At 43.0% G+C, this 72,089-nt stretch overlaps 2 protein-coding genes and 3 pseudogenes across 2 annotated transcripts; 1 reads left to right on the top strand and 4 right to left on the bottom strand.

Moving 5' to 3' along the window:
* Positions 1 to 3,427: 3,427 nt before the first annotated feature.
* LOC139382255 (odorant receptor, family 60, subfamily A, member 1) lies at positions 3,428 to 8,763 on the bottom strand. The gene is made up of 2 exons (XM_071126118.1): positions 7,806 to 8,763; positions 3,428 to 3,579 (listed from the first exon to the last, which is right to left on the bottom strand). The coding sequence occupies exons 1-2, from the start codon at positions 8,761 to 8,763 to the stop codon at positions 3,428 to 3,430; spliced, it is 1,110 nt and encodes a 369-aa protein (XP_070982219.1).
* A 6,593-nt stretch (positions 8,764 to 15,356) lies between these two features.
* Positions 15,357 to 17,170, bottom strand: LOC139382254 (olfactory receptor 11A1-like; annotated as a pseudogene).
* Positions 17,171 to 22,804: 5,634 nt separating this feature from the next.
* Positions 22,805 to 23,691, bottom strand: LOC139382781 (olfactory receptor 11A1-like; annotated as a pseudogene).
* A 338-nt stretch (positions 23,692 to 24,029) lies between these two features.
* Positions 24,030 to 45,064, top strand: LOC139382253 (olfactory receptor 4S1-like). Its single transcript, XM_071126117.1, has 4 exons — positions 24,030 to 24,051; positions 24,860 to 25,138; positions 34,824 to 34,891; positions 44,189 to 45,064. The coding sequence occupies exons 1-4, from the start codon at positions 24,030 to 24,032 to the stop codon at positions 45,062 to 45,064; spliced, it is 1,245 nt and encodes a 414-aa protein (XP_070982218.1).
* Positions 45,065 to 70,054: 24,990 nt separating this feature from the next.
* Positions 70,055 to 70,987, bottom strand: LOC139383024 (olfactory receptor 2A25-like; annotated as a pseudogene).
* Positions 70,988 to 72,089: the final 1,102 nt, after the last annotated feature.

The raw sequence follows: 72,089 nt of genomic DNA, 5'->3' as shown, positions 1-72,089 counted from the left end.
CGGGTAAGCACAGGAAGTTGGCGCAGGTCTCTTACCTGGCTTCGCCATACTCCCTGTGTGCCTCCCCCCAATACATTTTTTGGGGCTGACTCTTGGGCTTCCTACCTCGCCACCGTGCTCACTTCGCCAACCTCATTCTCCTGTAACCCTCCTCGCACTGCTCCATCGAATCCCAGGCGGGCTCCGGCACTCTCCCTGGGTCGACCACCCACCTGTCTATCTCTTCCCAAGTTGTATAGTCCAGATTCTGCTCCCCTGTACAGAAATCCTGACCTCGCTGCCTCTTCTGCTCCTCGTAATGCCGCCTCTCTGCTTTCGCTGCCTCCAGCTCTGCTTTGGGTCGGCGATATTCCCCTGGCTCTGCCCAGGGTCCTTTTCCGTCCAACTCGTCCTCCCATGTCCATGAGTCTTGTAATGCTGGCTGCTTCTCCTGCTGCACTTTGGGGTGGCGATATTCCCCTGCCTTTGCCCGGGGTCCTCTCCCGTCTAGGATTTCCTTCCAAGTCCAAGAGTCTTGTGTTTTCGGCCGCTGTTGCTGCTGCCCGTTACCACGCTGCTTGGTTCTTGGTTGGTGGGTGATTCTGTAAGGATTTTCCTCCTCTTCGTCTGAAGAGGAGGTGTCGCAAGGATCGGACCGAGATGCAGCGTGGTAAGTGTCCATAATGTATTTAATGAAGACAAAAATGAACACTTCAATTTACAAAAACAACAAATGTGAAAACCGAAAACAGTACTGTGTGGTGAAAAGCACAGCCACGGAAACAATCGCCCACAAACAAACAGTGAAACCCAGGCTACCTAAGTATGATTCTCAATCAGAGACAACTAACGACACCTGCCTCTGATTGAGAACCATACTAGGCCGAACACAAAACATAGAATGCCCACCCAACTCACATCCTGACCAATCCAAACAAACAAATAACACAAATACTAGGGTCAGAACGTGGCACATGTAAACATCTTATCCTGTTTACTGTTGTTTTTGCAGTCTGCCCAGGCTCAGTTAAGCATATCATGGGTGTTGTGTGATGTTTTCATCAGATTGTCAAATAAATCACTTCAAAAAGTAGGCTACCCGAGCAGTTCAATCCACCATAATAGTTGAGCCTACTATAATGTATTTACTATTTACTACTGGCTACTATAAGCAGTTTCTGCTTATAATTTCCGACATTTGGTAGGCCATTTTTTCTGTCAACTACAGTTAAATACATGCAGCTTCTCTTCTTTAATAACTTTTAGCCCCAGAAGACTAAATAAAGTAGTGCTCACATTGATAAAATGAATGCATTAGTAATCTACATTGAAGATATATAACGATTCTGGATATTGGCAAGAACTGGAACACGCTGTTGTACACGTCGATCCAGAGTATCCCAAACAGGTTCAATGTGTGACATGTTGGGTGAGTATGCAGGCCATGGACGAACTAGGACATTTTCAGCTTCCAGGAATTCTGTACAGATCCTTACAACATGGGGCTGTGCATTATCATGCTGAAACATGAGGTGATGGCATGGATGAAAAAAATAACAAAAGTGGGCTTCCTGCTTGAACACAGCCATGTAGTCATCTTGTTACCTTGACCAATTAATGTGCCACTGCAGTCAAAAATTAGATTTTCCTGTGTTGTATATACACTGCTCAAAAAAATAAAGGGAACACTTAAACAACACAATGTAACTCCAAGTCAATCACACTTCTGTGAAATCAAACTGTCAACAACAAGCAACACTGATTGACAATGCATTTCACATGCTGTTGTGCAAATGGAATAGACAACAGGTGGAAATTATAGGCAATTAGCAAGACACCCCCAATAAAGGAGTGGTTCTGCAGGTGGTGACCACAGACCACTTCTCAGTTCCTATGCTTCCTGGCTGATGTTTTGGTCACTTTTGAATGCTGGCGGTGCTTTCACGCTAGTGGTAGCATGAGACGTCTACAACCCACACAAGTGGCTCAGGTAGTGCAGCTCATCCAGGATGGCACATCAATACGAGCTGTGGCAAGAAGGTTTGCTGTGTCTGTCAGCGTAGTGTCCAGAGCATGGAGGCGCTACCAGGAGACAGGCCAGTACATCAGGAGACGTGGAGGAGGACGTAGGAGGGCAACAACCCAGCAGCAGGACCGCTACCTCTGCCTTTGTGCAAGGAGGAGCAGGAGGAGCACTGCCAGAGCCCTGCAAAATGACCTCCAGCAGGCCACAAATGTGCATGTGTCTGCTCAAACGGTCAGAAACAGACTTCATGAGGGTGGTATGAAGGCCCGACGTCCACAGGTGGGGGTTGTGCTTACAGCCCAACACCGTGCCAGAGAACACCAAGATTGGCAAATTCGCCACTGGCGCCCTGTGCTCTTCACAGATTAAACAGGTTCACACTGAGCACGTGACAGACTTGACAGAGTCTGGAGATGCCATGGAGAACGTTCTGCTGCCTGCAACATCCTCCAGCATGACCGGTTTGGCGGTGGGTCAGTCATGGTGTGGGGTGGCATTTATTTGGGGGGCTGCACAGCCCTCCATGTGCTCGCCAGAGGTAGCCTGACTGCCATTAGGTACCGAGTTGAGATCCTCAGACCCCTTGTGAGACCATATGCTGGTGCGGTTGGCCCTGGGTTCCTCCTAATGCAAGACAATACTAGACCTCATGTGGCTGGAGTGTGTCAGCAGTTCCTGCAAGAGGAAGGCATTGATGCTATGGACTGGCCCGCCCGTTCCCCAGACCGGAATCCAATTGAGCACATCTGGGACATCATGTCTCGCTCCATCCACCAACGCCACATTGCACCACAGACTGTCCAGGAGTTGACGGATGCTTTAGTCCAGGTCTGGGAGGAGATCCCTCAGGAGACCATCCGCCACCTCATCAGGAGCATGCCCAGGCTTTGTAGGGAGGTCATACAGGCACGTCTATCCTGAGCCGCCAGAGCCGCCCGTCTGCACTGAGCCTCCAGAGCCGCCAGTCTGTCCTGAGCCGCCGGAGCTGCCAGTCTGTCCTGAGCCGCCAGAGCCGCCAGTCTGTCCTGAGCCGCCAGAGCCGTCAGCCAGCCAGGCCGTCAGCCAGCCAGGAGCCGCCAGAGTCGTCAGCCAGCCAGCAGCCGCCAGAGCCGTCAGCCAGCCAGGAGCCACCAGAGCCGTCAGCCAGCCAGGAGCATCCAGAGCTGTCAGCCAGCCAGGAGCTTCCAGAGCTGTCAGTCAGCCAGGAGCTGCCAGAGCCGTCAGTCAGCCAGGAGCTGCCAGAGCCGTCAGCCAGCCAGGAACTTCCAGAGCCGTCAGCCAGCCAGGAGCTGCCAGAGCCGTCAGCCAGCCAGGAGCTGCCAGAGCCATCCTTCACTCCGGAGCTGCCGGACTCTCCCGCCTGTCCGGCGTCTCCCGCCTGTCCGGCGCTGCCGGAATCTCCCGTCCATTCGGGACCCATGGCTAGGGTCCCCAGTTGGAGGTCGGCGGCGAGGGTCGCCGCTCGTAAGAGGCCACGGGGGTGGTTGAGGAGGCGGACAAAAACTGTGGTGAAGTGGGGTCCACGTCCCACGCCAGAGCCGCCACTGCGGACAGACGCCCACCCAGACCCTCCCCTATAGGTTCAGTCCGCACCTTTGGGGGGGGGGGGGGGGGGGGGGGGGGGGTACTGTCACGTTCTGACCATAGTTCTGTTATTTTATTATTTGTTTTAGTGTGGGGGGTGGGCAGTCTGTTTGTTTTTCTATGTTGGTTTTTGTGGTCGGCCTTGTATGGTTCTCAATCAGAGGCAGGTGTCGTTAGTTGTCTCTGATTGAGAATCATACTTAGGTAGCCTGGGTTTCACTTTTGGTTTGTGGGTGTTTATTGTTTATTGTTTTGTATTTTAGTGTTCAGTTCGTTTTGAATAAATCATCATGAACACTTACGACGCTGCGCTTTGGTCCGATCCTTCTTCCACCTCTGAATGCTGTTACAACTACAGACACCCTGGTTCGAATCCGGGCTGTATCACAACCGGCTGTGATTGGGAGTCCCATAGGGATGTGCACAATTGGCACAGCATCGTCCGGGTTTGGCTGGTGTAGGCCGTCATTGTAAATAAGAATTTGTTCTGAAGTGAAAATACAGTGCCTTGCGAAAGTATTCGGCCCCCTTGAACTTTGCGACCTTTTGCCACATTTCAGGCTTCAAACATAAAGATATAAAACTGTATTTTTTTGTGAAGAATCAACAACAAGTGGGACACAATCATGAAGTGGAACAACATTTATTGGATATTTCAAACTTTTTTAACAAATCAAAAACTGAAAAATTGGGCGTGCAAAATTATTCAGCCCCTTTACTTTCAGTGCAGCAAACTCTCTCCAGTTCAGTGAGGATCTCTGAATGATCCAATGTTGACCTAAATGACTAATGATGATAAATACAATCCACCTGTGTGTAATCAAGTCTCCGTATAAATGCACCTGCACTGTGATAGTCTCAGAGGTCCGTTAAAAGCGCAGAGAGCATCATGAAGAACAAGGAACACACCAGGCAGGTCCGAGATACTGTTGTGAAGAAGTTTAAAGCCGGATTTGGATACAAAAAGATTTCCCAAGCTTTAAACATCCCAAGGAGCACTGTGCAAGCGATAATATTGAAATGGAAGGAGTATCAGACCACTGCAAATCTACCAAGACCTGGCCGTCCCTCTAAACTTTCAGCTCATACAAGGAGAAGACTGATCAGAGATGCAGCCAAGAGGCCCATGATCACTCTGGATGAACTGCAGAGATCTACAGCTGAGGTGGGAGACTCTGTCCATAGGACAACAATCAGTCGTATATTGCACAAATCTGGCCTTTATGGAAGAGTGGCAAGAAGAAAGCCATTTCTTAAAGATATCCATAAAAAGTGTCGTTTAAAGTTTGCCACAAGCCACCTGGGAGACACACCAAACATGTGGAAGAAGGTGCTCTGGTCAGATGAAACCAAAATTGAACTTTTTGGCAACAATGCAAAACGTTATGTTTGGCGTAAAAGCAACACAGCTGAACACACCATCCCCACTGTCAAACATGGTGGTGGCAGCATCATGGTTTGGGCCTGCTTTTCTTCAGCAGGGACAGGGAAGATGGTTAAAATTGATGGGAAGATGGATGGAGCCAAATACAGGACCATTCTGGAAGAAAACCTGATGGAGTCTGCAAAAGACCTGAGACTGGGACGGAGATTTGTCTTCCAACAAGACAATGATCCAAAACATAAAGCAAAATCTACAATGGAATGGTTCAAAAATAAACATATCCAGGTGTTAGAATGGCCAAGTCAAAGTCCAGACCTGAATCCAATCGAGAATCTGTGGAAAGAACTGAAAACTGCTGTTCACAAATGTTCTCCATCCAACCTCACTGAGCTCGAGCTGTTTTGCAAGGAGGAATGGGAAAAAAATTCAGTCTCTCGATGTGCAAAACTGATAGAGACATACCCCAAGCGACTTACAGCTGTAATTGCAGCAAAAGGTGGCGCTACAAAGTATTAACTTAAGGGGGCTGAATAATTTTGCACGCCCAACTTTTCAGTTTTTGATTTGTTAAAAAAGTTTGAAATATCCAATAAATGTCGTTCCACTTCATGATTGTGTCCCACTTGTTGTTGATTCTTCACAAAAAAATACAGTTTTATATCTTTATGTTTGAAGCCTGAAATGTGGCAAAAGGTCGCAAAGTTCAAGGGGGCTGAATACTTTCGCAAGGCACTGTAGATGTTTTAGGCCTACTGTATATATCCTGTTCTTATATTTCACTTAAGAAGACAACGCCAGTTATGTGGATAATTGTTAACTGAGGCCTACTACTGATTCAAGTTCATTTCCACCTATTGTTGAAGCATTAACTTTAACATTGATCTTGTGTCTAATCCTCTGACTGATAAAAAGTCATGTTTGTCTTTGGGGAGATTTACTCAAACATCAAGCCACCATAAAACACTGCCTTCCTCGCTCATAGGCCTGAATGTTCATTTTTCCCATTGACATAACTGCACGATTGAGGCAAAAAATTGCAAAGTTCCAAATGTATTTTTCAAGTTAGAATTCTATGCATAATCCCTTGATCAAAGCATCTGTCCATACACAATACTAATTACTTCATATGTGACACAGTAAGGCCCAATCAATATAATGATCATAAACAAGCCTATTTAAGTTAGAATTGAATGATGAACTTTTCCCAAAACAGGGGAATTAGCTTTCCTATGTCCTCCTCACTGTTTGCACTAGAGACATGTGTACCACCTATGCTTCACTATTTTATAATATGCCCACCAATTTTCAATCCTATTATATATGGAGAGAGGCTGGTCAAACTAAGACAGGCTTGTAAAAACATACTAGATCTGTACCCTAAAATATGAATCTTCATGATTGCTTCATTGTGCCATTGAATTTAGTGGCTATTTGCTTATAGTTGTAATCACTGACTGTACACATGGCAATGGACTTTCACAGTTGCTCAAAGACAATTAAATGTTTGCATCAGTTTGCATTGTATTTAACCTTTACATGTCTCTTGCCATATCATCTTCATATTCAGACCCAGTAACAGCACAAAGGCAGTAATTCAATCAATTTCAGATGAAGTAGAATCACACTGTGGTTCACTTAGAATGTTATGCTGTACCAGAGGTGTTCTCCATGTTAACACTGACACACCCCACAAACTTTTCCTCTCAGGGACATTATCATGGAATATTGGTGTGAAACAACACCTGTGCTTAAATGACAGTGTGCACACATCTTGAAGAATTAAGCAGAAACAGACTGGCCAGGCAGTTAGGGCAAATGCCAGATGGGCTGGACAATCTTTAGCTCAGTGGCCGGTCTAAAAAGTTTGAAAGCATCGAGATAGAGAACTCTTGTGGCCAAAAGCCACGAGAGTAGTAACTGGGTTGGACTTCCTATGGGTTAAGGAAGGATAACATCATTCCATGAAGGTCATCATGAGGGATCAGCCAATGAATCATACTTGTGGGCAAACTGCAGGTGGCAGTAAATCACCAACTTTATACCTGTTCAAACAACACTCTCAGAGTGGCATTATGCAACCTTTCAGATTGTTTGCCAACTCATAGAAGTAGTAGAAGAAGAAAATTGACAACTTCAAAATGTAGATGGCCTCAATGGCGCTGCCCATACTCTCACAGACGCCATATTGGGACAGATATGCTGACGCGATGTCTATGTTTGTAACACAAACTGAGGTGTCTTTAGATTAAGTGTATTTGAGTGGGGAACTGGGCTGAACTTCCTCATTTTAAATGAAACTATTTAAAAAAATGCATTTTAATAAATAAATAATAATGCAAAAATAGTTGTATTTATTTTAGGATGACTAAATTAATAAACTATTTGATCAAGAACATACATCTCTTTTTTTACAGGAAATGATTTGTTTATTTTACTTTCTAATTCACATTTCTTCAAAATATCAAAAGGATCTACTAGATCCGTCATGTCTGGAAGAATACTTTACTGCCCATTTACATCCTTTTCTCTGTCCCCAACCCCCCTGAAACACACATACATGCCCACTGAAATGCTAAATTGGAAGGACATCGGGTCAGCGACACAGCACCATCCCTTATTTGACTTTCCTACAGTAAAATAGGCTTAACAAAATGCATAATAATTCACAAAAAAATGCAAAACAAAGGAGAAACAAGCGAACAGGTTGATGATAAAAACATTTAGTTCTGGCGGCTCACATTCTGTCATAAGTTCTTGTGATACCTGGGATTCAAACCGGCAACCCTTGCCCTGCTGCTGTACCATCTAAAGTCATAATTGGTACCAGTTTACGTTCAGATTTTAGATGAGGAAAATCAAGAGAGTTAGGAAAGATTCTTGTTCTTATAATTTTTGTAATACATGTTCTGATCTCCTTGGTCCTAATACCATATATGATAGGGTGTACCAGTGGCGGGAAAAGAATGGACTGTACTGATATTAATACATTAACCTCCTTGCTAACTGTGCTGTACCTGTTGTAAATAACAGAAAAAAGGATGGCTGTAGAGAAGTTGATGAAAGTGATCAAGTGGGGAGTACACGTATTAAAAGCCTTAGTTCGTGACTCCTTTGAGACTTTTAAGCAAACAAGTAATATTTTGATGTATGAGAGCACAACTAACACAAAAGGTGAAACCACTAGACTTGCTATGATACATATACCGTACAGGTTACTCAGTGCACTTTCAACACAGGAGAGTTTAACAACTGCTAAGTTATCACAAAAAAGCTTGTTGATATTGTAGCTGCACACAGGCAGCCTAGAAGTGATAAATATTTGAAAAGCAAGCATAGTTATGGGAATAAAATATACCAATGCTACCAACATCTTCACTTTAGAAGGGGTCATAATGCTATGATATTGCAATGGCTTACAAATTGAGACATACCTGTCATATGCCATCACTGCTAGAATAACGTAAGCACACGTTGCATATACACTGCTGAAAAACACCTGCAATAAACAACCTTTGTGAGAGATGTCCTTTATGTCATTAACAAGATTGTCCATGATCTTCGGACAGACGGATAAACACCCAATCAGTCCATTCACCGCCAAGTTGAACAGAAATATGTACATGGGCTTGTGTAAGTGTGATTCTAAGTAGATGACAAGCATGAGACTGATGTTGGCAAATATTGTAATGAAGAAAAGCAAAAATGTTAAGAAAAAAGCTGCATAGTTGAGTGGGCCTGGAGGTCCATATGCAGTGAAAAATACAGTGCTATGCAAGACAGTTTGGTTCATATTCCTGAGTAAAAGACAATTATAATCAGAAGTTATCAGACATCATTTTACATATAATATAATGCAGTAATAAAATAAACGTTTAGAAAATGTGCAAATGTCAAAATAGTTACCATCAGGTTAATACACTAGAGTTGGTGTGAATGAATTTGATGAAGATGAGAACATTCTACAATGAACAGTCTTCCAAATAAGATGTTGGCTGGCATGATACATTTGAGCCTTTTTTATACCTTCACCATATCATAATTGACATGAGTATTTTTAGTATTTTCCAAATTAAAGCAATGTCTTAGAGAGATGTCACCCAATGGCATTAATTAAGGATGTATTTGTATCACTTCGTTTGAGATCAGGGAGGTGTTTGTGTTTGTTTGACTGTATTCCAATTATTTTGGTTCACTTAAATGGGCAATCTTACATTTTCAAACTTTTAAAAGAATCATATACACCCATTGATTCTTGAAAATATAACTTATGAATGCCTCATGGGCTTAGTCAACTGTCTTACCCCATAAGAACCCAAAATATAAGCTTGTTTCACTCCATTGTTTATAAACAATATAACTGAAAACAAACACTGTATAGTCTCAAAACATGGTTAAAAATATGATTTTGATATCATGGATGGTCAGTCCTTGCTTCTATGAATTAGGACGATATACACCACCGCCAACAACAGGTTGACTTTATTAGGGGTCATGATGGTGTGGTACTGCAAGGGCTTACAAATAGAGTCAAACTGGTCACAGGCCATCACTGTTAGAATCAGATATGAATAGACTCTACTGAAAGAGATTGGATTAAACAGCCAAGCGAGATATCTTGGATTCCCACGAGGAGGTATCTCATGATCTTTGGACAGACTGAATAACTTTCAATTACAGCCAAGTGGAACAAAAACATGTAGACTTGTTTCAATGGAGATGACCATGAGAAACAGGAGTCACGTTCTGACCTTAGTTCTTTTGTTATGTCTTTGTTTTAGGTTGGTCAGGGCGTGAGTTGGGGTGGGTTGTCTATGTTCGTTTTTCTATGTTGTGTTTTGCGTTTGGCCTGATACGGTTCTCAATCAGAGGCATGTGTCGTTAGTTGTCTCTGATTGAGAATCATACTTAGGTAGCCTTTTCCCACCTGTGTTGTGGGTGATTGTTTTCTGTCTTTGTGTATGTCACCAGACAGGACTGTTTCGTTTCGTGTCATACTCTTTGTTATTTTTGTTTTAGTGTTCTGTGTTTAATAAATTCATCATGAACATGTACCACGCTGCGCATTGGTCCTCCGATCCTTCATACTCCTCAGACGAGGACGACGAACGTTACAACAGGTTAAGAGACAAAGTTTAGACATACAGTGGGGCAAAAAAGTATTTAGTCAGCCACCAATTGTGCAAGTTCTCCCACTTAAAAAGTTGAGAGAGGCCTGTAATTTTCATCATAGGTGCACTTAAACTATGATAGACAAAATTAGAAAAAAAATACATTGTAGGATTTTTAATGAATTTATTTGCAAATTATGGTGGAAAATAGGTATTTGGTCACCTACAAACAAGCAAGATTTCTGGCTCTCACAGACCTGTAACTTCTTCTTTAACTTCTTCGATATAGGGGGCGCTCTTTTAATATTTGGATGAAAAACGTTCCCGTTTTAAACAAGATATTTTGTCACGAAAAGATGCTCGACTATGCATATAATTGACAGCTTTGGAAAGAAAACACTCTGACGTTTCCAAAACTGCAAAGATATTGTCTGTGAGTGCCACAGAACTGATGTTACAGGCGAAACCCAGATAAAAATCCAATCAGGAAGTGCCGCATTTTTTGAAACCGCCTCATTCCAATGACTCCTTATATGGCTGTGGAGGAGCTAGGAGTCAGCTTACGTTTTCCACGTTTTCCCCAAGGTGTCTGCAGCATTGTGACGTATTTGTAGGCATATCATTGGAAGATTGACCATAAGAGACTACATCTACCAGGTGGTCGCTTGGTGTCCTCCGTCGCAATTATTGCGTAATCTCCAGCTGCAGTATTTTTCCGTTTGCCTTTGATGAGAAACCGACTGCCAGGAATGATTTTTCATTGAATAGAATTGTGAAAAACACCTTGAGAATTGATTCTAAACAACGTTTGCCATGTTTCTGTCGATATTATGGAGGTAATTTGGAAAAAAGTTTGGCGTTGTGTTGACTGCATTTTCGTTTTTTTTTCTTAGGCAAACGGAGCTATTTCTCTTACACAAATAATCTTTTTGGAAAATATGAACATTTGCTATCTAACTGAGAGTCTCGTCATTGAAAACATCCGAAGTTCTTCAAAGGTAAATTATTTTATTTGAATGCTTTTCTTGTTTTTGTGAAAATGTTGCCTGCTGAATGCTAGGCTTAATGCTATGCTAGGCTATCAATACTCTTACACAAATGCTTGTGTAGCTTTGGTTAAAACATATTTTGAAAATCTGAGATGACAGTGTTGTTAACAAAAGGCTAAGCAAGCTGTTTCAATATATTTATTTAATTTCATTTGCGATTTTCATGAATAGGAAACGTTGCGTTATGGTAATGAGCTTGAGGCTATGATTACACTCCCGGATACGGGATTGCTCGACGCTAGAGGTTAAGAGGCTCCTCTGTCCTCCACTCGTTACCTGCATTAATGACACCTCTTTGAACTTGTTATCAGTATAAAAGACACCTGTCCACAACCTCAAACAGTCACACTCCAAACTCCACTATGGCCAAGCCCAAAGAGCTGTCAAAGGACACCAGAAACAAAATTGTAGACCTGCACCAGGCTGGGAAGACTGAATCTGCAATAGGTAAGCAGCTTGGTTTGAAGAAATCAACTGTGGGAGCAATTATTAGGAAATGGAAGACATATAAGACCACTGATAATCTCCCTCGATCTGGGACTCCACGCAAGATCTCACCCCGTGGGGTCAAAATGATCACAAGAACGGTGAGCAAAAATCCCAGAACTACACGGGGGGATCTAGTGAATGACCTGCAGAGAGCTGGGACCAAAGTAACAAAGCCTACCATCAGTAGCACACTACGCCGCCAGGGACTCAAATCCTGCAGTGCCAGACGTGTCCCCCTGCTTAAGCCAGTACATGTCCAGGCTCGTCTGAAGTTTGCTAGAGAGCATTTGGATGATCCAGAAGAAGATTGGGAGAATGTCATATGGTCAGATGAAACCAAAATATAACTTTTTGGTAAAAACTCAACTCGTCGTGTTTGGAGGACAAAGAATGCTGAGTTGCATCCAAAGAACACCATACCTACTGTGAAGCATGGGGGTGGAAACATCATGCTTTGGGGCTGTTTTTCTGCAAAGGGACCAGGACGACTGATCCGTGTAAAGGAAAGAATGAATGGGGCCATGTATCCTCCTTCCATCAGCAAGGGTATTGAAGATGATGGGCAACGAAGGAGTGGCTTCGTAAGAAGCATTTCAAGGTCTTGGAGTGGCCTAGCCAGTCTCCAGAGCTCAACCCCATAGAAAATCTTTGGAGGGTGTTGAAAGTCCGTGTTGCCCAACAACAGCCCCAAAACATCACTGCTCTAGAGGAGATCTGCATGGAGGAATGGGCCAAAATACCAGCAACAGTGTGTGAAAACCTTGTGAAGACTTACAGAAAACATTTGACCTCTGTCATTGCCAACAAAGGGTATATAACAAAGTATTGAGATACACTTTTGTTATTGACCAAATACTTATTTTACACCATAATTTGCAAATAAATTCATTAAAAATTCTACAATGTGATTTTCAGAATTTTTTTTCTCATTTTATCTGTCATAGTTGAAGTGTACCTATGATGAAAATTATAGGCCTCTCTCATCTTTTTAAGTGGGAGAACTTGCACAATTGGTGGCTGACTAAATACTTTTTTGCCCCACTGTACATCACAAACAGAAATATACAGTGGAAGTCGGAAGTTTACATAGCCCTTAGTCAAATACATTTAAACTCAGTTTTTTACAATTCCTGACATTTAATCCTAATAAAAAAAACCCTGTGAGTTATGATCACCACTTTATTTTAAGAATGTGAAATGTTAGAATAAGAGTAGAGAGAATTATTTATTTCAGCTTTTATTTCTTTCATCACATTCCTAGTGGGTCAGAAGTTTGCATACACTCAATTAGTATTTGGTAGCATTGCCTTTAAATTGTTTAACTTGGGTCAATCGTTTCGAGTAGCCTTCCACAAGCTTCCCACAATAAGTTTGGGGAATTTTGACCCATTCCTCCTGACAGAGCTGGTGTAACTGAGATGGGTATGTAGGCCTCCTTGCTCGCACACGCTTTTTCAGTTCTGCCCTCAAATTTTCTATAGGCTTGAGGTCAGGGCTTTGTGATGGCCACTCTAATACCTTGACTTTGTTGTCCTTAAGCCATTTTGCCACAACTTTGGAAGTATGCTTGGGGACATTGTCCATTTGGAAGACCCATTTGGGACCAGGCTTTAACTTCCTGACTGATGTCTTGAGATGTTGCTTCAATATATCCACATAATTTTCCTACCTCATGATGCCATTTATTTTGTGAAGTGCACCAGTCCCTACTGCAGCAAAGCACCCCCATAATATGATGCTGCCACCCCTGTGCTTCATGGTTGGGATGGTGTTCTTCGGCTTGCAAGCCTCCCCTTTGTCCTCCAAACATAACGATAGTCATTATGGCCAAACAGTTCTATTTCTGTTTCATCAGACCAGAGGACATTTCTCCAAAAAGTACGGCGTTTGTCCCCATGTGCATTTGCAAACTATAGTCTGGCTTTTTTATGGCGGTTTTGGAGCAGTGGCTTCTTCCTTGCTGAGCGGCCTTTCATGTTATGTCGATATAGGACTCGTTTACTTTGGATATAGATACTTTTGTACCTGTTTCCTCCACCATCTTCACAAGGTCCTTTGCTGTTGTTCTGGGATTGATTTTCACTTCTCGCACCAAAGTACGTTCCTCTCTAGGAGACAGAAAGCGTCTCCTTCCTGAGCGGTATGACGGCTGTGTGGTTCCATGGTGTTTATACTTGCGTACTATTGTTTGTACAGATGAACGTTGTACCTTCAGGCATTTGGAAATTGCTCCCAAGGATGAACCAGACTTGTGGAGGTTTACAATTTTCTTTCTGAGGTCTTGTTTGATTTCTTTAGATTTTCCCATGATGTCAAGCAAAGAGGCGCTGAGGTTGAAGGTAGGCCTTGAAATACATCCACAGCTACACATCCAATTGACTCTAATTATGTCAATTAGCCTATCGGAAGCTTCTAAAACCATGACATAATTATCAGGAATTTTCCAAGTTGTTTAAAGGCACAGTCAACTTAGTGTATGTAAACTTTTGACCCACTGGAATTATGATACAGTGAAATAATCTGTCTGTAAACAATTGTTGGAAAAATGACTTGTGTCATGCCCAAAGTAGATTTGTTTTTGGCAAGTCCTAACCAACTTGCCCAAACTATAGTTTGTTAACAAGAAAGTTGTTTATTGGTTGAAAAACTAGTTTTAATGACTCCATCCTAAGTGTATGTAAACTTCCTACTTCAACTGTATGCCGCTCAAGCCCTTTCTCCCCAATTAAGGTGCCACCAACCTCCTATGGAGTGAACATATATTTAAGAATTAAGCAGAAACAGACTGGCCAGGTAATTACGGCAAATGCCAGATGTGTCATTCCTTTAGCTCAGCGCCCAGTCTAAAAAGTTTGCAAGCGTAGAGATAGATATTGGACTCAAGTGGCCAAACGTCACTAGAGTAGTAACTGGGTGGGACTTCATATGGGTTAAGGAAGGATCTCATAATTCCATACAGGTCACCAGGAGGGATTAGCCAATGCATTACATTTATGAGCAAACATTCCATAACTGCAGGGGGCAATAAATAGCCAAACTTGGCTTCATACCTGTTAAAAAAACTCGTAGAAGAAGGAAATGGACTACTTCAAAATGGAGTTTGGCGCTTCCAGTGATCTTAGACGCCATACAGCCCATATTGGGCTGATCTTCCTCATTGTACATGAATCTCTTTCAAAAATGCATTTGAAGCATTTTAATTTACAATAAATAATGCAATGTTTTATTCAGTGTAGCATGACTAAATTAATAAACAACTGTTTGATCAAGAAAATGGATTCATCCCTTTTATTTTACAGGAAATGAGTTGTGTATTTCATTTGCTAATTAAAATTTCATCTAAATATCAAAAGAATCTGCTAGAACTGTCACTTCTAGAAGAATACTTTATTGCCCATTTGTTGAAACAGAATTTATTACATCCTTTTACTTTGTCCCCAACCCCACTGAAACACACATACATGTCCATTGACATGCTAGAAGAACACACAGCAGCATCACTGATTTGACTTTACTACAGTAAAATACATTTAACGAAATGCAGAAGAATTCACAGAAATAGAATGCAATACAAAGGAGAAGTGATTAGGTTGATGATCAAAACAAATGTATAAGCATTCAGTTCTGGCAGATGTTCCTGTCAGACCTGGGATTCAAACCATCAACCCTGCCCTGCTGCTGTAATATCTAAAGTCATAAATGGTACCAGTTTAGGTTCAGATTTTCGATGAGGAAAATCAAGAGTTCGAAAATATTCTTCTTATAATTTTTGTAACACATGTCCTGATCTTCTTGGTCCTAATACCATATATGATAGGGTGTACCAGTGGTGGGAAAATAATAAACTGTACTGATATTAATAGATTAACCTCTGTGCCTGTTGTAAACAACAGAAAAAAGGATGGTTTGCAGAGAAGTTGTTGAATATGATCAAGTGGGGAGTACACACATTAAAAGCCTTCTTTCATTACTCCTTTGAGGCTTTACTATTTTGACATATGAGAGCACAACTAACACCAAAGGTAAAACTACTAGACTTGATATGATACATATACCATACAGGTTGATCAGTGCACTTTCAACACAGGAGAGTTTAACAACTGCTTAGTCATCACAAAAAAAACATAGATTGTTTCCTGCACAAGGGAGCCTTGAAGTGATAAACATTTGAAAAGAGTTATGGGAATAATAATAATAAAATATACCAATGTTCTGATATTGAAATAGCTTACAAATGGTGACATACCTGTCATAAACCATCACTGCTAGAATAACATTAAGACATGTTACATATACATTGCAGAAATGTAACGGTGGGCCAAGAGAACAGAGGTGGCAGAGCTGGTTGGGGTGTAGGGTCGTCCCAAAGATCCCTGTTAGCATCTGTTTAAGCACAACCTGAAGGTAGGGAGGGCAGCGCCCCTTGATGCTCTGTAGTTATGCAGTTAACTAGTTAATATGACACAAATCATTCTCAGTTACAATACATTATAAACTTGATGCTTTACAATACTCATTGGTCTACAGAGAAATTATGGCAAAATTATACATATTTGCACAGTCAATGATAGCAACTATAAGTAACAAAACATAATTCAATATTACAAAAATAATCTGTTTATGTTTTAGGGTAAAGTCCTAGTACCTTTTTACAAGCCTGCCTGATTTTAACCATCCTAACGCCATACATTAAAGGATTGAAAAGTGGTGGACATATCAGAAAATAAACTAATAAAATAGTGCGAAGTATAGGTGGAAGATGTGCAGTATCATATCTGCCTTGTAGAATCACAAATAAACAGCCAAATAAGAAGTTCAGCAAAGAGGCTATATGTGGTGTACAGGTGTTAAATGCTTTCTGCTTCGTCTCTTTAGAAGACTTTAAACATACCTGTAGAATTCTTACATATGAGTATATGGTAGGAAATAAAGTACAAGAAAAAGAAAGCGCAGTGACAACAAGACCCCATATGTCATTCAGCGTAGTATTTGAACAGGCAAGCTTGACGACTGAGTAGTTGTCACAATACACTCTGTCTAGAATGTTACCACAAAATTGCAGTCGCAAACTCAGGGAGATAATGATGGCGTTGATGAAAAAAGAATACACCCAGGGCAGTAGAATTAAGCCAGAAATTATTTTAGGTGTCATAATATTGTTATACTGTAGAGGATAACAAATAGAGATGTACCTGTCATAGGACATAACTGCTAAATTACAAAATTCTGTTATAGCATATGTGTACAACACATAAACCTGGAGATAACAATAAAGAAGGGAAATATCATGTGTGTCAGACAGCAAGTAAAACATGAGAGCAGGAAACAAACCAGTGCTCCCATACAACTGATTAACAAACAAAGCACATAGAAACAGATACATGGGTTCATGAAGGCTTCTTTCAATGCAGATAACTCCAATAAGTAAAGCATTGGCAAGAATGATGACAAAATATAAAACAGTTACTACAGCAAAGTAGCAATACTTCATTTGTCCGATATCACCGTATGCAGCAAGCCTGAAGACCTCATAGTGAGTAGAGTTTTCCATGGTCCTGGGAGTTGGTAAAGATGTGCTGTCAATGTTTGAAGAAGAGGAGCAAATCCTCCTACTGAAGCTTAAATATATATTAAAATCATGAAATCATAAACATCAAACAACCTAAATGGATTATTCCTTGACTTGTTCATTCAGAGATACTTTTGCTCACATCTATACTCACCAATACAGACAGCTTTTGATTCTTCTGATAAAATAATTCATTGCCTAAAACAAACAATATTATACTTTGTATCTGGCACTCATGTTACTTATCAAAATGAAATGGAAAATAATGAATTGATTACCTGTAAAGTATGCTAAATCCAACATTTTGACAGACCATCTCTAATCCATGATGAACTGCTTAAACTCCTCAAACGATTCTTATACTTATACCTATAAAAAAAACACCTGCCATGGTGTGATATGCAAGTGTACACCAATACCTGGGGATAATGAGATATTCTCAGAGTCACGGAAACCGTCCAGAGAAAAACAGACACCATTTTGTAACACAGGCCCTCTAGGGAGGAGGTGCAAAGCCTTTCTTAAAATCTATACAAACTACAGTAACTCATAGAGAAAAGTAGATTACACAAGGCATGTACAACTGATGTGAAATGGCTAGCTTGTTGGCAGTGCTATCTTTTGTTCAATCGGTGATGTCACTCTTTCTGAGACCTAGAAGTAGTTGTTTCCCTTGCTCTGCAAGGGCCATGGCTTTTGTGGATTGACAGGTAACGATGCTTCGTGGGTGACGGTTCTTGATGTGGTCAGAGGGTCCCTGGTTTTAGCCCAGGTTGGGGCAAGGCAGGGGATGGAAGCAATACTGTTACAGTACACACGATAAGAGGGACATGTGTACTGGTAGGCTTTGTTAGTGGCCTATGATGCTGTTAAAACAATGTATGATCGTGGACTACAGGAAAGGGAGGGCCGAGCATTCACCCATAGATGTGGCTAAAGTGGAGCAGGTTGAGAGCTTCAAGTTCCTTGGTGTCCACATCAGAAACAAACAAACATGGTCCAAACACACCAAGACACTCGTGAAGAGGGCACGACAATGCCTATTCCCCCTCAGGAGACTGAAAAGATTTGGCATGGGTCCTCAGATCCTCAAAAAGTTCTACAGCTGCACCCATCGAGAGCATCCTGACCGGTTGCATCACCACCTGGTATGGCAACTGATCGGCCTCTGACCGCAAGGCGCAACAGAGGGTACTGCGTACAGCCCATTACATCACTGGGGCCAAGCTTCCTGTTATCCAGGACCTCTAAACCACGCTGTGTTAGAGGAAGGTCCTAAAAATTGCCAAAGACTCCAGCCACCTTAGTCATAGACTGTTCTCTCTGGTACCGCACGACAAACGATACCGGAGCGCCAAGTCTAGGTCCAAAATAATTTTTTACTGCTTCTACCCCCAAGCCATAAGACTCCTGGACATCTACTCATATCGCTACCCAGACTATTTTTATTGAACCCCCCCCCCCCCTTTTATGCTGCTGCTACTCGCTGTTAATTATCCATGCGTAGTCACTTTACCCCTACCTACATGTAGAAACTAACCAGTTCTCCGGCACGTTGACTTGGTACCGGTGGCCTCATTATTGTTATTTTATTGTTGCTCTTTTCTTTTTTACTTTAGTTAATTTTGTATATATTTTTCTTAAAACTGCATCGTTGGTTGAGGGCTTGTAAGTAAGAATTTCACGGTAAGGTCTTCATCTGTTTAATTCGGCGCATGTGACAAATACAATTTGATTTTATTTGATGTGTTGGGACCCTCTAGCCTGGCACTCGACAAAATGTAGAAGAATTATGTGACATCACCAACCTGCTGTGTAGGCAATGCTATCAGCTCTCACATTAACCTTCCAGGAGTTTGTGTTCTATGTACTGTGCATAAAAATAAATCATTCAGTCGAACCAATCCAAAGCTTCTGACAAAGGGAAGGTTACCCAGACGCAGATTAAGTCTACTCCTGGACTAATACACACTGTCAATGGAGATTCTGCATTGAGCATTTCTTATTCTATTTATTCTATGACCAGTCTTGATCTGGGTCCTGTAATTCAGGGAGGTAGCTGGGTACTGTTGAGGGGCTACCTTGCTAGCTATAGTCAGAATGAGGGTGCAACACAACAGTCTGAGGAGAGGTCATCATGACAGCATGACAAGGGGTGGACTAATAGCACAAACATACTGGTACCCAGAATACACAGTTAGGGCACTGTCGTTTTTCTTGACCATTTGATCTAACTAGGGAAAACATAGAATAACTCAGCAGCCTGAGTCCTAGCTATAGTCTAAAACCTAGGCCCAAAGCTTTTCCTGCTCAGGTAAAAGTGAGGATCCTTATTATCACTCTTGTCTTCTTTAGACCTACAGTACACTTTCAGTGCCTATCCACCCAGAGGGGATGACAGAATGTATGAGTCTCAAATGGCACCCTATTGCCTTTATAGTGCACTACTTTTGACGAGAGGCTTCTGGCTAATATAGGGAATAGGTTACCATTTGGGATGCAATCAAGACCAGCCGTGCCTCTCCCGGAGCCCCTCGGGTCTCTACAGGTTAATAGCTGCATTAATTGGTTCCTAGGGAACAAGGCAATATAGTGGACTAATGACCTGGAACCTAATGACTCAATAAACATGTTTATTATGCTTTCCTCATGGAAAAGTATTAATGGAGTACATGAACAACTCAGCAAAAAAAGAAATGTCCCTTTTTCAGGACCCTGTCTTTCAAAGATAATTCGTAAAAATCCACAGATCTTCATTGTAAAGAGTTTAAACACTGTTTCCCATACTTGTTCAATGAACCATAAACAATTAATGAACATGCACCTGTGGAATGGTCGTTAAGACACTAACAGCTTACAAACGGTAGGCAATTAAGGTCACAGTTATGAAAACTTAGGACACTAAAAGAGGCTTTTCTACTGACTCTGAAAAACACCAAAAGAAAGATGCACAGGGTCCCTACTTATCTGCGTGAACATGCCTTAGGCATGCTGCAAGGAGGCATAAGGACTGCAGATGTGGCGAGGGCAATAAATTGCAATGTCCGTACTGTGAGACGCCTAAGACAGCTGATCGTCCTTGCAGTGGTAAACCATGTGTAACAATGCCTGCACAGGATCAGTACATTCGAACATCACACCTGTGGGACAGGTACAGGATGGCAACAACAACTGCCCGAGCTACATCAGGAACACACAATCCCTCCATCAGTGCTCAGACTGTAAGGCAGGTCCTCACCAGACATCACCGGCAACAGCGTCGCCTATGGGCACAAACTCACCGTCGTTGGACAAGACAGGACTGGCAAAAAGTGCTCTTCACTGATGAGTCGCGGTTTTGTCTCACCAGGGGTGACGGTCAGATTCAAGTTTATCGTTGAAGGAATGAGCGTTACAACGATTTCTGTACTCTGGAGCGGGATTGATTTGGGGGTGGAGGGTCCATCATGGTCTGGGCCGGTGTGTCACAGCATCATCAGACTGAGCTTGTTGTCATTGCAGGCAATCTCAACAATGTGCGTTACAGGGAAGACATCCTCCTCCCTCATGTGGTACCCTTCCTGTAGGCTCATCCTGACATGACCCTCCAGCATGACAATGCCACCAGCCATACTGCTCGTTCTGTGAGTGATTTCCTGCAAGACAGGAATGTCAGTGTTCTGCCATGGCCAGCGAAGAGCCCGGATCTCAATCCCATTGAGCACGTCTGGGACCTGTTGGATCGGAGGGTGAGGGCTAGGGCCATTCCCGATAGAAATGTCTGGGAACTTGCAGGTGCCTTGGTGGAAGTGTGGGGTAACATCTCACAGCAAAAACTGGCAAATCCATGAGGAGGAGATGCACTTAATGCAGCTGGTGGTTACACCAGATACTGACTGTTACTTTTATTTTGCCCCCCCCTTTGTTCAGGTACACATTATTCCATTTCTGTTAGTCACATGTCTGTGGAACTGGTTCAGTTGTTGTCTCCATTGTTGAATCTTGTTATGTTCATACAAATATTTACACATGTTAAGTTTGCTGAAAATAAACGCAGTTGACAGTGGGAAGACGTTTCTTTGTTTGCTGAGTTTACATCATCATGACCTTTACTGGATTATTTTATTCTGGGTCAAACATATCCCACAGTGATCCCAGAAAAATAAAGGTATCTAGTCCTCTGATTTCTCAATTGAAAACAAAATATATACAGTGTATTTCTTATTATCAAGGAATTACCTGGACATTTTTAGGAAATAATAAACTATCCAAATTTAGCAACAGGTTTTCAGAGGAGAACCAAAGCTAGAGGCCATCTGTCAGATAGCTGACACAGGGGAATTATGTTACATTGAACAGTTGGCCCTGAGAAAACAATACATGCATTTAGTTGGATTTCATGGTATAGTATGTCCTAGATTTCTCCCTCAAATTGTCACACAATCACCAAGCTTGTATATAACTTACATTGCCCATTATCCATTACTGATGGATGTGATAATAGTAGTGTCAGATAGCCTAGCGGTTAGCATTTTGGACCAGTAATTGAAAGGTCGCTGGTCCGAATAAGGTGAAGGCATATAACCCTAATTTGCTCCAGGGGTGCCGTACTGCTTTGGCTGACCCAGTAAAACAACACATTTCACTGCACCTATCCGGTGTATGGGCTTACCTTTTACACGTTTAAATCCATTTATTCACTGTTGTCAATTGATCCTGAAAGTCTTGCATATCTTATGTAAGAAATTCAAAGTCATGAACTTCTGCTTTAAAAAAAAAAGTTTTATTTAAATAATAATTGTATTGCATTATACAGGAATTATCTCAAAGTGTATAAAATCAAATATAAACTTGATAAAGACTTTAAAAAAGTCCATGTATTTTTTAAAGACAAACTAGAAGAATATTTTATTTTATGCACTGAGATTGTTGTGTAATGAGTCATATACTGTGTGTGTGTGTGTGTGTGTGTGTGTGTGTGTGTGTGTGTGTGTGTGTGTGTGTGTGTGTGTGTGTGTGTGTGTGTGTGTGTGTGTGTGTGTGTGTGTATATATATATATATGTATATAGAATCATGACATCAAAATGTAGGATGAAAGGAAGGCCAGCCGACAGAGATGAGTCTTAAAGCCTGCTTTCAAGGCCCCAGCATCCCTGAGATTGTCCGGAAGAGTTCTAAAGGCGGTGGCTTGGTAGTTAAAGGCATGTCCCCTATTGTGCGGAGCCAGTTGCTAGGGGCGAGGAGCAGTTTGGCGTGGCTTGAACGTAGAGTGAGTGGAGGTTCATAGAGGGAGATTAAGTTTGACAGGTCAGTGGGTCCAATGCCATTTATGGCTTTGTAGACGAGGAGGATAAGTCCATTTTTTGAACGATAGGTATCCAGTGGAGACCAGCAAGTGAATTACACCAAGTAAATGGCAATATTTCACAAATCAGAAACTGTTTTACATGTCTGATTTTCACCATCCTCACCCCATTCATTATTGCAACTAGCCTATAAATAACAAAAAACACACAAGTGACATCACAAAAATCTAACAATCAGGACAGAAAAGGTCACACTACTGTTTAGCTTATGTTTTAGGGTACAGACCTACAGGTAGTATGTATTTACAAGCCTGTCTGATTTTAGTCATCCTAACTCCATACACAACAGGATTAAAAAGTGGCTGGCACATCAGAAAGTACACTGATAAAATAGTGTGAAGTACAGTTGGAACATTTCTCATAGGCCTATCAAATCTACTCTGGAGCAGATTTAAGAAACAGCCGAAAGAGAAGTTGAGCAGCGAGGCCAGGTGAGGAGTACAGGTGCTGAAAGCTTTCTGTCTGGTCTCAATGGAAGATTTCAAACAAATTGTCAGAATCTTAATATAAGAAAACAAAATAGTAATTAAAGGGACAACAACAGACAAAACAAGACTGTATAGTCCATAGATGTTATTAACTGTTGTGTCTGATGTTGAACAAGCAAGTTTCACTACCAGGTAGTTGTCACAGTACACTTTGTCTATAACGTTCCCACACAATTTCAAACGAATAGTTAAAGACAGTGTTATGATGCTTTTTGCAAAAGGGTACAACCATATTACACAAATTAAAAAACACACCCTGTTGGGTGTCATGATGACATTATACTGTAGTGGATAACATATAGCAAGGTACCTGTCATAGGACATGACTGATAAATTGCAGAATTCCATAGATCCATATGTGTACATGCAAAAGATCTGTAGGTAACAGTACACAGTGGAAACTGAATGGGCATCTGAAACCAAATGAATCATAAGAGCAGGAAACAAAGCAGTGCTACCATACAACTCATTCACAAACAAACTGCACAGAAACAGATACATGGGTTCATGAAGGCTTCTCTCCATACATATAACCATAATAAGCACAATGTTCGCAAAGACTATGGAGATGTATAACACAGTTAATATAATCAAATAGAAGTACTTTAAGTGTCCACTGTCACTATATCCAGCTAGCATAAATGACGTGAATTGTGTTGAGTTTTCCATTTTTCTAATAGTACATTGAAATATTTGTAGATATATTTGGCTCACAAGACTAGGGTAGCAGTGTCTATCAGGTGAAACTATCAAGCTCTTATTGACATCTCATAACTGCCACATTCTTAGAATTGCTAAAGATTTGCTAAGATTCTGCATCATTGCCACAGTAACCTGTTACGTGGCTGTCATGGACATTGAGTAGAACATACAGCAAACTTAATTCATCCCGAGTGTAGTTCACTAATATTATATATTATACAAATACAATTGACAAACTGTCTTAGCTTACCGATCTTTGCTCTACTGTTACAAACACTCCAATCATAGTGTGTAAATCAAACAGGATGCTAGTCGTGCAGAGCTGTGGTGTGGTAACACTCCTCATCATAAGTCACATACATCTCCCCACCAGAGACCAGGGTTCAATCCCTGTGTCCAACTTTCTCACTGCTTCTCCCACTTGACTGTCTCCCCCTCTGATTGTATTACTGTATAAATAAACACCAATAAAAATATGTACATGTACACATACACACACACATATATATATATATATTAATAACAGGACGTAAGTCTAGATCACCTGGTATCTTTTTCCAGATTGCATTGGTGTAGACAGACCTTTTGTATGGTCTGTGCCGGTGGGCTATTCCACACTAAACTACTGTCATATCACCGACCTTTTATACCCTTTAAAGGAAGAAAAAACTATATACAGCAGTGTGTTTACTTGAACTCCAATGACACCAATAATTAAATTGTCATGGTGTGACTCCCAGCCTCCAGTGGGTGGTTAGGCTAGTGCAGTGTCGGCTTGGCCAATAAACGGCATAAGCCGTCACTTAGTTTCTGTGTGTGTGTGTATTTGTGTGTGTGTGTTGTGTGTGTTAAGGAGTTGGAGGAGCCCAGGACTGCCTTTCTGCAATTAGTACTTTCCTGAGCACAGATTATTCTACAGTCTCAATCTCTCTCTCTCTATCTCTCTCTCTGTGTTTGTGTGAACACATGAACCATGTAGGCCATGAACAAAAATATGATTAAACAAATATATCATGGCTTCTTGCATCATTAAACAATTAATTGATATTTAGAATGCACTGCACATGCACAATTACAAAGCAGATGCATAAGACGTAGATATCGCTCCAACAATGTCTTAATTTACTTTCACCAGACAAGTTGCTCTCCAAGGCTCGGAAGACATTCATAGACAGTGTGACGAAGCCAGCGATCAAGCAGCTCCTGGATGACCTTTTGGAGGACAAGGTGCTGAACGATGAAGAGACAGAATCGGTGACGGAGGAGAACAGCACTAGGGCAGAGCAGGCACGATGCCTTATCGATATGGTGCGGAAGAAAGGGAGCAAAGCCAGTGAGAAGATGATTGCCAGAGTTCAGGAGAGAGATCCTGGACTTTATAACAAAGTGGCTCCCGGGCAGCCTGCCCAGATGAGTGAGTGAAACTGATACACCATTCAGTTACGTCTGTCACAGTGCCAAACTTCTCTTCGATTTGATAAGCGTTAGTAAAGACTTGTATCATGCTGTATTGTCCCTGCAGCACCATCATCAACCCAGTTATCACAGCAAGAGGAGCAGCCAGTGTCCTCTGTCCTCACCCCAGCGACTTTAAAATCATTCTTCAAATCTGTCAGCTTAAGCTAAAGATATGAGGTTTTTTGCATGGGTTGCGTCTCAGCGTCTGTTTTAGAAATGTTTTTGTATGAAACCATACATGATAAAGTGTTTGGTATATTCTCCTGGTAAAACCATTACCAGTATGTTCACATTTTGCACTTATAATGAACCTTCTAACATATTATTTTAGCATCAGCGAATTACGTGTCAAGAGTAGGTTTTGCTACTCCTGTTGTAACATTTGGAAAATAAGCAAGATAAGTCTGGGTGACACAAATCAGAGAACCTCACTGACCATTTTAGTCTCCCTAGCAGAGCTGGTTTAACTTGTTTTCAAGTTATCTAAACAGGTGAGTGACTATAACACAGGAGGCAGCTCTGCAGAGTGGTCACCAGCTGGCACAGCCACAAAGTCATAAAATCAGATTTTAAACCTAACCTTAACCACACTGAAAACCCGAATATCTAACCCCAACCTTAAATGAAGACCCAAAAGCAAATGTTTGTTTGAAGAATCTCAAATATAAAATATATTTTGATTTGTTTAACACTTTTATGGTTACTACATGATTCCATATGTGTTATTTCCTAGTTTTATTTACAATGTAGAAAATAGTAAAAAATAATGAAAACCCTTGGAATGAGTAGGTGTATCCAAACTTTTGACTGGTACTGTGTTTCAGAAGTCTTCAGTATTTTCACTCAATGTCTACACTCTGTTGACAGCAACAGTTCTGTAGCATTGTGGCGGGATAGATTGACTTTTTTTCCTGCACAGTTATTGAGTGTTAGCACATGAACGTTTATATTTTTAAGAGATATGCATTAGGTTGAAAAAGATATCACTAAAGTACATCTAATCACCTGAACATCTAATCAAATGGCTACCCAGACTATTTGCATTGCCCCCCTCCCTTATTTTAACCACTGCTACTCTCTGTTGTTATCATCAATGCATAGTCACTTTAATAACTCTACTTACATGTACATATTACCTCAATTACCTCGACTAACCGGTGTCCCCACACATTGATTCTGTATCGGTACCCCCCTGTAAAGATGAAGTCGGAAGTTTACATACACTTAGGCTGGAGTCACTAAAACTTGTTTTTCAACCACTGCACAAATGTCTTGTTAACAAACTATAGTTTTGGCAAGTCGGTTAGGACTTCTACTTTGTGAATGACACAAGTAATTTTTCCAACAATTGTTTACAGACAGATTATATCACTTATATCACTCACTACTGTATCACAATTCCAGGGGGTCATAAGTTTACATACACGAAGATGACTGTGCCTTTAAACAGCTTGGAAAATTCCAGAAAATTATGTCATGGCTTTATAATCTTCTCATAGGCTAATTGACATCATTTGAGTCAATTGGAGGTGTACCTGTGGATGTTTTTCAAGGCCTACCTTCAAGCTCAGTGCCTCTTTGCTTGACATCATGGGAAAATCAAAAGAAATCAACCCTCAGAAAAAAATTGTAGACCTCCACAAGTCTGGTTCATCCTTGGGAGCAATTTCCAAATGCCTGAAGGTACCACATTCATCTGTACAAACAATAGTACGCAAGTATAAACACCATGGGACCACGCAGCCGTCATATCGTTCAGGAAGGAGACGCGTTCGGTCTCCTAGAAATGAACGTACTTTGGTGCGAAGGGTGCAAATCAATCCCAGAACAACAGCAAATAACCTTGTGAAGATGCTGGAGGAAACAGGTACAAAAGTATCTACATCCAAAGTTAAACAAGTCCTATATCAACATAACCTGAAAAGTCGCTCAGCAAGGAAGAAGCCACTGCTCCAAAACCGCCATAAAAAAGACAGACTGTCACGTTCTGACCTTAGTTCCTTTGCTTTGTCTCTGTTTTAGTATGGTCAGGGTGTGAGTTGGGATGGGCAGTCTGTTTGTTTTTCTATGTTGGTTCCTGTGTTCGGCCTAGCATACTATCAGAGGCAGGTGTTGTTAGTTGTCTCTGATTGAGAATCATACTTAGGTAGCCTTTTTCCACCTCTGTTTCCTGGGTGTTTATTTTCTGTCTTTGTGTATGTCACCAGACAGGACTGTTTCGGTTTTCGTTTATTCACGTTTATTGTTTTGTTCCAGTGTTCTGTTCAGTTTGATTCATTAAATATTACATCATGAACACTTACCATGCTGCAAACTGGTCCTCCGATCCTCCTCGCTACTCCTCCTCAGAAGAGGAGGACGAGATCCGTTGCACAGACAATAGTTTTGCAACTGCACATGGGGACAAAGATCGTACTTTTTGGAGAAATGTCCTCTGGTCTGATGAAACAAAAATATAACTGTTTGGCCATAATGACCATCGTTATGTTTGGAGGAAAAAGGGGGAGGCTTGCAAGCTGAAGAACACCATCCCAACCATGAAGAACAGGGGGTGTTTTGCTGCAGGAGGGACTGGTGCGCTTCACAAAATAGATGGCTTCATGAGGGAGAAAATTTGGTAGATATATTGAAGCAACTGTCACGACTTCCGCCGAAGTCAGTTCCTCTCCTTGTTCGGGCGGCGTTTAGCGGTCAATGTCACCGGACTTCTAGCCATCGCCGATCCACCTTTCATTTTCCATTTGTTTTGTCTTGTTTTCCCACACACCTGGTTTTCCCACACACCTGATTCCCCATTACTTGTCGTGTATTTAACCCTCTGTTCACCCCATGTCTATGTTTGAAATTGTTTATCGTCAGGGTTGGCACACTTCCGGCTGGTTTTGTTTTATACCCGTGTTTTGTGGCAGCCGGTACTTTGTACTTGGGTTTTTTTGTACTTTGTGCTGCCTCACTTGTTCGTTGGGCATTTGTTTTGTGATGCAGTTGCGTTCTGTAAAGTAAAGTGCTTTGTCCACTCATCCTTGCTCTCCTGCCCCTGACTTCCATGCACCAGCTACACCCACCATTGACAGCAACATCTTAAGACATCAGTCAGGAAGTTAAAGCTTGGTCGCAAATGGGTCTTCCAAATGGACAATGACCCCAAGCATTCTTCCAAAGTTGTGGCAAAATGCCTTAAGGACAACAAAGTCAAGGTATTGGAGTGGCCATCACAAAGCCCTGACCTCAACCCTATAGGACATTTGTGGGCAGAACTGAAAAAGCATGTGTGAGCTAGGAGGCCTACAAACCCAACTCCGTTACACCAGCTCAGTAGGAATGGGCCAAAATTCACCCAACTTATTGTGGGAAGCTTTGTGGAAGGCTACTCGAAACAAGATTTGACTCAAGTTAAACAATTTAAAGGCAATGCTACCAAATACTAATTGAGTGTATGTAAACTTGTAACCCACTGAGAATGTGATGAAAGAAATTAAAGCTGAAATAAACCATTCTCTCTACTATAATTCTGGCATTTCACATTCTTAAAATAAAGTGGTGATCCTAACTGACCTAAGAGAGGGAATTTTTACTTAAATGTCAGGAATTGAAAAACTGAGTTTAAATGTATTTGGCTAAAGTGTACCCTGACCCTTCCCTTTAGATTAGGTTTTGCGGTCGGAGTCTGCACCTTTGTGGGGGGGGGGGGGGGTCATGCCCTGACCTGAGTATTCTTTGTTTTCTTTATTGTTTTGGTTAGGTCAGGGTGTGACATGGGTGATGTATGTGTTTTTTCTACTGTCTAGGGGTTTTGTAGGTTTTTGGGGTTGTTTACTATCTAGGTGTTTATATATGTCTATGGTTGCCTAGATTGGTTCTCAATTAGAGGCAGGTGTGTATCGTTGTCTCTGATTGGGAACCATATTTAGGCAGCCATCTTCTTTGGGTATTTCGTGGGTTATTGTCTATGTCTAGTTGCCTGTGTATGCACATTTATAGTATAGCGTCACGTTCGTTGTGTTGTTTTTGTAGTTTGTTTAGTGTCTGTCTTTATTAAAATATATAACATGTATTCTAATCACGCTGCGCTTTGGTCTCCTCTTTACGACGTACGTGACAGAATAACCCACTATAAAAGGACCAAGCAGCGTGATAAGGAGGAACAGTGCTTTATGGAATCGAGGACTCGAGACAAAATACTGGACGGTAAAACATCCTGGACCTGGGAGGAGGTAATGGCAGGGGACAAGACCCTGCCATGGAAGCAGGTGGAGAGAGCACAGGAGGAACGGCGACGGTATATGGGTACAAGGCTAGCACGGAAGCCCGAGAGGCAGCCCCAAGATTTTTGGGGGGCGGAGCACACAAGGATTTTGGCTAAGTCAGGTAGGAGACCTGAGCCAACTCCTCGGAGCACACGGTGTCCCCAGTACGGGTGCTTAGCCCGGTGCGCTACATCCCAGCTCCCCGCATCTGCCAGGCTTGGGTGAGGATCCAGCCAGGGCAGATTGTGCCAGCCCTGCTCTCCAGACAGCCAGTGTGTCTCCTCGGGCCAGGATATATTGCGCCGGCATTGCGCACTGTGTCTCCCGTATGTCTGCACAGCCCAGTGCGTCCTGCGCCTGCACCCCGCACGTGCCGGGCTAGAGTCACCATCCAGCCAGGACGGGTTGTGCAGGCCATTAGCTCGAGACCTCCAGTGCGACTTCACGGTCCGGTCTATCCAGTACCACCAGTGCCAACACCACGCACCAGACCTCCAGTACGCCTCCACAGCCCAGTACATCGTGTTCCTCCTCCCTGCACTCGCCCTGAGGTGCGTGTCCTCGGCCCAGTACCACCAGTGCCGGCACCACGCACCAGGCCACCAGTGCGCCTCCAGGGTCCAGTACCTCCTGTTCCTGCTCCTCGCACTCGCCCTGAGGTGCGTGTCCCCAGCCCGGTACCACCAGTGCCTGCATCACGCACCAGGCCTATAGTGCGCCTCGGCAGTCCAGTACGCCCTGTTCCTCCTCCCCGCACTCGCCCTGAGGTGCGTGTCCTCGGCCCAGTACCATAAGTGCCGGCACCACGCACCCGGCCTACAGTGCGCCTCGTCAGTCCAGAGCGTCCGGCAACAGTACCCAGTCCAGAGCGTCCGGCTACAGTACCCAGTCCAGAGTGTCCGGCAACAGTCTACATACCGGAACCTCCTACGACGGGCCGTAGACCGGAACCTCCTACGACGGGCCGTAGACCGGAACCTCCTACGACGGGCCGTAGACCGGAACCTCCTACGATGGGCCGCAGACCGGAGGGATACTCGCAGGGGGCGGGCCGATAATCTGGACAGGAAGTCACGGGACCACCCAGTTGACTCTGACAATTCAGTAAATTTCTGGCTATTGAGATAAATCAGAAATTTCCTCGTGTCCACAGTGTCTTCCTACTGTACAGAAAACAGGTCAACAGTCCTTATGTAACGGTTTTCTTCTGGTGAAAGAGAGGCGGGCCAAAATGCAGCGTGGTTAGTTTTGTACGTCTTTAATAAAGATGAAATTACAACAATCCACAAAACAAGAAACATGAAAAAACCGAAACAGTCCTATCTGGTGCCACAAACACAAAGACAGGAACAATCACCCACAAGAGACCTAAAGAATATGGCTGCCTAAATATGGTTCCCAATCAGAGACAACGATAAACACTTGCCTCTGATTGAGAACCACTCTAGGCAACCATAGACTTACCTAGAGTACTACTCTAACCACAATCCCATAACTACAAACAACCCCAGACAAAACAAACCACATAAATCCCCATGTCACACCCTGGCCTCACCAAAAAACTAACGAAAACACAGAATACTAAGGCCAGGGCGTGACACCTTAGGATGAAATATGTAGCCTCTACAGTAGGATCTAAAAATGGCTTCCATAAAATGAATACATAACATGTTACAGCAAATACACATTATACACCTATTTAATGAAATAGAAAAATCTGAAGAAATATCACATTATTCTTCAAGTTATGAGTCCTTCAGTTTGATACGTTGTTAAGGAAAGTGTTTAAATGTCAGTGGCGCAATTGGCACCACTTCTCCCTCTTTCCACAAAGAATATCATAGCCTGCCTCTCCTCCCTTTTCTAAGAATCCACATCTGTGGCACCCCCAGAAATGTGTGTGAATCATGTGGATGGTCTGGTGAACTGAAAAAAGTGGCTGTTATTTGTCTCCTGACCTCCTTCAGGGGACACCCAGTGTAGTAAAAAGGGGAGGAACAGCTGAGTGATAGAGGTGTCTGGAAAGCCACTTAGTGACAGGAATGGCTGACCCCCCTTCACACCATTTATGGGTGAACTATGTATCTTTGCCTGGAGGGTGTGTGACAGTCCCCCTTGTGGTTTCAGCTTGGATGGGTTTCCCAAGCTGTGAACCTAACTGTAGGAGTAGCCACGAGGTGTCCAATGGCGGGTGTGTTTCCCAACCACGTTGTTCTTTCAGCCATCTTGGTTGACGTAGGCAGTAAATTGGTGACAAGGTTAATGGCACGTGACATTCAGGCAATACACCATTACATTTCCTTTCTTATGAGTGGACGCCATAGCACTTTGTGGTTGTATGGAAGACTGTACATGGCAGTTTGGTCCCAAATAAATCTAAAGAGGACAAAAATAGGTAACTAAACACATTAATTCTGGTTACCACACCTTAACAATCTAAGCAGATATTTTTATGAAGTCCATACAATGGATTAAATGACTATTAGGAGACTTGTGTAATTTGTATTACCTAGGGTGATTCTATTTCAGTGGTTTGTTGCTTTACCCTTTACATTGGCAAGAAAAAGTACCTGGATTTCTGCATAAATTGGCCATACAATTTGATCTGATCACAACAATAGACAAACAGTGTGCTGAAACTAATAACACACCAATTATTGTATTTTTCTTGTTAACATTGAATACATAATTTAAACATTCACATTGTAGGTTGTAAAAAGTATGTGAACCCCTAGGCTAATGACTTCTCCAAAAGTTAATTGCAATCATTAGTAAGCTAACCTAGAGTCCAATCAATGAAACGAGATTGGAGATGTTGGTTAGAGCTGCCCTGCAACATAAAACACACTCACAAGATGTGAGTTTGCTACTCACAAGAAGCATTGCCTGATGTGAACCATGCCTTGAACAAAAGAGAACTCAGAAGGCCTAAGAATAAGAATTGTTGACTCACAAAAAGCTGGAAAGTGTTACAAAAGTGTCTCTAGAAGCCTTGATGTTCATCAGTCCACGATAAGACAAATTGTCTATAAATGGAGAAAGTTCAGCACTGTTGCTACAGTACTCTCCCTACGAGTGGCTGTCCTGCAAAGATGACTGCAAGAGCACAGCGCAGAATACTCAATGAGGTTAAGAAGAATCCTAGGGTGTGAGCTAAAGACTTACAGAAAACTCTGTAACATGCTAACATCTCTGTTGACGAGTCTACAATAGGTAAAACACTAAACATGAATGGTGTTCATGGAAGGACACCACGGAAGAAGCCATGGCTGTCTAAAAAAAACATTGCTGCACGTCTGAAGATCGCAAAAGAGCAGCTGGATGTTTCACAGCGATACTGGCAAAATATTCTGTGGACAGATGAAACTAAAGTTGAGTTGTTTGGAAGGAACACACAACACTATCTGTGGAGAAAAAAGGCACAACAACATCAAAACCTCATCCCAACTTTAAAGTATTGTGGAAGGAGCATCATGGTTTGGGGCCTCAGGACCTGGACAGCTTGCTACGATCGATGGAAAAATGAATTCCCAAGTTTATCAAGACATTTTGCAGTAGAATGTAAGGCTATCTGTCCCCCAATTGAAGATCAACAGAAGTTGGGTGATGCAACAGGACAACGACCCAAAACACAGAAGTAAATCAACAACAGAATGGCTTCAACATAAGAAAATATGCCTTCTGGAGTGGCCCAGTCAGAGTCCTGACCTCAACCCAATTGAGATGCTGTGGCATGACCTCACGATAACAGTTCACACGAGACATCCCAAGAATAATGCTGAACTGAAACAGTTTTGTAAAGAGGAATGGTCCAAAATTACTCATGACCTTTGTGCAGGTCTGATCTGCAACTACAGAAAACGTTTGGTTGAGGTTACTGCTGCCAAAGGAGGGTCAACCAGTTTTTAAAGCCAAGGGTTCACATAACTTTTTACACCCTGTACTGTGAATGTTTACACAGTGTGTTCAATAAAGACATGAAAACATATTGTTTGTGTTATTAGTTTAAGCAGACTGTGTTTGTCTATTGTTGTGAATGTTATCTGATGAAGAACAGATAACATTTTAGGATCAATCTATGCAGAAATCCAGGTAATTCCAAAGGGTTCACATACTGTTTCTTGCCACTGTATATCCAAATGTAATTCTAGAATACTGCTGTAGATTACTGAGAATGTTCAAGATAAAGCTAATTTTCTCACACAATACAAACAAACAGCTAAAAAACAAAGACCAAATGACAATTACAAGTCAACTTAGTTTTAAAGAGCACAACATCTTCTTTAATATGACACCACATTCATGTCGATTGGAATAACACTAAGTTTGTCTTGCATTGTGTAGAACCTCATTATCAAAAAACGAATAATGCAAAAAAACCTTGAGTATTTGAATTGTAGTACATTTGACTAAATTACTCACTCAAAATGTATCCAGTTTAATACATTATACATATTTAAAAAATCATCCAAAATTCCCCCGAACCTCCCTACTGGCTGTAGAATGAGCCCACAATGTCTTTTGAATCCTAGAAACGCCCCTGATTAATGTCACTTGTAATGTGTAATTGCTCCGGGGTTGCCATGGCATACCCTGTCCTTGACACTCTCACTATATTATTAGTATTAATTAAACCATATGTGTATTATTATATTTTTTTTTTTACAAATACCCACCTGGAATCTGTGACAAACAATCGACAATTGTGAGTAATAAATATAATTTGAATGCATCAGGGACCTCTCCTCTCATCAATGGAAATGCGTATGCAACCAAACCTGCATGTTTGTCTACAGAAGTGGCTTTTAGAATCTAGGATCCTTAGCAACTAAACTGTCTGTATTTTCTATTCTCTTAGCAGATCAAGACCGGAGAGTGAAAATCATTTTACATAAACTTGACCATATCAGGATTTTCACTCTCAGGTCACAGGTCAACATAATATGAGGAACAATGTGTTTGGAGTACCTTTCTGGTGCAGTAAACTTCTTGTTAGGCCCAGTTTGATATGGTTGCATCATTCATATCAGACCAGTCTGAAGGGAAAACATTAAGCCTAATAACATTTTGTACCTCCCTGGGACTAACCCTTCAATTGGTCTAACGAGAGACAGCTATCATGGGCTACCTCTGTTTTTGTTTCAGCTTCCCTGGTCTCACAGGTTGCTAAATAGTTGTCAAGGGAATTGAAAGATACAGTGGACTAATGACCTGTTTTGTGAAGACTGATGGCCAAATACAGTAAATACAATCATTTGTCACGTGCTTCGAATACAACAGCTGTAGACCTTACAGTGAAATGCTTACTTACAGGCTCTAACCAACAGTGCAATTTTTAAGTAAAAAATAGATATTAGGTGAACAATAGATAAGTATAGAAATAAAAAACAACAGTAAAAAGAGTGAAAAATAACAGTAGCGAGGCTATATACAGGCACTGGTTAGTCGGGCTAAATGAGATAGTGTGTACATGTAGGTATGGTTAAAGTGACTATGCATATATGATAAACAGAGTGTAGCAGCAGCGTAAAGGGGGGGGGGGGGGGGGGGGGGGGCACAATGCAAATAGTCCGGGTAGCCATTTGATTACCTGTTCAGGAGTCTTTTGCCTTTTGGTAAAAGCTGTTGAGGTCTTTTGGTCCTAGACTTGGCACTCCGGTACCACTTGCCATCCGGAAGTAGAGAGAACAGTCTATGACTGGGGTGTCTGGACAATTTCACAATGTTTAGGGCCTTCCTCTGACACCGCCTGGTGTAGAGGTCCTGTATGGCAGGCAGCTTGGCCCCAGTGATGTACTGGGCCATACGCACTACCCTCTGTAGTGCCTTGCGGTCAGAGGCCGAGCAGTTGCCGTACAAGGCAGTGATGCAACCAGTCAGGATGCTCTCGATGTTGCAGGTGTAGAGCTTTTTGAGGATCTGAGGACCCCTGCCAATTCCTTTTAGTTTCCCGAGGGGGAATAGGCTTTGTCGTGCCCTCTTCACTACTGTCTTGATGCATTTGGACCATTCTAGTTTGTTGGTGATGTGGACACCAAGGAACTTGAAGCTCTCAACCAACTCCACTACAGCCCCGTCGATGAGAATGGGGGCGTGCTCGGTCCTCCTTTTCCTGTAGTCCAAAATCATCTCTTTTGTCTTGGCAACGTTGAGGGAGAGGTTGTTATTCTGGCACCACTCGGCCAGGTCTCTGGCCTCCTCACTATAGGCTGTCTCATCGTTGTCGGTGATCAGGCCTACCACTGTTGTGTCATCTGCAAAGTTAATGATCGTGTTGGAGTCGTGCCTGACCACGCAGTCGTGGGTGAACAGGGAGTACAGGAGGGGACTGACTCAATGTTTTCAAAAAGTAAAATTAATAGTCAAATAATTTACACGTCAAAGCAACGTTTCTCAGCTCAATGAAATCGTCTTTGGATCATTGGCTCAAATGCATAAACATCTTGACATCTTTACGAAATGAAAATACACATATTAAAGCCACACAATACAGGCTTTCAATGCAGAACAAAGATGTCTTCAAATGCCAACATCAAACGGAAAGTACAGCATGCTACTGTAGCCTGCGCATAACAGTTTAGCAATGGAAATCTCAACTAAGGGCCACCAAAGACCATATCTATAACGACAAATTATAGCCAGCATCCACACTAGAGGAACGTTTCTAGTTTCACAGTAGCCTAGGTCTACACCTGTCAATCAACTGATTAACGCATTCTACTGCACGCTGTATATGCCTATTAATAAGGTGGTGACACAGACAATAGTACTGTCAGGGTATGTTCATTGACATAGTGCTGCAAATATAACTAAACATAATGTTAAACTGTACATGTAAAGAGGTGATTTTCATTGTTACAATTGTTGTGAAGTCATTTGGATTTGATCATTGTATCTTCATCCAATCAATGTGATCACATTCTTAATTGATTATGACCAAATACTCACATGATTAAAGAGACAGGGTTGGCGCATCTTGTAGGATTGGGGATGGTGAAATAAGCTGTTCAACAGGCTGTTCAATCAGCTGTCAATTAACTGATAGGCCATCATCTAAAATCAGACAATCAACTCAGCCAGTGAAACACAAACATTATCGGTTTTCACACCATCCATTGACAACATAGGGCTGGCTACCTGCAATCAAAAATATTTCCCTGGAGACTAGGCCAATACCCAAACTATTTTGATAAACTACGATATTGCATTTTGTCTCTGTTCATTCAGTTAAGACTTAAGACTTCACTTAATTGAACACATTTTTTACAGTTGATTAGCAACCTTAGGTTCGCTAGAAACCTGCACTGTTTTTATGTAATTAGAAAGACAGAGAAATGTGTTTAAATTACCTCATCCTAACATCAAGAAATGCCTACTCACAATTGGTCAAAATCACACAATGCACACCGATGATGCCATTGGAATCGCTTCCCTTCCCCTATCTTTTTTTTACTATAAAAACAAAGAAACGTTTCACATATGTGGATGTTAGGATGGTGCTGGAGATGGGCAAGTTTCCCTTTAAGATGTCCTCTTTATAGATAATATATAGATACAAAATTAATGAGCTGCCTTCTTGCGTGTTTCTTGTTTTACAATCTTTCTTTCTACAACATTGCATTCCATTCCGTAGGCTACCTCACCATTCAACCTGGACAACCTGGACTAAAGTAAGTCTGTTTCCCTCCATTTAGTATGTTCGCTAAGAATTACAATTTGCATGATATGTTACAAATTTTAATTCTAATTCTAATTTGATGTGGCTAATGTTAGCTAGTTCGCTAACGTTAGCTAGGTTAGAAGTTAGGGTTAAGGTTAAGGTTAGGAGTTAGGTTAAAGGGTTAAGATTAGGGTTATCTAACATGTTAAATATCTAAAAAGTAGAAAATATTTGCAAAGTTGCTGATTAGCTAAAATGCTAAAGTTGTTCATGATGAGATTCAAATGCGTAACTTTTGGCAAGGAAAAGCCAAGTATTGTCACAATAAAAACAGATTTCAACAGTCATGAGTTTGGAATTTCTGTGAATTTCACCAGTCTGAGTCTTCAGCTTTGGAAGGACCTGGATCTTCACACATGCTAATAGCTCTTAATAACACCTTGACCATTGTTCTCATTCATCCTGATCAGTTCTGCATAAATCTTCTCCAAATCTGTGCAGTAGCTTAGTCTTTGGAATTAGTTAATATATTTTTAAAAATATCTTAAAGACTAATACACTATTAAGTTATTGGAATCTATATTCATACAACTATTGTCATTCCATCGTTTCAAGATCCAATATCAAATAAAACTTCAACTCTAACATTATTTTTATTTTCAAACTGTATTTTCACACGAAATTAAGGATAAAAAACTAACAAAAGGGAATAAAACACATGAATCAAAGAACAAAAAACAAAGGCTGTGGAAAATAAAGTTGGCTTTAATAGGACAAACTAAAAAGTCAGACTGTCAAATAGTATTTAAACAGCTCAAGCAGTTTCACTGCACAATGCAAAGTTCCATAGTTCTGAATGAATTGTGAACAATGATGAGTGAGAAAGTTACAGCCGGACAAATATCATACCCCCAAGACATGCTAACCTCTCACCATTAAAATAACAGGGGAGCTTAGCATTATTTTTTGGGGGGGTATGATATTTGTGTAATCGTTATTCACGATTATTTCAGGACTATCCATAATCATAGCATCCACATTAATGTAGAAGTATACTGAAACATATTTTATTCTTATTTAAAAGTCACTCCAAAATGTCACAATACATGATTTACCATGAATTGCTATTCGGCACAAAATAATCTGAAACACAACCAAAACAAACAGCAAATGCATCCAACAAGTTTGTAGAGTCACAATCATTCCGTGCTTGGAATATGGTACAAAATACTAAACTTTTTAATAATTTAATGAGAGCCTAAGGGGGGGTATCAACTAAAGTATATTGAATTGTTTTAACCTCTATGGCTTTGGTGTCCCTATACCGTGACGGTTGTCACTAACGTGCGCTAATGTGACTAGCATGACGGTGTAAGTAACAGCAAACTTTCCAGGACATAGACATGTCTTATATGGGCAGAAAGCTTAAATTCTTATTAATCTAACTGCGCTGTTCAATGCACAATAGCTATTACATTGAAAAAAGACCATGCTATTGTTTGAGGAGAGTGCACAACAAAAAAAATGTTGTCATGGAAACTGGCTTGATACATTTGAAGATAAAAAATGTACTTACATTCAGTAATGATCCATAATGTATGCCATTCCTGAGAGTGTGTAAACTTACATTTTGTATTACTATGTCATTTTTGTATTTTCCCTATAGTTATGTACTTGAAAATGTATCAATTGACCAATTCGGCACATTTGGGCAGACTTGATAAAACATATTGTGCAGTATTGCAATGCTTCTCTGGATCAATCTGAAACTTTGCATACACACGGTTTCCATCTAGTGGCAGAAATCTAAATTGCACCTAGATTCCTATATTATAAATTGGCCTTTCTCATTTCAAAGATGATACAAAAATAATAATAGAAAACGCCTGTTTTTTGGTTTGTATTATCTTTCACCAGATCTAATGTGTTATATTCTCCTACATTACTTTCACATTTCCACAAACTTCAAAGTGTTACCTTTCAACTGGTATCAATAATATGCATATCCTTGATTCAGGTCCTGAGCTACATACAGGCAGTTAGTCATTTTAGACAAAGATTGCGAAAAAGGGTCCAGTCCTTATTAAGGTCATACCAGGGAACATTTTGCTATTGCATTTTTAATTTTACAACCGCTTGAAGTACAGTTGAAGTCTGAAGTTTACATACACCTTAGCCAAATACATTTAAACTCAGTTGTTCACAATTCCTGACATTTAATCCTAGTAAAAATGCCCTGTTTTAGGTCAGTTAGGATCACCACTTTATTTTAAGAATGTGAAACATAATATAGATTTTTCATTATGGGGTATTGTGTGTAGATTGATGAGATTTTTATTTATTTAATCAATTTTAGAATAAGGCTGTAATGTGACAAAATGTGGAAAAAGTCAAATGGTCTGAATACTTTCCGAATACACTGTATACTTCCATTCATCACTTTATATACATCACAGAATACTGAAATATAACAAAATAGTTTGACATAGAAACACAGGTTTCTTGAGATATTCTTTATTAATTATGAAATTATGAAAAATATGAATAACATTTCACCCATGAGGCCAAAAAGGGTGTTTTTTTGTCATTGACTGCATCTGGTGAGTGGAACTGTGTTTTTTGTAATAATAATGTATATCTTTTTTTGTTTTTTCTCAGTCTGATTGGGTGGGCCTGGTAGGGCCTGGCTCCCCAGTGAGTGGGCCTGTGTCCACCCAGGCCCGCTCATGCCTCCGCCCCTGATGCACATTTTTCAATACCTGGTTTGCATACCAATTTTTGCCTTAGTTGGAATTTACTGGTAGATATGAAACGTCTTTCCTACATACTACACACCGGCTACCGCCGACATTCTCCTGTGAGCTGCTCCATGCCAAAGCCAGTTGAGAGCTGAGCGCTCTTGCTGTCTGCAGATGATATTCTGCAGAAAATAGGCTATATGTGCGGCTGTGGCACGCATGTGGATATATTTCACAATTTTCAATTGTGTATGCTACTTCTGCATGATTTCACTATTGTACTACATAATTGATAAGTTGTATAACTGCACTACACTACTTTGATACGCATCAGTGGGGATTAAGAAGTGACTATACACAATGCCCACTGAAAAAGAAGTGGGTATATGGCTTATACCATAGCCTCTACTACAACACTGGCCCTTTGTGTTTTACAAAAAGTGCACTCTCCTACATAAGTGCACTGGTATTACCATTGATGTCCTTTCAGCATCATGAACCTGTCACACACTGAAGGCTTAGGTCCAGTAGGTTCGCACTGAGCAAACATGTCTACAATAGATATAAAGACTGTTCAGGCATTCACGTTTCAAAAAAGGAGTGCACAGTATACATTTGGCCTGACGAAGCGGTTTTATGCACTTATTGAGCAGAAGCTGATAATTAAGAGTTTACAGTCCTCTGGTCTCGGCTGGTCTCGGGAAGAAATAAGAGTCCTCACTGTCAAAAAGAGTCAAGACCGAGTACAAATGTATCTTACACGAGACAAGACCAAGACACTCAAAATGTGGTTGTGAGTACTGCAACACTGCAAAAAAAACATATACTGGGCCATAGTCCAAAACACATTGGCCATGGAGGTGCACATTTGGTGTGCAATACCATTTTCCATACAATCTTGCAAAGCTCTCACAGAACTGTTGTATAAAGTGGCAGTGAGCCTCTCCAACTCGCTCAATGTTACAGGCTTTGTTACAGGCTTGTTACAGGCTTTGCTTACATCCCACTGGTCAAAAACTGGTTGAATCAACATTGTTTCCAACCCCCAAATTAAATGTGATGTTGAATCAGCGTGAAAAACTGATTGGATTTGAAAAAAGACATCAACGTAAGGGAATTTAGTCATTTTTTCACCCAACTTTTAACCTAAATCCAATGATATTGTGAAATGTTTGTTGATTTCACTTTGAATTGACGTTAGTTGACAACTCAACCAAATGTAAATCAAAATCTAGACGTTGAACTGACATCTGTGCCCAGTGGGATGTCTATGGGCTGGAAATATGGACATTTGAATAACTTGTTCATACAGTATAGTAGGTTTGGCTGATTATAGAAACATAATTACCCATCAGAGCACTAAATCTAACTAAGTCTCCACATTTGCGGGATGTTGTGGAACACTGGCACTAAACATCTCTGGGGAGCACAAGGGAGAAATGTAATATTGTTTAGAAAAGATATGCGTGTCAGCTAAATTCTTTATGTTTGACTAGCGAAAACTCCCTAATTCCAGAATACCATTCACTATAAAACAAAGTCAAAGATGGATGTGCCCATTGCCTGAAAAATGTGAACTTAGTTTGGCCACTTTTCAGCACGATAAAAAATCTTCGATGTACTTGTTACAGTGTATAGAAGATCCGGAGCACATGACTTGACAAGTCATTTACCGTTTCTGACAAATCACAAAGCAAATAAAATGTTATCACATCACAGATCCTCACACTAAATACAAGCCTACTGCCTAGCCTAACCGCCGCGTGAAAGCTAAGCAGGGATGAAACCATTTTGGGAGGTTATTTTCATTTGTGGGAGGGTTTTCAAGTCCAGGGGTGTCACGTTCTGACCTTAGTTCCTTTAATTTGTCTTTGTTTTAGTATGGTCAGGGCGTGAGTTGGGTGGGTTGTCTATGTTCCGTGATATGGTTCTCAATCAGAGGCAGGTGTCATTAGTTGTCTCTGATTGAGAATCATACTTAGGTAGCCTTTTCCCACTTGTGTTTCGTGGGTGTTTATTTTCTGTGTCTGTGTGTTCCACACAGAACTGTTTCGGTTAGTTATTTCACGTGTCGTTTATTGTTTTGTTTCAGTGTTCGCTTGTTTTAATAAAGAGACTGAACACGTACCACGCTGCACATTGGTCCTCTCCTCGTCGGAGGAGGAGGAAGACAACCGTTACAGAAACACCCACCACCAAAAGACCAAGCAACGTGGTAACAGGCAGCAGCAGCGATCTCAGTACTCCTGGTCATGGGAGGAGATTCTGGACGGCAAGGGAGCCTGGGCATAGGCTGGAGAATATCCCCGCCCCAAGGCTGAGCTGGAGGCAGCGAGCTGGAGGCGGTGGTATGAGGAGGCAGCACGGCAGTTCGGCTGGAAGCCTGAGAGGCAGCCCCAAAAATGTCTTGGGGGGGGGGGGGGGGGACACGGGGAGTGTGGCTAAGTCAGGTAGGAGACCTGAGCCAACTCCCCGTGCTTACCGTGGAGAGAGGTAGACCGGGCAGGCACCGTGTTATGCCGTAAGGCGCACGGTGTCCACGGTGCGCAGGCATAGACCGGTGCGGTACATAGCAGCGCCTCGTATCGGCCGGGCTAGAGTGGGCATCGAGCCAGGTGCCATGAAGCCGGCTCAGCGCATCTGGTCTCCAGTGCATCTCCTTGGGCCGGGGTACATATCACCAGCCCTACGCATGGTGTCCCTGGTTCGCCAGCACAGCCCCTGCAGGCTATTCCACCTTGCCGCACTGGCCTGGCTACAGGGAGCATTCAGCAAGGTAGGGTTGGACAGGCTCGGTGCTCGAGAGCTCCAGTGAGCTCCAGTGAGCCTTCACGGTCCGGTCTATCCGGTGGCAGCCCCCCGCACCAGGCTGTCTCTCCATCTCCTTCCTACAGGTGCTCCCGCCTGTCCAGCGCTGCCAGAGTCTCCCTCCAGTCCGGATCTGCCAGAGTCTCCCTCCAGTCCGGATCTGCCAGAGTCTCCCTCCAGTCCGGATCTGCCAGAGTCTCCCTCCAGTCCGGATCTGCCAGTCTCCCTCCAGTCCGGATCTGCCAGAATCTCCCTCCAGTCCTGAGCTGCCGGAGTCGCCCTCCAGTCCTGAGCTGCCGGAGTCGCCCATCTGTCCTGAGCTGCCGGAGTCACCCGTCTGTCCTGAGCTGCCGGAGTCGCCCGTCTGTCCTGAGCTGCCGGAGTCGCCCGTCTGTCCTGAGCTGCCGGAGTCGCCCATCTGTCCTGAGCTGCCGGAGCCGCCCGTCTGTCCTGAGCTGCCAGAGCCGCCCGTCCGTCCTGAGCTGCCGGAGTCTCCCGTCCATTCGGGACCCGTGGATAGGGTCCCCAGTCCGAGGTCGGCGACGAGGGTCGCCGCTCTAAAGAGGCCATGGAGGCGGGCTAAGAGGTGGACAAGGACTATGGTGGAGTGGGGTCCACGTCCCGCGGACAGACACCCACCCAGACCCTCTGACCTTAATTCCTTTGATTTGTCTTTGTTTTAGTATGGTCAGGGCGTGAGTTGGCCTGGTATGGTTCTCAATCAGAGGCAGGTGTCGTTAGTTGTCTCTGATTGAGAATCATACATAGGTAGCCTTTTCACACTTGTGTTTCGTGGGTGTTTATTTTCTGTGTCTGTGTGTTCCACACGGAACTGTTTTGGTTAGTTATTTCACGTGTCGTTTATTGTTTTGTTTTGTTTATTTTGTTTTGTTTTAATAAAGAGCGCATTGGTCCTCTGATCCTCGTCGGAGGAGGATGAAGACAGCCGTTACAAGGTGGGTATAAATGGCGGAAGGTATCGTGAGGGATATGATGCAGGAAATATTACTATGATGGAGGATTTATCAATAAATGAGGGGCAAACACAGGAGAAGTTAATACGCTAAATAAAAATAAAACCCCTGGAAGGGGGGTCTGAGCTGGCAACCCTGATGTACCACAGGGGCGGCAGGGTATCCTAGTGGTTAGAGCGTTGGACTAGTAACCGGAAGGTTGCAAGTTCAAATCGCCGAGCTGACAAGGTACAAATCTGTCGTTCTGCCCCTGAACAGGCAGTTAACCCACTGTTCCTAGGCCATCATTGAAAATAAGAATTTGTTCTTAACTGACTTGCCTAGTTAAATAAAGGTAAAATTAAAAAATAGTTACAATCTGATGCCGCGTTCAAAACCACTGAGAACTAAGAAATTGCAGACTTTAGTACGTTCAAGACAACTGAGAACTTGGGAAGAAAGTGACTTTTGACTGTGAAAATCTTTTTGAACAGTCATCCAGCTTAAAAAAAAAAATATTGAACGGAATTAGATGATTAATCATACAAAGTCTGTGTATTTGTATGGTCTCTGAACCATACGTGACTGAACGTGACACAGATAAACAAACACATCTACTTCTCATTTACTCTCATCCTATACATCTTCACCATTTTTGTGAATCTGATACTGATCGTTACCATTTTTCTGGAGAAAATGTTGCATGAACCTATGTATTTATTTCTCTGTAATCTGTGTATTAATGGTATCTATGGCGCTTCAGCTTTCTACCCAAAGATACTTTATGACCTTTTATTTGACTCTCATTTGATAACATACCCTGGGTGCATGACCCAGATATTGGTAATCTACTCCTTTGCTTTCTGTGAATTCACCAGCTTGACAGTGATGGCATATGACAGGTATGTTGCCATCTGTAAACCGTTACAATACCACTCTATCATGACTACTCGAAAAGTGTGGACCCTGCTTCTTCTTACGTGGCTTTTCTCATGGCTAGAAAGTAGCATTGGGATGGGACTAACAGCTAGGTTACCCCTCTGTGGCGTCGACATCGATAAACTCTACTGCTCAAACTGGGCGGTCGTGAAGCTCTCATGTGTTGACACCACTCTGAACAACCTTTACGGCTTCATTGCCACTTTTTCTCACATCTCTCAAATGATACTCATCGTGATTTCTTATGTGAACATCATCAAAGCGTCTTTGCGTTCCCGGGCGGAGAGGAAGAAGTTCATGCAGACCTGTCTGCCTCATCTGATCACCCTCACTAACTTCACCATATCCCTCACCTTCGATGTGATGTTTGCTCGCTACGGCAGCAACACCAGCCTGCTGGCCCTGAGGAATATCATGGCGGTGGAGTTCCTTGTTGTGCCTCCTCTGGTGAACCCTATCATATACGGGATGAAACTCACTCGGATTCGGAATAGAGTTGGACAGATGTTTAAACTTAAAGTTGCTGCCTTGACCTAATTTATTGTGGTGATGTACTGTAGTGTGTATCAATATATCTTTCTTGTTGATCTATTTTACATAAAGCTTGGCCATTTGCATATGTTATTTTTAATGGAAATTAGGAAGGAAAATGTGCATCTCGTTCACAATTAAACACGTGGTACTTTATTTATTGAAATATTAAAATTATGATATTTGATCCATCAATGGCCTTCGTCAGAAAAATATTTCAAGGACATGATGTGTAATAACCTTGGCCCACATATTTGTTGTTTTAATGATAGAGAGCATTTGGAGTCATGGAGTCATCTTCTTACCCTGACCAATTAAGTGAAATTAGCTGTGTATATGTCACACGTGAGACAAATGCCATTTGATTACTTTGCACGTTTTAGCCCATGTAATCCTAATCTAGTGCTTGCTAATTGATTAATTGAGAAGTGTGATTAGCTCCCTGTTGTTCCATGCGAAAGGATTTACTCTGCCCAAAATCTGTACATGAAAAATAATCCCACTGTCACGTTCTGACCTCTATTTCCTTTGTTTTGCATTTATTTAGTATGGTCAGGGCGTGAGTTGGGTGGGCAGTCTATGTTTGTTTTTCTATGTTTTGGGTCAGTTCTATGTTTTCGGCCTAGTATGGTTCTCAATCAGAGGCAGGTGTCATTAGTTGTCTCTGATTGAGAATCATACTTAGGTAGCCTGGGTTTCACTGTTTGTTTGTGGGTGATTGTTCCTGTCACTGTGTTTGGTGTCACAGGATAGGACTGTTTTGCGTTTTCACATTTCTTGTTTTTTGTTAGTTTGTTCATGTGTAGCTGCGCTTTGGTCTTGTTTTTTGTTAGTTTGTTCATGTGACGCTGCGCTTTGGTCTGCTTCTCTTCCTCCTACAGACGAACGCCGTTACAGAATCACCCACCACAACAGGACCAAGCGGTGTGGTAATGGGCAAAGGAAAAAGCAGCAGCAGGAGCAGCGCGAGGAGGTATGGACATGGGAGGACGAATTAGACGGTAAAGGACCTTGGGCTCAGCCAGGAGAATATCGCCGCCCCAAGGAAGAACGGGAGGCGGCGAAAGCGGAGAGGCGCTGGTATGAGGAGGCAGCGCGGCGTCGTGGATGGAAGCCCGGGAGTCAGCCCCAAAAATTTCTTGGGGGGGGGGGGGCTAACAGGGAGTATGGCTACGCCAGGTAGGAGACCTGAGCCAACTTCCTGTGGTTACCGGGGGGCTAGAGAGACCGGGCAGGCACCGTGTTATGCTGTGGAGCGCACGGTGTCCCCAGTGCGGGTGCACAGCCCGGTGCGGTACATTCCAGCTCCGCGTATCGGCCGGGCTAGAGTGGGCATCGAGCCAAGTGCCATGAAGCCGGCTCTACGCATCTGGTCTCCAGTGCGTCTCCTTGGGCCGGCTTACATGGCACCAGCCTTGCGCACGGTGTCCCCGGTTCGCCTGCATAGCCCAGTGCGGGCTATTCCACCTCGCCGCACTGGCAGGGCGACCGGGACCATTCAACCGGGTAAGGTTGGGCAGGCTCGGTGCTCAAGAGCTCCAGTGCGCCTGCACGGCCCGGTCTATCCGTCACCACCTCCACACCCCAGCCCTCCGGTGGCAGCTCCCCGTACCAGGCTGTCTCTCCGGCCCATCCGTCCAGAGCCTTCCTCCTCTCCAGCGCTGCCGGAGTCTCCCGCCTCTCCGGCGCTACCAGAGCCTTCCTCCTCTCCAGCGCTGCCGGAGTCTCCCGTCTGTCCGGCGCCTCTGCCGGAGCCTCCCGTCTGTCCGGCGCCTCTGCCGGAGCCTCCCGTCTGTCCGGCGCCTCTGCCGGAGCCTACCGCCTGTCCGGCGCCTCTGCCGGAGCCTCCCGCCTGTCCGGCGCCTCTGCCGGAGCCTCCCGCCTGTCCGGCGCCTCTGCCGGAGCCTCCCGCCTGTCCGGCGCCTCTGCCGGAGCCTCCCGCCTGTCCGGCGCCTCTGCCGGAGCCTCCCGCCTGTCCGGCGCCTCTGCCGGAGCCTCCCGCCTGTCCGGCGCCTCTGCCGGAGCCTCCCGCCTGTCCGGCGCCTCTGCCGGAGCCTCCCGCCTGTCCGGCGCCTCTGCCGGAGCCTCCCGCCTGTCCGGCGCCTCTGCCGGAGCCTCCCGCCTGTCCGGCGCCGCTGCCGGAGCCTCCCGCCTGTCCAACGCCGCCAGCGCCGCCCGTCTGCCCAGCGCCGCCAGCGCCGCCCGTCTGCCCAGCGCCGCCAGCGCCGCCCGTCTGCCCAGCGCCGCCAGCGCCGCCCGTCTGCCCAGCGCCGCCAGCGCCGCCCGTCTGCCCAACGCCGCCAGCGCCGCCCGTCTGCCCAGCGCCGCCAGCGCCGCCCGTCTGCCCAGCGCCGCCAGCGCCGCCCGTCTGCCCAGCGCCGCCAGCGCCGCCCGTCTGCCCAGCGCCGCCAGCGCCGCCCGTCTGCCCAGCGCCGCCAGCGCCGCCCGTCTGCCCAGCGCCGCCAGCGCCGCCCGTCTGCCCAGCGCCGCCAGCGCCGCCCGTCTGCCCAGCGCCGCCAGCGCCGCCCGTCTGCCCAGCGCCGCCAGCGCCGCCCGTCTGCCCAGCGCCGCCAGCGCCGCCCGTCTGCCCAGCGCCGCCAGCGCCGCCCGTCTGCCCAGCGCCGCCAGCGCCGCCCGTCTGCCCAGCGCCGCCCGTCTGCCCAGCGCCGCCCGTCTGCCCAGCGCCGCCCGTCAGCCAGGAGCCGCCAATGCCGCCCGTCAGCCAGGAGCCGCCAGTGCCGCCCGTCAGCCAGGGGCCGCCAGTGCCGCCAGTCAACCAGGGGCCGCCAGTGCCGCCAGTCAGCCCAGCGCCAGCGCCGCCAGTCAACCAGGGGCCGCCAGTGCCGCCAGTCGGCCAGGGGCCGCTAGAGCCCCTCCGCCCGGAGCAGCTGCCCCTATGTCCCGAGCAGCTGCCCCTATGTCCCGAGCAGCTGCCCCTATGTCCCGAGCAGCTGCCCCTATGTCCCGAGCAGCTGCCCCCCCTCTGTCCCGAGCAGCTGCCGCCCCTCTGTCCCGAGCAGCTGCCGCCCCTCTGTCCCGAGCAGCTGCCGCCCCTCTGTCCCGAGCAGCTGCCGCCCCTCTGTCCCGAGCAGCTGCCGCCCCTCTGTCCCGAGCTGCTGCCGCCCCTCTGTCCCGAGCTGCTGCCGCCCCTCTGTCCCGAGCAGCTGCCGCCCCTCTGTCCCGAGCAGCTGCTTCACCTCTGTCCCGAGCTGCCCCTCTGTCCCAAGCAGTCCCTCTGTCCAGTGGGGTCATTGAGAGGGGTGGGCATGGGGAGTAAGCCACGGAGGCGGACAATACGGCGGACTAAGACAATGGCGAAGTGGGGTCCGCGTCCCGCGCCAGAGCCGCCACCGCGGACAGACGCCCACCCAGACCCTCCCCTATAGGTCAAGGTTTTGCGGCCGGAGTCCGCACCTTTGGGGGGGGGTACTGTCACGTTCTGACCTCTATTTCCTTTGTTTTGCATTTATTTAGTATGGTCAGGGCGTGAGTTGGGTGGGCAGTCTATGTTTGTTTTTCTATGTTTTGGGTCAGTTCTATGTTTTCGGCCTAGTATGGTTCTCAATCAGAGGCAGGTGTCATTAGTTGTCTCTGATTGAGAATCATACTTAGGTAGCCTGGGTTTCACTGTTTGTTTGTGGGTGATTGTTCCTGTCACTGTGTTTGGTGTCACAGGATAGGACTGTTTTGCGTTTTCACATTTCTTGTTTTTTGTTAGTTTGTTCATGTGTAGCGATTTATTAAAACATGAATAACCACCACGCTGCGCTTTGGTCCGCTTCTCTTCCTCCTACAGACGAACGCCGTTACACCCACAAAGTGAGGAATTTTTGTATGTACACTACCGTTCAAAACTTTGGGGTCACTTAGACATTTCCTTGTTTTTGAAAGAAAAGCTCATTTTTAGTCCATTAAAATAACAAATTGATCAGAAATACAGTGTAGACATTTAATGTTGTAAATGACGATTGTAGCCTCACAAGTCCTCAACTGACAGCTTGATTAAATAGTACCCACAAAACACCAGTCTCAACGTCAACAGTGAAGAGGCGACTTCAGGATGCTGGCCTTCTAGGCAGAGTTGCAAAGAAAAAGCCATATTTCAGATTGGCCAATAAAAATAAAATATATAGATGGACAAAAGAACAGACACTGGACAGAGGATATGAGACCCATGGGAAGGTGCAGGTCAGAGGGAAACTACGTTGTTGAAGCAGACATTTCAGTTTGAAACTGTTTTGCTAAGAGAAGTATTGCTTGGATGAAATAATGATTTAAGTTGAGGTTGATACCAAGATGCTTTCCCTCCACCTGCACTGAAACCTGTTTTTGTTTGATTGTGTTCACTATTTTGTGTTATCCTCCCTCTGTGTTTGCTAAGAAAAGGCTAAATTAGTTGATGGAAGCTAAAATTGGGAGAGAAATAAATTCACTTGTGAACCTTTATCTTCCTCTGATTTTCCTTTCATGAATTTCCACTCAAGCCCATTCTCAGAGAACATGTGCTGCCTATGGCAAAACTGCTATTCAGAGCTCCCTATGCTCTTGGTGTAAACCTAGTGGTCTAGGATCAATGGTACTGAACTGAGTTTAGTCAGAGCCCCTCTTGGCCAGTGTGTGGCATATAGACCTACTGTATGTATGTCGGGGCGAGTGGGGTAAGAAGTGCCATTTTTTACAGTCAGCAAATATAGTATCTACATATATCTCAGGATGTTGTGTATCCCTGGAAATAAATCAGAATTAATGTAAACATTAGTTTTGAAAATCAAGCTTGTCCCCCCTAAAAAAAAATGGTCTCTTGGCACAACTAAGTTTAGTCACGGGACAGGGTAAGTTTGGCTCACCTACACATTTGTGTACTGAATGGCATATTACCACTACCTTCTTAAAACCATATATGTTTATTTCCAAAACACAACTGAAAACAAATGCTTTTTAGTCTTTTAATCATTTTAGGCATATTTTAACACAGGCTTAGCACCTAACAAGGACTTTGTACTTTTTTTAAAAACACTTTTAACATAGGCCAGGCCCCGTTATATAGGCCAGGCCCCGTTATATAGGCCAGGCCCCGTTATATAGGCCAGGCCCCGTTATATAGGCCAGGCCCCGTTATTACCTCATAGCGAGAATGTCTTGCATTACACCTAGGAAGAAAACTCTTCAATATGCTACATTTACTAATAGGCAATTTACCCCAAGGCAATCATTTTGAATATATTATCCCACAAAACTACAAGGATGCACTCTCATTTTATGTTTAGGATCTCATACTGAAGTGTACAGAGACCCCAACTGTTGTAGGACCTAACTTCCTTGCCACTTTTTCCATGTGGTTTCTGTGAGCGGACCAAATAATTGGGCATCACTCTAAAGCGGAAAGGTGGAATAAATGAGTCAGGAGTAGGTTTTCTATTGAGGGCATTTGGTCAACAGAAACACTCCAACATAATCAATGAAAATCTCCCAAGGGAAAAAACATACATCTTCCCCAGATCAAACAGGAACACAATACGATTATCTTTAAACTACAACAAAAGTCACGGGATTGTCACCGTTTTAGTGGTTCTTCATGAATAGCTCCTCTGTCTCGGTGGCCATCTTCCAGAGATAGTTTTTCACCCTCTCTGCTGGTTCCATACTCTCTCTTATAGGGGAAGGAGAATATGTCATTAGTACCATCAGCTGTGCTTAATTGCCTCTGGTTACCTTGTCTCCCATGCCTTGTTGGGCTACTATCTGTGAGCCCAGCCTGCTCTCTGGTGGTCCTTCCACATTTCCTTCAGAGACTCCATGGAATTATGACCTCTTTCTAAATATTTGTACAATTACACATTTTGTGAATGGTTTCCTAGAAACAAGGGTGGCTCATCTTTTCCCGACTCTCAACATACCCCACTCTCCCCTACTGTTTCTATCCTGCTGTTATATTTGAATTGGAACACAGTCTGCATTCCAATTTATCCCAAAGGTAAGGGAGGAGTTGAGGTCAGTTCTTCCACACTGATCTTGACAAACAATTTCTGTATGAACCTCGCTTTGTGCACGGGGGCATTGTCATGCTGAAACAGGAAAGGGCATTCCACAAACTGTTGCCACAAAGTTGGAAGCCCAGAATTGTGGAATCAAGTGGTCTAGCCCAAACCATGAAAAACAGCCCCAGACCATTATTCCTCCTTTTCATTCCCTCTGCAGTCTAACTTATCCCAAACCATCTCAATTGGGTTGAGGTCAGGTGATTGTGGAGAGCAGGTCATCTGATGCAGCACTCCATCACTCTCCTTCTTGGTCAAATAGCCCTTACACAGCCTGGAGTTGTGTTGGGTCATTTTCCTGTTGAAAAACAAATGATAGTCCCACTAAGCGCAAACCAGATGGGATGACGTATCGCTGAAGAATGCTGTGGTAGCCATGCTGGTTAAGTGTGCCTTGAATTCTAAATAAATCACTGACAGTGTCACCAGCAAAGCATCCCCATACCATCACACCTCCTCCATGCTTCAAGTGGGAACCACACATGCAGATATCATTCTTTCACCTGTTCTGCGTCTCACAAAGACACAGCAGTTGGAACCAAAATTCTCAAATTTGTACTCATCAGACCAAAGGACCTGTTACTCACCAATATAGATGGTTTTTCATTCTCCTGATAACATAATAGCCTAAATCAAACAAACAACTTTGTATCCTGTACTCATATTATTCATTACATTAAAATGCTAAATTAATTGATTACATGTAAAGTAAGCTGAGTCCTAAATTGACCTGACATTTCTGATGACCTCCTTAAACTCAGCTCCTCACTGGATTATTATGCTTTATTATAAAAAAAAGTGTGCCATGGTGTGATATGCACATAGCCACAAATACCTGGGGGAAATGAGATATTTTCAGAATCAAGAAAACAATATAGTTTATATATTGAACAAGTTACCTTTTGGTTACCGACCCAATGCTCTTGACCGCTAGGCTACCTACCACCCCATCATCAATGGACTGGGCAGGCTACACTCTCTAACATTTTAGCAGGAGTTTGTTTGCTATGTATTGTGCACCATGTACAATAAATAAATAGTTCAGTGAAACTAATCCAAAGCCTCTGACAAAGGGACGGTTTCCTGGACCCAGAGTCTACTCCTGAACTAAACCACACAGAATATGTTCTATTCTAGGAATAGTCTTGTTCCCAACTGCTGTTAGGAGCCAGGTCCTGGGGGCATGGAGCAGTTTGGTATTGCTTGAACTTAGGGTGCGTGGAGGTTCTTAGGGGAGAGTAGGTCTGACAGGTAGGCTGGTTCAATGCCATTAAGAGCCTAGTAAATGAGGATCATTTTTAACCAATTTCTTTGAGGGACAGGTAGCCAATGGAGATCAGCAAGTGAATAAAAGGTATGACAATATTTCACAAATTAGCAAATGTTTTACATGTCTGATTTTCATCAACCTCACCCCCATTCATTATTACACTAAACTAAGTACACAAAACAAAAATATAAATGCAACATGTGAAGTGTTGGACCCATGTTTCAAAATCAAATCAAATCAAATCAAATCAATCAAATTTTATTTGTCACATACACATGGTTAGCAGATGTTAATGCGAGTGTAGCGAAATGCTTGTGCTTCTAGTTCCGACAATGCAGTAATAACCAACAAGTAATCTAACTAACAATTCCAAAACTACTGTCTTGTACACAGTGTGAGGGGATAAAGAATATGTACATAAGGATATATGAATGAGTGATGGTACAGAGCAGCATAAGCAGATACAGTAGATTGTATCGAGTACAGTATATACATATGAGATGAGTATGTAAACAAAGTGGCATAGTTAAAGTGGCTAGTGATACATGTATTACATAAGGATACAGTCGATGATATAGAGTACAGTATATACGTATGCCTATGAGATGAATAATGTAGGGTAAGTAACATTATGTAAGGTAGCATTGTTTAAAGTGGCTAGTGATATATTTACATAATTTCCCATCAATTCCCATTATTAAAGTGGCTGGAGTTGAGTCAGTGTCAGTGTGTTGGCAGCAGCCACTCAATGTTAGTGGTGGCTGTTTAACAGTCTGATAGCCTTGAGATAGAAGCTGTTTTTCAGTCTCTCGGTCCCAGCTTTGATGCACCTGTACTGACCTCGCCTTCTGGATGATAGCGGGGTGAACAGGCAGTGGCTCGGGTGGTTGATGTCCTTGATGATCTTTATGGCCTTCCTGTGACATCGGGTGGTGTAGGTGTCCTGGAGGGCAGGTAGTTTGCCCCCGGTGATGCGTTGTGCAGACCTCACTACCCTCTGGAGAGCCTTACGGTTGAGGGCGGAGCAGTTGCCGTACCAGGCGGTGATACAGCCCGCCAGGATGCTCTCGATTGTGCATCTGTAGAAGTTTGTGAGTGCTTTTGGTGACAAGCCGAATTTCTTCAGCCTCCTGAGGTTGAAGAGGCGCTGCTGCGCCTTCTTCACAATGCTGTCTGTGTGAGTGGACCAATTCAGTTTGTCTGTGATGTGTATGCCGAGGAACTTAAAACTTGCTACCCTCTCCACTACTGTTCCATCGATGTGGATAGGGGGGTGTTCCCTCTGCTGTTTCCTGAAGTCCACAATCATCTCCTTAGTTTTGTTGACGTTGAGTGTGAGGTTATTTTCCTGACACCACACTCCGAGGGCCCTCACCTCCTCCCTGTAGGCCGTCTCGTCGTTGTTGAGCTGAAATAAAAGATCCTAGAAAATGTCCATACGCACAAAAGCTTATTTCTCTCAAATTTTGTGAACAAATGTGTTTACATCCCTGTTAGTGAGCATTTCTCCTTTTCCAAGATAACCCATCCATCTGACAGGTGTGGCAAGAAGCTGATTAAAAAGCATGATCATTACACAGGTGCACCTTGTGCTGGGGGCAATAAATGGCCACTCTAAAATGTGCAGTTTTGTCACACAATGCAGTGCCACAAATGTCTCATGTTTTGATTGCAATTGGTATGCTGACTGCAGGAATGTCCACCAGAACGGTTGCCAGAGAATTTAATGTTAATTTCTCTACCCAAAGTAGCTGTTTTAGAGAATTTGGCAGTACGTCCAACCGGCCTCACAACCGTAGACCACGTGTAACTACGCCATTCCAGGACCTCCACATCTGGCTTCTTAACCTACAGGATCGTCTGAGGGGGGGAGGAGGGGGGATTCAAATAAGATTCAAATAATCAAAGCTTGATGATTAATTAGCTCATTATTTGAATCAACTGTGTCAACCCTTTTGGTCCACAGGACCATGTTTGGGAAACATTGCTTTAAAGGTTTGAGCGAGACGTTATCCCACTGACATTCTGAGAACATTCTAGGAACTTTAAAACATGACGTTATCCTCGGGACGGTAAGAGGACGTTCAGTACAGATCCCGGTTTGGTCTCAGTATAATGTTATAATGTTATTATTTATTTTGATGTTCATTAGGGAACATCATGTTCCTATTTGTGTCTGACATGACGTTATCCGTGGGACATTCAATGACTACAAGGAGACGTTTCATGATGGTCAATGGGATGTCATATGATGCTCCCAAGGGAACGCTCTTTTGGGGGCCTTTGTGTAATTCCCTGTAAGTCACCAGGATGTCACAGAGGATCATGTCAGGACATTTTTTAGGATGTTCTCAGGACTTTCATTTTACTAGTCAATAGGATGTCGCATGAAGGACCCAAGGGAATGTCTCTGGGGAACTATTGTCTAGTTCACTGTAAGTTACCAGAACGTCACTGAGGACAATATCAGAACTTTTTTAGGACGTTCTCAGGACTTTCATTTTACTAGTCATTAGGACGTTGCGGGATGGTCCCAAGGGAACGTCCCTGCAAACAAAAATGAATCTTTAGATCATCTCCAGAACGTCACACAATAGTATTCTAAAGAGGTTAGGACGTGGCATAGCATGAAGAGCAGGATGTTGTGAGTTCAAATCCCAGGTGAGGACATGTTTGAATAATACTTACTGTATAAATGAACATGCACAATGTAATCATGTATGTCAAATATGTGAGTTGAAAACAGTGTATGGTAAAAGCACTGTGTATGGGGGGGGGAGTTCCTAACATTGTCAAAAGACAAAGGGTTGTGACTGGACCAGTGGTTTGACTTGATGGGCTTGGCAACAGTAACAAGTGATGTGTAATGGAACTAGGATATACATGCCTTGGGTAAACATGGATAACGTTTCTTTGCAACAAAAAATGTGAACGAGACAAAACATCCAGTGGAACCATGACACAATGTCCTAAAAACTTAGTTTTGAACTGTGACTATCAGACCAAAAATATTTCAATAGCCTACGTTGAATCAAACTTAAAAAATCTAGAAATTAACAGACAACATAACATCACTTAATGGGCTGAAATCTGAAGGGAATGGCCAGCAGAGATAGGTGGGATGGGATGAGAGAAACCGAGAGTTGGAATCTGGAACTGGAGATGAGTGAGAGTGAAGTTGCTGAGTGAGTGATAAAGTGACGGTAAAAATATAAACCTAAATAAAGACACTAAAAAGGAAGGTTGTTGGTTGGGAGCGAAGGGTGCTGAACCGGTGGCCGTGAGGTTGCTGGTTCAGTTCCCCAAGTTAACTGGCAGGGGGATTTGTCGATGTGCCCCTGAGCAGAACGCTTGACCCTGCTCACTCTGGATGGGAGCATCTGCTAGATGACTAAAATGTAATGCAAATGTTGGGCAGCTTCTCTGCAGGTGGATTGTATATTTTAAAAGTCAATAAAAATACAGAAAATGAAAACACCTGCTGCTGCAGCAGCCGTCGCCAGTGTCACACTACTACAACACACACTAGCAACTAGCGTGGTAAGATTAGAGTTTGCTCTTGCCACTGATTCTTTGCTCTTGCATTCTCAGTAGTGATGTGCCTAGACACGTCACTTGTTTTTTTTAAATGGTTCCACCCATTGCAAGTCAAAATGTGGTTGGTTCATTCCACAATCCTGCTCTAATACAGTTGAATGGCAGGGAAAGTCAGTTGCACAACTTTATACCTTACCGGCTCGAATCAGCAATCTTTCCATTACCCAGCTTCTGAAGACATAGACAATGGCTGGCTGAGCTACCTAGATATTTTTTTTACCCAGAGACCAACAAAGTATTAAGCATGCTCTTTCCAAACTGAACAAAACTAACTGAAGAGATACAATCGAAAGATCATTAAAACTATCGAAAAAATTTAATAAATAGAAAATAAAAAAAAATCTAAAAAGTAATCAGGGAAGCCCCCGGGATAAACTGGGAACTAGACAAAATCTCAAGACCACTTTAGGCGACCATTTGTCGACGTTCCGGGAACGTCCTAATGACACATTTTTGCCAGCAGAATATAATTTTTCACCCCAATTCTGAAAACTGTAGAAAACCAGAACTTTCCGAGAAAAGAGCCTTGAGGAACATCATACCTAAAGGGAATTGGGTTCCCTTTCATTAAACAGTTTAAATTCACATTACATAATTTCACAAATAGTTTAATCTTTACTCATTCATATATATAACAATTAGATACAAGCCTCATAACTGAGACTCTTGTATAAACAGAGTTATGGTAATGTGGCTGTATGAGTTTCATGAGTTTCACAAACATTAAACGAAATGGACCGGTCGTAGCTGAATTCTTCCCTGACCGTGTACACCTTCTCCAAAACATGTACATTGTTCAGTTCTCAAGTTCTATGCTGGAGAAGAGGTTCCTTTGTTCTCCTGTGAAACCTTCTCTCTACACTGTCTGGCCATGAGGAAGAGAGTCTCCTCCAGGAATTTACGACCTGAGATAACAGCAGCCTGGGTGTAGGCGAGAGAGAAGACACGCTATTCCCAAAGAGGGCCACGTCATGACAGATGTATTTTGTAACAAAGTACACTGATGCATCACGAGGCCCTCCCCTTCGCAAACAAGTTCTCTCTGTCAAGTCGTCCGGCCCCAATACCTGCATCTTTCAGGACCTGAGCGCTGTAGCCCCGATTCAAGAAGCAATTCTCCAATTGTAGTCTGTTTCCTGATCGCGAACTCTGCGGACTCTTTGGAATTGGCCATATGGAATATTCTCTTTTAGCCTTTGGGGTGAAAGCTGTCTGCCCTCAGAATGGTATTCCCATCTGTAGGCTTCCTAAAGATTGATGTGTGCAAATAACCTTTGTAATTTTTACTGATGTCAAGGTCCATAAAATGAATGATCCTTGCTGTACTCCATAGTTAGTTTGATGTTAGGGTTAATGTTGTTAAGCTATTGGTGGAAGGACATAAGATCTTCTAAAACAGACCAGAACAGGCAAACATCATCAATATAGCGTCCCCACCATATAATCCGGTCAAATAACTGTTTTTTAAAGGGATCCAAGATGAAGTCATTTTCCCATTTACCTAATGCTGTTAAGGTATTGGTGGAAGGAAATAAGTTAATCTTCGAAGCCAGACCAGAACAGGCATACCCCACCATATAATCCGGTCAAATAACTTGTTTTTAGAAGGATCCAAAATTAAGACATTTTCCCATTTACGTAAATACAAACCAGCATAAGGGCTGTATCAGGTTTCCATGGCATATCCTTTGACTTGTTTAAAAATACAGTCCTGAAAGACAAAGATGTTATTATTAAGAGTCCATTTAGTCAATGAGACATGGAAATCTGTGGCAGGCATCTCAGTCTCAGGCTGGGTATCATCAAATCAAATCAAATTTATCGTACATCAGCTGATATCTCAAAGGGCTGTACAGAAACCCAGCCTAAAACCCCAAACAGCAAGCAATGCAGGTGTAGAAGCACGGTGGCTAGGAAAAACTCCCTAGAAATGCCAAAACCTAGGAAGAAACCTAGAGAGGAACCAGGCTATGTGTGGTGGCCAGTCCTCTTCTGGCTGTGCCGGGTGGAAATTATAACAGAACATGGCCAAGATGTTCAAATGTTCATAAATGACCAGCATGGTCCAATAATAATAAGGCAGAACAGTTGAAACTGGAGCAGCAGCACGGCCAGGTGGACTGGGGACAGCAAGGAGTCATCATGTCAGGTAGTCCTGAGGCATGGTCCTAGGGCTCAGGTCTTCCGAGAGAGAGAAAGAAAGAGAGAAGAGAGAATTAGAGAGAGCACACTTAAATTCACACAGGACACCGAATAGGACAGGAGAAGTACTCCAGATATAACAAACTGACCCTAGCCCCCCGACACATAAACTACTGCAGCATAAAAATACTGGAGGCTGAGACAGGAGGGGTCAGGAGACACTGTGGCCCCATCCGAGGACACCCCCGGACAGGGCCAAACAGGAAGGATATAACTTCACCCACTTTGCCAAAGCACAGCCCCCACACCACTAGAGGGATATCTTCAACCACCAACTTACCATCCTGAGACAAGGCTGAGTATAGCCCACAAAGATCTCCGCCATGGCACAACCCAAGGGGGGGGGGCGCCAACCCAGACAGGATGATCACATCAGTGACTCAACCCACTCAGGTGACGCACCCCTCCCAGGGACGGTATGAGAGAGCCCCAGTAAGCCAGTGACTCAGCCCCTGTAATAGGGTTAGAGGCAGAGAATCCCAGTGGAAAGAGGGGAACCGGCCAGGCAGAGACAGCAAGGGCGGTCCGTTGCTCCAGAGCCTTTCCGTTCACCTTCCGACTCCTGGGCCAGACTACACTCAATCATATGACCCACTGAAGAGATGAATCTTCAGTAAAGACTTAAAGGTTGAGACTGAGTTTGCGTCTCTGACATGGGTAGGCAGACCGTTCCATAAAAATGGAGCTCTATAGGAGAAAGCCCTGCCTCCAGCTGTTTGCTTAGAAATTCTAGGCACAATTAGGAGGCCTGCGTCTTGTGACCGTAGAGTACGTGTAGGTATGTATGGCAGGACCATGTAATGCTTTGTAGGTTAGCATTAAAACCTTGAAATCAGCCCTTGCTTTGACAGGAAGCCAGTGTAGGGAGGCTAGCACTGGAGTAATATGATCACATTTTTTGGTTCTAGTCAGGATTCTAGCAGCCGTATTTAGCACTAACTGAAGTTTATTTAGTGCTTTATCCGGGTAGCCGGAAAGTAGAGCATTGCAGTAGTCTAACCTAGAAGTGACAAAAGCATGGATAAATTTTTCTGCATCATTTTTGGACAGAAAGTTTCTGATTTTTGCAATGTTACGTAGATGGAAAAAAGCTGTCATTGAAATGGTCTTGATATGTTCTTCAAAGGAGAGATCAGGGTCCAGAGTAACGCCGAGGTCCTTCACAGTTTTATTTGAGACGACTGTACAACCATTAAGATTAATTGTCAGATTCAACAGAAGATCTCTTTGTTTCTTGGGACCTAGAACAAGCATCTCTGTTTTGTCCGAGTTTAAAAGTAGAACGTTTGCAGCCATCCACTTCCTTATGTCTGAAACACATGCTTCTAGCGAGGGCAATTTTGGGGCTTCGCCATGTTTCATTGAAATGTACAGCTGTGTGTCATCCGGATAGCAGTGAAAGTTAACATTATGTTTTCGAATGACATCCCCAAGAGGTAAAATATATAGTGAAAACAATAGTGGTCCTTAAACGGAACCTTGAGGAACACCGAAATTTACAGTTGATTTGTCAGAGGACAAACCATTCACAGAGACAAACTGATATCTTTCCGACAGATAAGATCTAAACCAGGCCAGAACTTGTCCGTGTAGACCAATTTGGGTACTCAAGAAATGATGCATAGCTGCCAATCCTTGTTCATGTTCAATGGTGATGTATGGAGACTCCACATCCATGGTGACTAAAAAGGAAGCTGTACCTATATTGTTCAATTAACACCTGTGGTATCTTAAAGATAGGCTGGGAGTGATGGCAGAACGGGCTTATTAAAGTAATCAATGTACTTGGAAATGGGTTCTGTCAGACTTTCATTACCACTAATGACTGATTTTTCTGGGGGGGGTTCAAGATTCTTGTGGACTTTTGGAAGAAGATAAAAAGAAGCCATACGCAGACTGTCACTGAAAATAAATTTGAACTCATTGTCTGACATGTAGCCATTCTCCCATACTGCTGTAGCGTCACCTTTGTCTGCTTTTTTAACCACAATCCGTCCATTTTTGGATAATGATTCAACTGCATCCCACTCTGTCTTAGAAAGATTACATTGTGTTTGGTTAGAGTACATTTAGCTTTCAAACAGATTCTCCACACCAAAATTCACCTTCTTGGTAAATGTATTTAGTGTGGCATTCTGGACAATGGGAAAAAAGGTGGACTTGGGCTTAAAATGTGTTTTTGAGGGCACAGAAACTGCCTGACCTGAAACACTGGTGTCTGTAGTTGGAGAGATGTTTTGCTTGTACCAGGCCTTCAGATGTAGATTCCTGTAGAAACTAAATAGGTCAATCTTTGTATTTAATTAATTAATTAGTTGTGTATGTGTTGGCAAAGGACAGTACTATGGAATAGATGGCTCTCCTGTTGTTGGCACTTTGCCCAGTCATATTCAAGGTTGGAACAACCTTTCTAGGGATTCATTTTTGATAACATTGTAGCGGTATTTATTAGAGAGGTGTAAAAATAAAGATTTTGTTCGGGCGCCAGGCAAGTACTAACCATGCCGAAAGGAAAAGAGCAGAAGAGCGAGTACCACTACCACACCCACAGACATCAGCAGAAGAGACTGTCGAGAGTGTAGCCTGTTTGCCAGATAGCCAATTGAGAGAAAAAAGAAGACAACATATAAAACCCACGTCACAACACGGGGGTAACTCCACCATTAATACCTCATACAATAATAATAATAATAATGATGGCAGAGCAATTGAACGGCAACTTCATAGAAACAATTTACATGAAAGAACCCTGTCATCAGAGGATTTGCAATAATCTGTATTACCTTCCAGTGGAGGAGTGCAGAAGGTATGAATGTGGGGGGTGTTCATAGACAAAACAAAGGCCTTAAAATGTCCACAATCTTCTCTGCCACATGTCATTAGTACACCCCATCCCAATACAGTTCAAATACAACACACAACTTGAAAGCAACCTCCCTTTTAACTAAATGTCAACCCAAATACTTCTGGCAGGGCAATAATAGTCCAGCGCTAATGAACATCAACGGGAAGTGCATTTGAAAAATAGAAAGTTTGCCAGCAGTGTACAGCAGTGGAACGATAGATGGAAAAGAAAGAGAGAGAAAGAGAGATATTTGCTGTTGACTTTAGGCTTGCAGTTGTACTGTCTGACCATCTGATGGTTTGTATGTCAAAGCTTTGCATCAATGTTGCTACTAATCCATGCGATCCATAACTGGTGCAGTCCCAAACGATAACAACCACGACCTAGAGAGGTCACACCGATGTTTAAGTTAAACACTTTATAAACTAAACACTCTGAAAACAAACAGACTACTGCAGCATAGCACACACAATCAAACTGTCGCGCCAACCAATAGCTCCCTCCCAGAGAGCTGAAAGAGCTGTCTTTTATCTCCTCCTTCCTTACTGCTGATGCGTGGCAGCGCACGGTGCAGGATCCGTGCAGGATTTCGCAACAACATATGTACAGTATTTCACTTTTTAATGTGTATAGTATTGCTTATTAGGTGTTGTCCAATGAACGTTGTAACCAATCCCTCTTCATTTAAAAAAAAATTAGATTCAACTTTGTCATTGAACAAGTACAAGTACAGTACAACGAAATGCAGTTAGCATCTGACCAGAAGTGCAAATAAGCATGCAAAAATGTACAACTGAAACAATTAGGTACAATGTATGTTATTAAATGGGATGTATAAATGGCAAGTACAAATGGCAAGTCTAAATGTGCAATGAAGGCAAATTGAAAGTGCAAGGAGGCACGCAACTGAAATGCAGGAATAGCAGCAATGGGGTTACTGAGGTAGACATGTACATGTTCAACTGAATAATGTCCTTAATCAGACTATGCAAAGCAATGTCAGAGTCCACTAGTACTGTGAAGAGTGCAAAGAGAGTAGTGCAACAAGGTCCCTGAGAGGCAGTACTAAGATGTGGGCGGGTGGATATGGCTAGTGCCGTGTCACAGAGTTCAGCAGGGTTACATTAGCTGGAAAGAAATGTTCTTGAGCCTGCTAGTGTGGGAACGTAGAGACCTGTACCGCCTGCCTGATGGTAAGAGGGAAAACAGTTTGTGGCATGGATGTGAAGGGTTCCTGATGATGCCATGTGCCCTACGCAGACACTGCTTGTGCTGGAGGTCTACGATGGCAGGGAGCGGGGCACTAGTGATGTGCTGGGCGGTTTTCACCACCCGTAGCAGGGCCTTACGGGCGGCCATTGAGCATCCGCCAAATCACAGTTTGTGCAGTTTGTCAGAATGCTCTTGACCATGCAGCGGCTAAGATCTTGGGAGACAGGTGTGCCTTCTTCAGCCTCCTCAAAAAGTACAGGCGCTACTGCGCCTTTTTGACCAGGATTGAGGTGTTGAGGGTCCAGGAGAGGTCCTCTGAGATGTAGACACCCAGGAATTTAAAGCTGGGCACACGCTCAACCTCAGTGCCATCAATGACAACTGGGGCGTGGCTGCAGCTTTTAGACTTCCTGTAATCCACAATGAGCTCCTTGGTTTTCTTTGCATCGAGGGCCACGTTGTTGTCAGAGCACCATGCAGCCAGATGCTTGACCTCCTCCCTGTAGGCTAACTCGTAATTCTCTTTGATCAGGCCTACCACCATGGTGTCGTCTGCAAACTTGACGATGGTGTTGGAACCGTGTACAGAAATGCAGTCGTAGGTGAAGAGGCAGTACAGGAGGGGAAACAACACAAAGCCCTGTGGCACACCAGTGTTCAGGTTCAGGGTTGAGGAGGTGAAGTTATCTAACCTGACATTCTGGGGTCTGTTGATTAGGAAGTCCAAAGTCCATTTACAGAGAGAGGGGCTGATCCCTAGGTCCTGGGGTTTGGTGACCAGCCTAGAGGGAATGACTGTATTGAATGCTGAGCCAAAGTCTATGAACAGCATTCTCACATAGGTTAACAGTTAACCACCTAACTGAGGAACTCAATTTAACCTTGCGCAATACCCTAGATGCAGTTGCACCCTAAAAACTAAAAACATTTCTCATAAGAAACTAGCTCCCTGGTATACAGAAAATACCCGAGCTCTGAAGCAAGCTTCCAGAAAATTGGAACGGAAATGGCGCCACACCAAACTGGAAGTCTTCCGACTAGCTTGGAAAGACAGTACCGTGCAGTATCGAAGAGCCCTTACTGCTGCTCGATCATCCTATTTTTCCAACTTAATTGAGGAAAATAAGAACAATCTGAAATTCCTTTTTGATACTGTCGCAAAGCTAACTAAAAAGCAGCATTCCCCAAGAGAGGATGGCTTTCACTTCAGCAGTAATAAATTCATGAACTTCTTTGAGGAAAAGATCATGATTATTAGAAAGCAAATTACGGACTCCTCTCTAAATCTGTGTATTCCTTCAAAGCTCAGTTGTCCTGAGTCTGCACAACTCTGCCAGGATCTAGGATCAAGAGAGACACTCAAGTGTTTTAGTACTATATCTCTTGACACAATGATGAAAATAATCATGGCCACTAAACCTTCAAGCTGCATGCTGGACCCTATTCCAACTAAACTACTGAAAGAGCTGCTTCCTGTGCTGTGAAAGATATCAGTTTGTCTCTGTGAATGGTTTGTCCTCTGACAAATCAACTGTAAATTTCTGTGTTCCTCAAGGTTCCGTTTTAGGACCACTATTGTTTTCACTATATATTTGACCTCTTGGGGATGTCTTTCGGAAACATAATGTTAACTTTCACTGCTATGCGGATAACACACAGCTGTACATTTCAATGAAACATGGTGAAGCCCCAAAATTGCCCTCGCTAGAAGCATGTGTTTCAGACATAAGGAAGTGGATGGCTGCAAACGTTCTACTTTTAAACTCGGACAAAACAGAGATGCTTGTTCTAGGTCCCAAGAAACAAAGAGATCTTCTGTTGAATCTGACAATTAATCTTAATGGTTGTACAGTCGTCTCAAATAAAACTGTGAAGGACCTCGGCGTTACTCTGGACCCTGATCTCTTCTTTGAAGAACATATCAAGACTGTTTCAATGACAGCTTTTTTCAATCGACGTAATATTGCAAAAATCAGAAACTTTCTGTCCAAAAATGATGCAGAAATATTAATCAATGCTTTTGTCACTTCTAGGTTAGACTACTCCAATGCTCTACTTTCCGGCTACCAGGATAAAGCACTAAATAAACTTCAGTTAGTGCTAAATACGGCTGCTAGTATCCTGACTAGAACCCCAAAAAATTATCATATTACTCCAGTGCTAGCCTCAATACACTGACTTCCTGTCAAGGCAAGGTTTTACTGCTAACCTACAAAGCATTACGTGGGTTTGCTCCTACCTATCTCTCTGATTTGGTCCTGCCATACATACCTACACGTACTCTACGGTCACAAGACGCAGGCCTCCTAATTGTCCCTAGAATTTCTAAGCAAACAGCTGGAGGCAGGGCTTTCTCCTATAGAGCTCAATTTTTATGGAACGGTCTGCCTACCCATGTGAGAGACACACACTCGGTCTCAACCTTTAAGTCTTTACTGAAGACTCATCTCTTCAGTGGGTCATATGATTGAGCGTAGTCTGGTCCAGGAGTGTGAAGGTGAACGGAAAGGCTCTGGAGCAACGAACCGCCCTTGCTGTCTCTGCCTGGCCGGTTCCCCTCTTTCCACTGGGATTCTCTGCCTCTAACCCTATTACAGGGGCTGAGTCACTGGCTTACTAGGTCTCTTTCATACCATTCCTATGAGGTGTTGGGGGGCTAGTTTCTTATATCTGGAGTACTTCTCCTGTCCTATCCGGTGTCCTGTGTGAATTTAAGTATGCTCTCTCTAATTCTCTCTTTCTCTCTTTCTTTCTCTCTCTCGGAGGACCTGAGCCCTAGGACCATGCCTCAGGACTACCTGTCATGATGACTCCTTGCTGTCCCCAGTCCACCTGGCCGTGCTGCTGCTCCAGTTTCAACTGTTCTGCCTGTGATTATTATTATGAACATTTGAACATCTTGGCCATGTTCTGTTATAATCTCCACCCGGCACAGCCAGAAGAGGACTGGCCCCCCCACATAGCCTGGTTCCCCTCTAGGTTTCTTCCTAGGTTTTGGCATTTCTAGGGAGTTTTTCCTAGCCACCGTGCTTCTACACCTGCATTGCTTGCTGTTTGGGGTTTTAGGCTGGGTTTCTGTACAGCACTTTGAGATATCAGCTGATGTACGAAGGGCTATATAAATACATTTGATTTGATTTGATTAAGGTAGGCCAAAACCAGTCTTTCGAAGCACTTCATGATCGTGGGGGTGAGTGCAACAGGTTGGAAGTCATTCAGGCTTGATGCGGTCGACTGCTTCGGCACTGGCACAATGGTTGAGGTCTTAACGCACGTGGGGACAACCACCTCGGCCAATGACGGGTTGAAATGTCAGTGAAGACCTCGGCCAGCTGCCCAGCACATGCTCTGAACACACGACCGGGGACGCCAACAGGACCACCAGCCTTGTGGGCATTCACCCTGCTCTGTGCAGGCAACACATCTGTGATGGATAGTCTGAGGGGGAGCTCAGCTTTGATGGCTGGATCTTTGTTGTCCCGGTCGAAGTGAGCATAGAACCTGTTTAACTCATCGGAGATAGAGATGTCGCTGGCTGTGGGAGTAGGGTTTTTTTGGCCGGTAGTCTGTGATGGCTTGGATGCCCTGCCACGTGTCGAGGGTCGGAGTTGTTGTTGAAGTGCTCCTCAATCCGCAGTTTGTGGTCATGTTTACATCTTGAGGCCTTTTTTGCGTGTCTTTACCTCTCTGTTCATACAAGGCTTCTGGTTGGGGAAGGTCTTTTTTAGTTTATGGGTGGTGACATTGTTGATGTGGATGTAATCCAGAACGGAAGAAGCATATGTTTCGATGTCCGTATGGGAGTCAAGGATGGCCTGAGTGGCAAACAATCTCCAATCTGTATGTTGAAACTGTTGATGCCTCTGGCCACACTTTGACTGTCCTCACTGATGGTTTCACGTGTTTAATGAGGGGTAAATACTTGGGGAGTAGGAACAGTGAAAGGTGATCAGCCTGTCCCGGGTGGGGGAGTGGAATGGCTTTGTATGCCAGTATCCAGTTTGTATAGCATTAGCATCCAGCGGTATATAGGCTGGTATATAGGCTGGTATATAGGCAAGTAGAAAGGTCTGCACCTAATCATCAGGTACTCTAGATTGGTTGAACAGTGACTCCCGGTTATGTTACTGTCTGTACACCAAGCTTTATGTACATAAATGCACAGACCACATCCTCTGGTCTTTACCAGTCCTCTGCCATACGATCAACCCTGAAGACGTCACGCCCGTCTAGCCCAATAGCGTTGTCAGGTATGCTGTTGTTTAGCCACGTTTCTGTGAAAATCATGATGCTGCAATCCATAATACTTTTTTTGTGAGATGATTCTTAGTCGTATTTCGTCCATTTTGTTCGCCAGTGACCGGACGCTAGCGAGGAAAAGGCTAGGTAGTGAGAGCCGATGTGGGTTAGCTTTTGACAAGCCCGGAGGCCACCCTGCTTCCCTCTCCTTTGTTTACGATCTTGACGCTGCCTTCCTCTCAGCGATGTTTCAGTCTCCCGGGCCGTCTTCGCGATCTCCAGTGGAAGTTGTAAGTTGTCAAAAAAAGTATTTGTGCATTGTGTTCCAATATCCAGGAGTTCTTGTAAGCTATATAAAGTGAATATCAGGCTGTACTGAGTGAATAAACTAAGAACAGTTAAGTAAATTACAACTTATTCTCAAAATCTGGGTAGACGCCGAGCCTTGAGTTGTACACGCGCCGCCATTCTATCAGGGGCGATTGGAAAAAGCTGTTCAAAAGAGGACATTGTATTATCATTTCTTTGTACTCCCTGACAAAGGCCATGCAGCCGAAACACGGCTGACACCACATATGATTCAGCCAAAATGCAAGGATCAATTCTCTCCAAAAAATATCACTGGGTCAGAATCGTCTATGTCATAATCAGGATTATCACACATGCCACCTCAGTTAATTTGTCCTCACTGTCATCATGTTAAATTTCCTTCTGTAGCTCCTCCAAAAGTTGTGTGATATACCATTTCATATTTACTCAAAACAAGTTCCACTTTTCTCATTTCTCACCCATACCTCATGCCCACACCGGCAGCCTTCAATGACCCAAAGACAAAAATGTGTCACTATTAAACTTCCTACAGATGTAGGATCTTCATTTGATCACCCTGTTGCAGGATAACTTTCCTGTGTTGCAGGAAATGTCGAATTTGTAATGTATTTGAAGTTTAAAAAGACTTCCGAAGTTTGTAATTTCCACTTAGAAATTTCAGACTTGATTTCCTCTGACGGAAATTGTATCAACCCTTACAAAATGTCCATGAATTAAAATCCACATAATTATTCACATTTCCTGTTGCGGCAAACTGGCTCAAATTAAGATCCTACATTTGTAGTTCAACTGATGGGCCATCAGCTCATATCAGCTAGTCAACTCAGCCAGGGAAACACAAATGAATGTTTTTCACACCTTCCATTAATGTGACATTTGTGACTTGCTGTCAAATCTTCCCTCGGAGAGAAGGCCATTCCCCAAACTATTTTAATAAACTTTGATATTGCATTTAGTCTCTGTTATTCATTCAGTTAAGACTTCACTCATTTGAACTCATTTTGAACAGTAATTGGAAACCTTAGGTCTGCTAGAAACAATAATAAGTGCTCTTTTTTGATTATATATAGATCCCCAAAAATGTGCGTGTTATTTGTTTGTTTTAAAATCATTCTCTTTCATGTTCCATTGCACTCCATTCCGTAGGCTACCTCACTATTCAATCTGGAATCAGGGGTAGACGTAACATAGTTAATGTAAATCGGTCTCCCTCCATTTAGTATGATATGTTACTAATTACAACTTGTAACGTTTCATAGCAACCAACCAACTACCCACCCTCCTTAAATGTTTGACCTAAGTAACCTTTTGTCTTATGTAACCATACCAAACATAACATAAATTATTGTACCAATTTGTTGAATGAATTTACATTTACCATGTTACGTCTAGTTTATGAGACCAGGCTGCACTTTTCTCAATTTCATCTACATCTAATATTATAAACCTATGTGTTAAATTAGCTTTTATAGGCTACAGTAGGCTATAGTTTAGGTGTAGCATACAGCTGCATTTCTAATACACTTGACACCTGTATGTCGTAGTGGAGACCAATATCTATCTTGTTATTAAGCTATATAAAAGAACGGTTATTGATATGTATGATTAGTAAATTATATGTATTTTTTTAGCAGTAGGACATTTACTAATACAATTTATTCTTTAGCGTTTGAGCGAGAGCGAGAGGGAGAGAGGAGGATTTTGATAGCAAGACCTGGTGCAAAATAGCTATCCAATTATCTTTAATCATTACAAATAAAAGCTGAGTATTGACAAGTCATGATAAAAACAGATCTCATAAGGTTGGAAATTCTGTGAACTACACCAGTCCATGTAATGAGTTTTGGAAAGATGTATATTCACACATGCTAAAATCTCTAAACACCATGGCCATTGTCCTTATTCGTCCTGATCAGTTCAGCAGCAATCTTCTCCAATCTTCTGTGCATAGTAGCCTAGTTTTTGGAATTACTTTAATTCATTGTGGGCTGTGGAATGTTGTCCCACTCCTCTTCAATGGCTGTGCGAAGTTGCTGGATATTGTCGGGAACTGGAACACGCTGTCGTACACATCAATCCAGAGCATCCCAAACATGCTCAATGCTTGACATGTCTGGTGAGTATGCAGGCCATGGAAGAACTGGGACATTTTCAGCTTCCAGGAATTGTGTACAGATCCTTGCAACATGGGGCCATGCATTATCATGCTGAAACATTTAATAGCAGCAGATTTTAACATTGATATATTTATATGGGCACAAGCACGGTTTATGAAACAAACTGTTCACAGAGGAAATGTAGCAAGTTTAATGATTATTTCCTGCAATTCTACACATTTTGTTATGGGGTACAAAGAAAATGTTGCAATTCTATACATTTTGCCATGTCGTGTGTATTCAGGTGATATTTGAGTGAATAAACAATTACAACAATGTCTATGGACTAAAAAAACGAATACATTAGCTGACAGACAAGGGCTAGTTGATCTATACATTTCTGACAAGTTGTAAATAGCTCTCTAAGGTATGCAATGACTAATATAACAAGAGGAACTGCTGATGCACTACCCAGTTTTTTTTTGGGGGGGGGGGTAGTGCCGACACCTTGTGCGGGAACCACTCACTTAGAGTGTTATGCTGTAAGCGGTTCTCTATGTTAAAACGAACACAACTCACAAGCTTTTCCTCTCAGGGACATTATCATTGGATAGTGGTATTAAACAACACCTGTACTTAAATGACAGTGTGAACATATATTTAAGAATTAAGCAGAAACAGACGGGCCAGGTAGTTAGGGCAAATGCTGGATGGGCTGATCCATCTTTAGCTCAGTGACCGGTCCAATAGCCAGTTTTAGCATGGGCTGCGGCATTGAGGACTTTGACCATTTTGAAGTAGTAACTGGAGAATAAGCCAATGAATTATACTTATGAGCAAACTTTAGCCAACCTTGGCTTTATACCTGTTTAAAAAAAACACTGTCCAGGTGGCAGTATGCACCCTTCCAGTTTGTTTGAAAACTCCTAGAAGTAGTAGAAGAAAATGGACTACTTTAAAATGGAGATTGCCTCAATGGTGCTTCCAGTGCTCTCACAGATGCCATAATGGGACAGACACACTGTTGTGATGTTGATCTAAGTCTATAGATCTTTCACTACTAGGGGAATACTTTACTGCTTTTACTGCTTTACATATTTTTACATTCAATTATAGCAACTATAAGTAAGAAAACATAATTCAACATGAGAAAAAGGAACTATCAGGTTATGTTTTAGGGTAAATGCCTAGTACCCTTTTACAAGCATGCCTGATTTGAACCATCCTAATGCCATACATTAAAGGATTGAAAAGTGGTGGACATATCAGAAAATAAACGAATAAAATAGTGCGAAGTATAGATGGAAGATCTGCAGTTTCATATCTGCCTTGTAGAATCACAAATAACCAGCCAAAGAAGAAATTCAGCATAGAGGCTATATGTGGTGTGCAAGTGTTAAATGCTTTCTGTTTTGTCTCTTTTGAAGACTTTAAACATATTTGTAGAATTCTTACATATGAGTATATGGTAGGAAATATAGCACAATAAATATAAACCACAGTGACAAGAAGACCCCATATGTTATTCAGCATAGTATTTGAACAGGCAAGCTTGACTACTGAGTAGTTGTCACAATACAGTCTGTCTAGAACGTTACCACAAAATTGCAGTCGCAAACTCAGGGAGATATTGATGGCGTTGAGAAAAAAAGAAGACAAGCAGGACAGCAGAATTAAGCCACAAATTATTTTAGGTGTCATAATATTGTTATACTGTAGAGGATAACAAATAGAGATGTACCTGTCATAGGACATAACTGCTAAATTACTAAATTATGTTAGAGCATATGTGTACAACACATAAATCTGGAGATAACAATAAAGAAGGGAAATATCATGTGTGTCAGACAGCAAGTAAAACATGAGAGCAGGAAACAAAGCAGTGCTCCCATACAACTGATTAACAAACAAAGCACATAGAAACAGATACATGGGTTCATGAAGGCTTCTTTCAATGCAGATAACTCCAATAAGTAAAGCATTGGCAAGAATGATGACAAAATATAAAACAGTTACTACAGCAAAGTAGAAATACTTCAATTGTCCGATATCACCGTATGCAGCAAGCCTGAAGACCTTAAAGTGAGTAGAGTTTTCCATGGTCCTGGGAGTTGGTAAAGATGTGCTGTCAATGTTTGAAGAAGAGGAGCAAATCTTCCTACTGTAGCTTTCATATAAGTTAAATTGATGAAATCACAAAGAACAGACAACCTAAATGGATAATTCCTTGACTTGTTGATTCAGTAATAGATTTCCCCACGTATACAGTATACTCACCAATATTGACTGCTTTTCATTCTCCTGATAACATAATTCAAAAAATATTTTACTTTGTATCCTGTACTCATGTAACTTATTACATTCAAATGCAAAATGATACATGTATTCTAAATCCAAAATTAAGACAGTTAATTTCTAATCCATGATGATCTCCTTAAACTCAGCTCCTCACTTGCTTATTATACTTGTGAGATAAAAAAAAAAGAAGCCTGCCATGGTGTGATATGCAAATGATTACCAATACCTGGGGACACCTGGGGATAATTAGATATTTTCAGAGTCAAGGAAACCATATCGAGAAAAACAGATACCATTTTGTATCACATGGCCTCCAGGGTGTTCAAATGCCTTTTTTAAATGAAAAATCCACCCAAAACGCTCATTCTTATAATGTCAATAATACTAATATGTGAGAACAATATTTTTTGGTGAACAAATGTTTCATTTTGCCTTTTTAATAGGGATGGGAGCAACATATTAAAATTGTTGTGGAAATCTGTTGCAGCTCAAGTTGACGACAAAATACACATTGTAATGCTTTCTCTATGGGCTGGCTGGCTAGCTAGCAAACATAGCTACGCACAATAATACCAAAGACAATATCAGTATGTGACGTAGCAGGATAGCTGTAAAATTGCCTTATCCAACTGCACTTATTTTAGTTGTCTACAATCAAATCATGTTCAACCTGCAGATCGATGTGCCTCAACGAGTGGAGTCTGACATTCGCAACGGCACCATACAGTGGACCCTGGACTGAAGAGGCAGAAAAATAGAAGAAATGTGCTCGACTGTCTGTAAAATTAAACATTTCTTGAGGTAGGAGTATCGGTCCCGCTTTAAATGACATGCCGCTTATAAAGCCTTCATAAAGCCTTCATAAACACTACATTAATGTGTTACAAATAATCTATAACCATAT

This window comes from Oncorhynchus clarkii, chromosome 24 (genome assembly GCF_045791955.1).
Source record: "Oncorhynchus clarkii lewisi isolate Uvic-CL-2024 chromosome 24, UVic_Ocla_1.0, whole genome shotgun sequence".
Taxonomy (NCBI): domain Eukaryota; kingdom Metazoa; phylum Chordata; class Actinopteri; order Salmoniformes; family Salmonidae; genus Oncorhynchus; species Oncorhynchus clarkii.
This window is presented reverse-complemented; position numbering and strand designations above follow the sequence as displayed.

Bases quoted from the DNA above. Each gene is read 5' to 3' on its own strand.
- LOC139382255 (XM_071126118.1), bottom strand. From the start codon at position 8,763: ATGAACCAAACTGTCTTGCATAGCACTGTATTTTTCACTGCATATGGA. The intron at 3,580-7,805 runs GTAAACTGGTAC...CTGAACCTATAG, and splicing joins TCCTCATCTAAAATCTGAAC to GGGAGGGTCTGGGTGGGCGT.
- LOC139382253 (XM_071126117.1), top strand. From the start codon at position 24,030: ATGCTAGTCGTGCAGAGCTGTG. The intron at 24,052-24,859 runs GTGTGGTAACAC...TACTTTCACCAG, and splicing joins GCTAGTCGTGCAGAGCTGTG to ACAAGTTGCTCTCCAAGGCT. The intron at 25,139-34,823 runs GTGAGTGAAACT...AAAAAACAACAG, and splicing joins CGGGCAGCCTGCCCAGATGA to TAAAAAGAGTGAAAAATAAC.